The sequence below is a fragment of the Oncorhynchus keta genome, chromosome 30, assembly GCF_023373465.1.
Source record: "Oncorhynchus keta strain PuntledgeMale-10-30-2019 chromosome 30, Oket_V2, whole genome shotgun sequence".
Classification (NCBI taxonomy): Eukaryota; Metazoa; Chordata; class Actinopteri; order Salmoniformes; family Salmonidae; genus Oncorhynchus; species Oncorhynchus keta.
This window is the reverse complement of record NC_068450.1, coordinates 35112512-35184600: the sequence shown is the minus strand read 5'-3', so window position 1 is coordinate 35184600 and position 72089 is coordinate 35112512. Positions and strand designations below refer to the sequence as shown.

Below are 72089 nucleotides of genomic sequence, written 5' to 3'. Positions count from 1 at the left end.
ACGGGTTATTGATGAGAGAGGTCGAAGGAGAATGTCAAGAATCGTGCAAGCTAACAGGCGTACCACAAACAGGCAAATAACGGCGAAGAACGGCATCTCGGAATGCACAACTCGTTGGTCCTTGTCACGGATGGGCTATTGCAGCAGACGACCACACCGGTTTCCACTCCTATCAGCTAAAAAAAAACAGAAGAAGCGGCTAGAGTGGGCACGATGAATCCTGGTTCCTGTTGCACCATGCTGGTGGCAGTCAGGATTTGGCGTAAGCAGTGGCTCCATCCTTCCTGGCTCCTTCCATCCATCCTGGCTCCTTCCATCCATCCTGGCTCCATCCTTCCTGGTGTCAACCGTGGTGGTGTGGGAAATGTTTTCCTGGCACACGTTAGGTCCCTTGATACCAATTGAGCATCGTTTGAATGCCATACCTTGTAGAATCCATGCTCCAAAGAATTCAGGCTGTTCTGGAGGTAAAGGGGGGCCCGACCCGGTACGGGCAAATGCCAAAGACCGTTAAAATGTAATTTTATTCAACATTATGGCTTGTAGAGGTTGCGAGCGAGAACTTTCCTGATTCAAATGCTCATTTCTACCTGACATTGAATTTAATGCAAATCAATATCTGGTTTCCAGACAAAATCTAGGCTTACAAAGGAGTCGTTGAATATGGCAGTTTTCCTTTAAATTCAAGAAGCAGCCATTCAACTTGCCATTAACCAGCTTTTCAAGCTTAATAATATCAAAATACGTTCAGTACTTACCAAAGAATGGAGTTTTGCTGAGAAACTGTCGTCAATTGTGCCCTTCCGGTCTGTATGTACTCCCAAAAAGGTCTAAATAAAAAGTTACATGCAACTGACAACATGCCATGTCTGGAACAAATCTATTTTTTTTTGAGTAAGTGCAATTGCGTCAAATCCACCTATTCTGCACCTGTTGCAATATTATTGGAATTAAAATACACTAAATAAAGCCTATCTAGAAATATACAAGAACGTACCCTATATTGTTACTTAATTTACTTATATTAAATATTATTGCATCCATGTAGCGCGGGTGAAACAACAGATTGATATAACGTTCATACTGTTGTAGGTGATAAAATCAATGATCTTTCCTACTGCTGGATCAGCCGAGAGGTGCCCACTTGCTCAAAAACAATATTTAGATTATTTCCAGACAAGGCATTTTTCTTGGTTGCATGTAACTTTTTCTATTTAGATGTTTTTTGGGAGTACATACCGACCGGAATGGCAGTAATGACGATAGTTGTTTGTATTTTGACATTTATTAAGCTTGAAAAGCTTGTTAATGGCAAGTTGAATGGCTGCTTCTTGGGCCAAAGGAGAATCTCCATATTCAACGTCTCCTGTATGTAAACCCAGATTTTGGTTCAGTTACAGAGTAGCTAAGTACAGTGCATTCGGAAAGTATTCAGACTCCTTGATCCCCCCCCCCACACATTTTGTTACTTTAAAGCCTTATTCTAAAATTGATTAAATATATACACTGCTCAAAAAAATAAAGGGAACACTAAAATAAAACATCCTAGATCTGAATTAATTAATTATTATTAAATACTTTTTTCTTTACATAGTTGAATGTGCTGACAACAAAATCACACAAATGATCAATGGAAATCTAATTTATCAACCCATGGAGGTCTGGATTTGGAGTCACACTCAAAATTAAAGTGGAAAACCACACTACAGGCTGATTCAACTTTGATGTAATGTCCTTAAAACAAGTCAAAATGAGGCTCAGTAGTGTGTGTGGCCTTTATGACCTCCCTACAACACCTGTGCATGCTCCTGATGAGGTGGCGGATGGTCTCCTGAGGGATCTCCTCCCAGACCTGGACTAAAGCATCCGCCAACTCCTGGACAGTCTGTGGTGCAATGTTGGTGGATGGAGCGAGACATGATGTCCCAGATGTTCTCAATTGGATTCAGGTCTGGGGAACGGGCGGGCCAGTCCATAGCATCAATGCCTTCCTCTTGCAGGAACTGCTGACACACTCCAGCCACATGAGGTCTAGCATTGTCTTGCATTAGGAGGAACCCAGGGCCAACCGCATCAGCATATGGGTCTCACAAGGGGTCTGAGGATCTCATCTCGGTACCTAATGGCAGTCAGGCTACCTCTGCCGAGCACATGGAAGACTGTGCGGCCCCCCAAAGAAATGCCACCCCACACCATGACTGACCTACCGCCAAACTGGTCATGCTGGAGGATGTTGCAGGCAGCAGAACGTTCTCCACTGCGTCTCCAGACTCTGTCACGTCTGTCACATGTGCTCAGTGTGAACCTGCTTTCATCTGTGAAGAGCACAGGGCGCCAGTGGCGAATTTGCCAATCTTGGTGTTCTCTGGCAAAGCCAAACATCCTGCACGGTGTTGGGCTGTAAGCACAACCCCCACCTGTGGACGTCGGGCCCTCATACCACACTCATGGAGACTTTTTCTGACCGTTTGAGCAGACACATGCACATTTGTGGCCTGCTGGAGGTCATTTTTCAGGGCTCTGGCAGTGCTCCTCCTGCTCCTCCTTGCACAAAGGCGGAGGTAGCGGTCCTGCTGCTGGGTTGTTGCCCTCCTACGGCCTCCTCCATGTCTCCTGATGTACTGGCCTGTCTCCTGGTAGCGCCTCCATGCTCTGGACACTACGCTGATAGACACAGCAAACCTTCTTGCCACAGCTCGCATTGATGTGCCATCCTGGATGAGCTGCACTACCTGAGCCACTTGTGTGGGTTGTAGACTCCGTCTCATGCTACCACTAGAGTGAAAGCACCGCCAGCATTCAAAAGTGACCAAAACATCAGCCAGGAAGCATAGGAACTGAGAAGTGGTCTGTGGTCACCACCTGCAGAACCACTCCTTTATTGGGGGTGTCTTGCTAATTGCCTATAATTTCCACCTGTTGTCTATTCCATTTGCACAACAGCATGTGACATTTGTCAGTCAGTGTTGCTTCTTAAGTGGACAGTTTGATTTCACAGAAGTGTGATTGACTTGGAGTTACATTGTGTTGTTTAAGTGTTCCCTTTTTTTGAGCAGTGTATATATTTTTCAGAAATCTACACACTAACCCATGAAGATAAAGCGAAAACAGGTTTTTAGGATTTTTTTGCGAAATTATTGAAAATGAAAAACAAGTATTCAGACCTTTTGCTATGAGACTCGAAATTGAGCTCAGGTGCATCCTGTTTCAATTGATCATTCTTGAGATATTGCTACAACTTGATTGTAGTCCACCTGTTGTAAATTCAAATGAATCAAATCAAATTATATTTGTCACATGCGCTGAATACAACAGATTCACCTTACAGTGAAATGCTAACTTATAAGCCCTATACCAACAATGCAGTTTTAAGAAAATATCGTAAAAAAATAGATAAGAATAACAAATAATTAAAGAGCAACAGTAAATAACAATAGCAGGGCTATATACAGGAGGTACTGGTACAGAGTCAATGTGCGGGGTAACGGTGTTGAGGTAATTGAGGTAAAGTTATTTAAGTGACTATGCATACATAATAACAGAGTAGTAGCAGCAGCGTGGGGGGGTGGGGGGGCATAGTCTGGGTAGCCATTTGATTAGATGTTCAGGAGTCTTATGGCTTGGGGATAGAAGCGGTTTAGAAGACTTTTGGACCTAGGCTTGGTGCTCCGGTACTGCTTGCCGTGCGGTAGCAGAGATAACAGTTTATGACTAGGGTGGCTGGAGTCTTTTACAAGTTTTAGGGCCTTCCTCTGACACCACCTGGTATAGAGGTCCTGGATGGCAGGAAGTTTGGCCCTGGTGTAGTACTGGGCCGTACGCACTACCCTCTGTAGTGCCTTGCGGTTGGAAGCGGTTGGAGCAGTTGCCATACCAGGCAGTGATGCAACCCGTCAGGATGTTCTCGATGGTGCAGCTGTTAAACCTTTTGAAGACCTGAAGACCCATGCCAAATCTTTTCAGTCTCCTTAGGGGGAATAGGTTTTGTCGTGCCCTCTTTACGACTGTCTTGGTGTGCTTGGACCATGTTTGTTGGTGATGTTGACGCCAAGGAACTTGAAGCTCTCAACCTGCTCCACTACAGACCCGTTGATGAGAATGGGGGCATGCTCAGTCCTCTTTTTCCTGTAGTCCATAATCATCTCCTTTGTCTTGATCGCGTTGAGGGAGAGGTTGTTGTCCTTGCACCACACTGTCAGGTCTCTGACCTCCCTATCGGCTGTCTCATTGTTGTCAGTGATCATCACTGTTGAAATCACTGTTGTCATCGGCAAACTTAATGATGTTGTTGGAGTCGTGCCAGTCCATGCAGTCATGAGTGAACAGGGAGTACAGGAGGGGACTGAGCAAGCACCCCTGAGGGGCCCCTATGTTGAGGATCAGTGTGACGGATGTGTTGTTACCTACCCTTACCACCTGGGGGCAGCCCATCAGGAAGTCCAGGATCCAGTTGCAGAGGGAGGTGTTTAGTCCCAGGGTCCTTAGCTTAGTGATGAGCTTTGAGGGCACTATGGTGTTGAACGCTGAGTTGTAGTCAATAAAGAGCATTCTCACATAGGTGTTCCTGTTGTCCAGGTGTGAAAGGGGCATTGTGGTTGCAATAGAGATTGCATCATCTGTGGATCGGTTAGGGCGGTTGGGGCAGTATGCAAATTGGGGTGGGTCTAGGTTTTCTGGGATAATGGTATTGATGTGAGCCATGACCAGCCTTTCAAAGCATTTCATGGCTACAGATGTGAGTGCTATGGGTCGGTAGTCATTTGGGCAGGTTACCTTAGTATTCTTGGGCACAGGGACTATGGTGGGCTGCTTGAAACATGTTGGTATTACAGACAGGGAGAGGTTGAAGATGTCAGTGAAGACACTTGCCAGTTGGTCAGTGTATGCTCGGAGTACACGTCCTGGCAATCCGTCTGACCCTGTGGCCTTGTGAACGTTGACCTGTTTAAAGGTATTACTCACATCGGCTGTGGAGAGCGTAATCACACAGTTGTCCGGAACAACTGATACTCTCATGCATGTTTCAGTGTTATTTGCCTCCAAGCGAGCATAGAAGTGATTTAGCTCATCTGGTAGGGTTGTGTCACTGGGCAGCTCCTGGCTGTGATTCCCTTTGTAGTCTGTAATAGTTTGCAAGCCCTGCCACATCCGACGAGCGTCGGAGCCGGTGTAGTACAATTTGATCTTAGTCCTGTATTGATGGTTTTCCTGTTTGATGGTTTGTTGGTGGGCATAGCGAGATATCTTATAAGCTTACAGGTTAGTCCCACTCCTTGAAAGCGGCAGCTCTACCCTTTAGCTCAGTGCGAATGTTGCCTGTAATCTATGGCTTCTGGTTGGGGTATGTATGTACAGTCACTGTTGGGACGATGTCATCGATGCACTTATTGATGAAGCCAGTGACTAATGTGGTGTACTCCTCAATGCCACCGGAAGAATCCCGGAACATGTTCCAGTCTGTGCTAGCAAAACAGTTCTGTAGTTTAGCATCTGCGTCATCTGGCCACTTTACAGACCCAGTCACTGGTGCTTCCTGCTTTATTTTTTGCTTGTAAACAGGTATCAGGAGGATATAATTATGGTTAGATTTGCCAAATGGAGGGTGAGCTTTGTACGTGTCTCTGTGTGTGGAGTAAAGGCCCCCCTGGTTACATATTTAACATGCTGAGAGAAATTTGGTAAAACTGATTTAAGTTTCCCTGCATCAAAGTCCTCAGCCACTAGGAGTGCCGCCTCTGGATGAGCGTTTTCCTGTTTGCTTATGGCGGTATACAGCTCATTGAGTGCGGTTTTAGTGCCGGCAACGGTCTGGGGTGGTTTGTAGACAGCTACAAAAATACAGATGACAACTCTAGGTTGATAGTGTGGTCTACAGCTTATCATGAGATACTCTACCTCATGCGAGCAAAACTTCAAGACTTCCTTAGAAATCGTGCACCAGCTGTTGTTTACAAATATGCATAGGCCCCCGCCTTGTGTCTTACCAGAGGCTGCTGTTCTATCCTGATGAGGATGAGGGCCTGTTCGGGTGTTTGGAGTATATCCTTCCCATCCGACTCATGAAATAAAAATGATTTGTCCAATTCGAAGGTGAGTAATCGCTGTTCTTATGTCCAGAAGCTCTTTTCGGTCATAAGAGATGGTAGCAGCAACATTATGTACAAAATACATTTTTTTTCTTCCCTTTTGTCATTATGGGATATTGTGTTTAGATTGGAAAAGGCTGTAATGTAACAAAATGTGGAAAAAGTTTAAGAGTCTATATACTTTCCTGAATGCACTCTTAAGTCGTGAATAATATACCACAGGTATTGTGACAAGTGAAATGAAAACATTGACGCTTATTAAAACCATATTTGTCTTGTTTCCACTTAGATGTCAGTGGAACTCGATGTGTTTGTGGGTAACACCACCATTATGGATGAGGAAGTCTATCAGTTCTGGCTGGATGGTTACACAGGTATTGGCCACAACATTCACCAACTCACACACATATACTAGACACAGTCATCCATAAAAAAATACTTAATCAATATCTCTAACATAAACCTTGAATTCTGTTTCCTTTCTGCCCCATCCTCAGTGAATGATGCAGTGAAGGTACGTATGGAGGGAGGGGTATTGGAGGAGTGTGAGGCCAGTGCTGAGGTTTTGCGCAGTGACACCATGGACCAGTACAGAACCTTCCAGATGTGTGAGCGCCTCCTGCACAGCCCCGCCAAACTGGCCAATCAGCTGCTGTTCCAGATCCCACCTCATCGCCAAACCATGCTCATAGAGAGGTGCTCCATCTCCTGAAACACTTTTTATCTTATCTTATCTTACTGGGGCGGCAGCGTAGCCTAGTGGTTAGAGCGTTGGACTAGTAACCGGAAGGTTGCGAGTAAAAAACCCCCGAGCTGACATGGTACAAATCTGTCGTTCTGCCCCTGAACAGGCAGTTAACCCACTGTTCCCAGGCCGTCATTGAAAATAAGAATATGTTCTTAACTGACTTGCCTGGTTAAATAAAGGTAAAATTAAAAAAATGTAAATTAAATCTTCCTCTGCCTTAAACGTCACCTCTCTTCTCCTCCCTCTCGCTTCTCTTTCTGTAAAGGTACTATACGTTCGATGGCGTGTTTGTACGAGAGGTCCTTGGGAAGAAACTCTCAAAGGGGACCAAGAAGGACCTGGATGATGTCAGTGCAAAGACTGGTGTCACACTGAAGAGCTGCAGGCGGCAGGTAGCAGAAACCTCAGCGAGACAATCTCCATTAACAATGACTACATCACGGACCTGTAACATGTCCCAAGGGGGAAATTGTCTTAGACACACAGTACTGCTGTATACAAAATACACTGTACATCAATTACTTCTTGTTTAGCCACATACAGTCCCAGTCAAAAGTTTGGACACACCTACTCATTCAAGGGTTTTTCTTTATATTTACTATTTTCTACATTGTGGAATAATAGTGAAGACATCAGAACTGTATGTGCTACTGAAATAGCACATATGGAATAATGTAGTAACCAAAAATAGTGTTAAACAAATCAAAATATAGTAGCCACCCTTTGCCTTGATGACAGCTTTGCACACTCTTGGCATTCTCTCAACCAACTTCAACTGAAATGCTTTTCCACCAGTCTTGAAGGAGTTCCCACATATGCTGAGCATTTGTTGGCTGCTTTTCCTTCACTCTGCGGTCCAACTCATCCTAAACCATCTCAATTCTGGTGATTGTAGAGGCCAGGTCATCTGATGCAGCACTCCATCACTCCTTCTTGGTCAATATCCCTTACACAGCCTGGAGGTGTGTTCGGTCATTGTCTTGTTGAAAAACAAATGATAGTCCTACTAAGCACAAACCAGATGGGATGGTATATTGCTGCAGAATGCTGTGGTAGCCATGCTGGTTAAGTGTGCCTTGAATTCTAAATAAATCACAGAAGTTTCACCAGCAAAGCACACCCACACCATCAGACCTCCTCCTCCATGCTTCACAGTGGGAACTACACATGCAGAGATCACCCGTTAACCTACTCTGCGTCTCACAAGGCGGTTGAAACCAAAAATCTCAAATTTGGACTCATCAGACCAAAGGACAGATTTACACAGGTCTAATGTCCATTGCTCGTGTTTCTTGGCCCAAACAAGTCTCTTCTTCTTTTTTTCTTTTTTTTTCTCTCTCCAATTTCGTGATGTCCAATTGGTCATTACAGTCTTGTTTCATTGCTGCAACTTCCCTATGGACTCGGGAGAAACGAAGGTCGAGAGCCGTGCGTCCTCCGAAACAACCCAACCAAGCCGCACTGCTTGACACAATGCCCACTTAACCCGGAAGCCAGCCGCACTAATGTGTCAGAGGAAATACCATACACCTGGCGACCGGGTCAGCGTGTACTGTGCCCGCCCCGTCACAGGAGTCACTAGTGCGCGATGGGACAAGGACATCCCTGCCAAATCCTCCCCTAACCCGTACGACACTGGGCCAATTATGCGCCGCCCCGTGGGTCTTCTGGTTGCGGCCGGCTGTGACAGACCCTGGACTCTAACTCAGAATCTCTAGTGGCATAGCTAGCCTTAGACCACTGGGGATGCCCAAGTCTCTACTTCTTATTGGTTTCCTTTAGTAGGGGTTTCTTTGCACTCTGAAGCATTTATTTGGGCTGCAATTTCTGAGGCTGGTAACTCTAATGAACTTATCCTCTGCAGCAGAGTCTCTGGGTCTTCCTTTCCTATTCCGAATTGACTGACCTTAATGTAATGATGGACTGTCGTTTGTCTTTGCTTATTTGAGCTATTCTTGCCATAATATTGACTTTAACCAAATAGGGCTGTCTTCTGTATACCACCCCTACCTTGTCACAACATGACTGATTGGCTCAAATGCATTTAGAAGGAAAACAATTCCACGAATGAACTTTTAACAAGGCACACCTGTTAATTGAAATGCATTTCTGGTGACTCCCTCATGAATCTGGTTGAGAGAATGCCAAAAGTGTGCAAAGCTGTCTTCAAGGCAAAGGGTGGCTACTTTGAAGAAACTCAAAAATAAAATCTATTTAGATTTGTTTAACACTTTTTTTTTTGTCTTTTTTTGGGGGGGGTGGGGGGTGTTATTTCATAGTTTTGATGTTGTCACTATTATTCTACAATGTAGAAAATTATAATGATAAAGAAAAACCCTTGAATGAGTAGGTGTCAACTTTTGACTGGTACTGTACGCCACTCACAGAATAAGGGAATATGCTAACACAGCTCAGCTCAACATTAGTGAGACCGTCCTGCCTGTACAGATTATATGAGCTACAGAGCTCGAGACACTGTAGTTCTAAGACCAAATGTCACTGTTTTTCACATGCACACTAAACCTTTTCTGAATGATCCCCTTTTCTCCCAGTTTGATAACTTCAAGCGTGTATTCAAAGTTGTGGAGGAACTGAAGGGACCCCTGGTGGAAAACATTCGTCAGCACTTCCTTCTCTCTGACAAGCTGGCCAGGTAAAAGTAGAATTTACTATTCAATTTGATATAATCTCGTCATTTATATTGTATACTTTGACCTCTTTAAAAAAAATAAAACTCCCCTGCATCTCCTCTTCTCAGGGATTACGCTGCCATTGTTTTCTTTGCCAACAATCGCTTTGAGACGGGGAAGAAGAAGCTGCATTATCTTACATTCCAGGACTTTGCCTTCTGTGCAGGGCAGCTCATCAGCAACTGGACCGTGGGAGCATTGGGTGAGTCCCTAATCAATTGACCTGCAGTTGTGCACTGCAATCATTCCTGAGGCCTTATGAGGCCTGCATTAATTGGAGTTATGTTTTTTTTTTTTTTTTTTACTGTCACAGCACTGTTACCTAATACGGCAATATCAGATGTCTGAAGTAGTTTGTCTTCTCAGATAACATGGTGGAAGACATGGATGTGGATCTTGAGAAAGAGTTCTTACAAGATCTAAAGGAACTGAAGATTTTAATTACTGACAAGGATCTGCTGGACCAGCACAAGAGGCATGAGTGTGGTCCATTAGTTATTGATTGCCTGATGTAGTTTCCTGTCAATAATTCACTTTTTTTTTTCTCTCCGTATTTTTTTGTGTATATTTCATGCGTTCTAATATTATGAATGACAATATTCAGTAGTATCACTCATGCCCTTGCTCCTGTTTCTCTCATTCCCTCCGCCCCACTCAGTTTGGTGTGCACGGCTCTCCGGGGGAAGACCAAAGCATTTAATGAGATGGAAGCCAACTTCAAGGTGAGGGACAACACATGCTTGTGTTAACCAACAGGACTGCTAACGCTTCAACAGACCACACAGTTTCATAGAAGGTGATGTCCAGTCCCGCCTACTACAAAAATCTGTAAATCAGCCCATAGAAAGTGTGGTAACCATGGTTATATGGAGTCAAATGTGCACATCAATTGTCTAATTCAAACAGTTCACTTGAGTTGAATTATTTCTAAACTGCCGTATCAAAAACCTTTTCAAATTATTTGATAATTATTTGAAACAAACTCTACTCTCTCTTCATCCATAGAATCTCTCCAGAGGCCTTGTCAACATTGCTGCCAAATTAACCAACACGAAAGATGTCAGAGACTTCTTTATTGATCTGGTGGAAAAGGTATGTAAGTAAATCATTAGTAATATACATTAGTGAATGTTTTTAGTCGGAATATTCAACTCTGGCTCTGGCTTTTCAGGCCAATAAGGTCTATAGACTTTTGTGCTACCCATGAGACTGGTGTAATCCCTCTCTTTCTCTCTCTCTCTCTCTCACTCTCACTCTCACACAGTTTATTGAGCCGTGTCGGTCAGACAAATGGACAGCAGGAGACATGAGGCTCTTCCTCACTCACTACACTAACTCTGCACACATTCTTGACACATTCAAGTGAGTAACATATTACCTTTGTATATGCAATGTATGTATAACAGTATGTGGACGTCCCTTCAAATTAGTGGATTCGGCTTTTTCAGCCACACCTGTTGCTGACAGGTGTATAAAATCGAGCACACAGCCATGCAGTCTCTGAAGAGCTCAGTGACTTTCAACGTGGCACCGTCATAGAATGCCACCAAGTCAGTTTGTCAGTTGTATGCCCTGCTAGAGAGCTTCCCCGGTCAACTGTAAGTGCTGTTATTGTGAAGTGGAAACGTCTAGGAGCAACAACGGCTCAGCCGCGAAGTGGTAGGCCACACAAGCTCACAGAACGGGGCCACCGAGTGCTGAAGCGAGTAGTTCCAAACTGCCTCTGGAAGCAACATCGGCACAAGAACTGTTAATCTGGAGCTTAATTAAATGGATTTCCATGGCCGAGCAGCCGCACACAACCCTAAGATCACCATGTGCAATGCCAAGCGTCGGCTGGAGTGGCGTAAAGCTCGCTGCCATTGGACTCTGGAGCAGTGAAAATGTGTTCTCTGGAGTGATGAATCACGCTTCACCATCTGGCAGTCCGACAGACGAATCTGGGTTTTGCGGATGCCAGGAGAACGCAACCTGCCCGAATGCATAGTGCTGTACATTTTAGAGGAGGAGGAGGAATAATGGTCTGGTGCTGTTTTTCATGGTTCAGGTGCAGCCCGTTAGACACTACAGCATACAATGACATTCTAGACGACTTTGTGCTTCCAACTTTGTGGCAACAGTTTTGGGCAGGCCCTTTCCTGTTTCAGCATGACAATGCCCCCGTGCACAAAGTGTGGTCCATCCAGAAATAGGTTGTTCGAGATCGGTGTGGAAGAACTTGACTGGCCTGCAGAGAACCCATGACCTTAACTCCATCGATCACCTTTGGGATAAATTGGAACGCTGACGTCAGTGCCCGACCTCACGAATGCTCTTGTGGCTGAATGGAGGCAAGTCCCTGCAGCAATGTTCCAACATCTAGTGGAAAGCCTTCCCAGAAAAGTAGCGGCTGTTGTGGCAGAAAAGGGAGGACCAACTCCATATTAATGCCCGTGATTTTGGAATGAGATGTTCGACGAGCAGGTGTCCACAGACTTGGTCATGTAGTGTATTATGCTGCCTGGCATGCATTAAGGGCCTGACCGTTTTTAGTGTGTGCTTGCATAATATATGTATTTCATATCCCAGTTGTCACCAGTGGGTGTCACTGCATCTCTCTCCATGTGTCTTAAACTATAGTTACCTTGTTTCTCGCACAGCCACTCTGGAATGTGGTTAACAGTTTACACAACTCTGCACCACGACACACTCAACAAATACATATTTATCAGACAACTATATTATAATAGGCCTCTCATTAAACTGAATAAGCAAAGATCGCTCCATATTATGGAACTTGGCTAGCTCTCATAATGAGAATTTGTCTTGAGTTTTACACGTTCCACATATCTCTCTTTCTCTCTTTCTCTCTCAGACACCAGGTAGTGTGGGACAGGTACATGGGAGTGATCAAAAGCTGCATCCTCAAAATGTACCATGACTGAGATGTTGCCTCGCTCAACTTCCTGTCCTCTTTATATCCGAGTCATGTTGTCTTTTTTTCCCCTCCTCTCTGCAGTCGTCATATAAATCCTCTGTCAGATGTTTTCCTCCAATCCTAGTGCCCACATTTCTCCTTTCTTTGTCTTTCTGCTTCTTTGTTTACTTTCCTTCCTCCCTCTTTTCCCTCTCACTCCTCGGTCTGTTCTGACACCCTACTCTGCAATGTCATCTTGCATATCATATCATCTGTGTTGTGTACTGAACAACAATATAAACGCAACATGTAAAGTGTTTGTCTCAAATTTTGTGCACAAATTTGTTTACATCCCTGTTAGTGAGCTTTTCTCCTTTGCCAGATAATTAATCAAGAAGCTGATTAAACAGTATGATCATTACACAGGTGCACCTTTCGCTGGGGACAATAAAAGGTGCCATTTGTCACACAACACAATGCCACAGATGTTAAGTTTTGAGGGAGTGTGCAATTGGCATGCTGACTGTAGGAATGTCCAACAGAGCTATTCCCAGAGAATTAGATGTTAATTTCTCTACCATAAGCCGCCTCTAACCGGCCTCACAACTGCAGACCACGTGTAACCACGCCAGCCCAGGACCTCAACATCCGGCTTCTTCACCTGCGGCATCGTCTGAGGAGGGGTAGGGGGGGTGCTGAGGATTATTTCTGTCTTTAATAAAGCCCTTTTGTGGGGGGAAAACTCATTCTGATTGGCTTGGCCTGGCTCCCGAGTGGGTGGACCTAGCTCCCAAGTGGGTGGGCCTATGCCCACTCATGGCTGTGCCCCTGCAAAGTCATGTGAAATCCGTAGATTGGGGCCTAATGAATTGAATTCAATTGACTGATTTCCTTCTATAAACTAATACTTAGTAAAATCTTTGAAATTGTTGCATTTATATTTTTGTTAGGTATAAATAAAGTCGACTCATTTTATACCGACGGTCTCTTGGCCCTGATTGTATTGCAGATATTGAGGGTGTGTGTTTGTGCGTATGCTGTGAGTGCTTGTTTATGTTAGAATGTCAGATGCAAATTACTCTGATTTTAAAAACTGACTGCAGCTGTAGGGGTTGAGACCTGTTTGATCCAATATAACACATAGATATTTCACAGCTTGAACATGCCAAGAAAGTGGCTAGAATCTCATCCCAGCATGGATGAATATGGGTGAAGACAGACTATTTTGGAATACATCTGCATAGTAAATTAAACCTGAGTGGATTATAATATGAGAAGCCAGTAGTAAGCTGTGTGTCTATGTGTGGCCACTGGGGGTTGGGTAAGAGCAGCTGTCACACCCCCCCACACACATCAATATCTCTTATTGTTATCTGTATTTCTTGAAACTGCACTGTTGGGTAGGGGTTCATAAGTAAGCATTTCACTGTAAGGTCGACACCTGTTGTATTCGGTGCATGTGACGAATAAAATTTGATTTTGATTTGATTTGAAACCTTGATTAGGTAGGTATAATGGTACTGCTCATATCCATGTCAATTATGGATTTGCACTTCAGCAAACATGTAATATCTATAAATTATAACTAACATGGACACTAAGATATGAATATTGTAAAAAGGAAGAACATATTTCACTGTTTGTATACAGTAGTAGAGCTGTCCCGGAGTACACAGCTTTCATGTAATTGTCAAAGGAAATGTGTTGCAAACGTATTAGTAGTACTATAGTTATAACAAAACCTCTTGAAGAAATGGATGATGATTACTTCAGGGTCAGCCTTTTCATGCTTCTACATATAAACATGTCTGTCTGGAAGACCTCCAGTTTAAATATTTACTGGTAGTTAGCTTTTCTAACTACTTTTCCAAGAAGGCTTGTGTCTCTCTCCTTCGCTCTAGTTTTTGTCCACATTCCACCAACTTCTCTCCCAAGCTATAAATATCTGCCTGTGTCAGATTGGACTGGAGCGAGGGAAAACTTAGTGGCTGTACAGAAAGAGAAAAAGATGGGGGAAGTAAGGATAGATAGATTGGGGGAGCGAGCTGTGGGGGGTGATTTTAAATGAAACCAGGAGCGTTGTGTGACCTGTGAGTGGGGGCACAGGGGGGAGGGGGAGTGTGTGTGTGAATCTATGCAAGTTGTTGTTCCGCCTGCGATTTGGACGGATTTGGAATTTGGGCCGCAGACCAGGAATTTGCATCCTGGGGGGTCAGGGAGGGGGGGTCAGTGGGAGGGTGGAGGATGGCAGTGCAGGGGGCCAGAGGGGGGGTAGGAATGGGCTGTCCCTCTTTCCTCTCTGCCTCTTTCCTTCTCTCTCTTTCTCGCCCTCCCCTGCATGCATTCAGCTGCTCCAGCTGTCGATCTGCCCACTCACTCTCTCAGGGCCATAGAGGCAGGAGCAGGACAGATAGAGGGACCACTTCTGCTCTCCACACTCACACCACATCAGGGACCACCACCGCCAGGGGACTAGAACAGCACTACACGGACTCAAACCAGGGACCTGAAGATCACAGGAAGAAGACGAATTCACACAAAGGAAGAAGACTTGCCTGTGAGTTCACCATGTTTCACAATGACTTTGTGTGTGTGCGGGTTTGAAAGAGAGAGAGGGAGCGGGTGTGTCTATGAGAGCCTTTGTGATTGTGAGAGAGAGATTAACCAAGTGCGTGTGAGTGTATTACATCACAAAGAAAAACGTGCCTCTTACCCTCTGCTCCTGGAGGGGGAGGACACGTCACAGCTACACCATTGCTCTCCACTCAACCTCCACGGCTACAGTTGGATCCTTACAAGAGCTGAGGTGGCAAGGCCCTGTGTGTACGTGAGTGTGTGGGAGAGGGAGAGAGAGAGAGAGAGAGGGAGGGAGAGGAAGGGACAGAGAGCATGTGTAAGAGAGTAGTTGTATTTGTAAATGGAAATGTATTGCAAAACTCTTGTACAGATCCAACTACTATTTCACAACTATGTAATGTCACAATCGCAATGTCTACTAATATCTCCTGCGAACTTGATTCATGAAATGCCTGCCAGACATGGTCAGCTTGGATGAAACCCTAAGTACAGGATTTGTTTGCTGGAAAGACTTGTTTTAGTGTGAGGAGGAGCAGACGGGCCTACGTTACCATATGGACACACCAAGGGACAACCACAAACTAGAGAGACAGGTGCCACCCAATGGCATTAAACACTCTGTACACACCCTCCCTCCCATGCACACACACATTACATCACAGGGCAGGACACAGCCTTCTTATTCCTTTACAGACCACTTCTGTGCAGAGCAGGACGCCATTTTATCACTGTGTTTATGTACTCTTAATTACTAACATTTGACAGAAAGAATTCTGCGTTCATAGGCCAAAATTAGTAGTAAGGCTGGTCTGACTAGAGTGATTCAGGAGAGAGCACAGAGGCACGGCGAGGAGGGTCAACTATTAAAACACCAAACTCCCCCTTGGCACACGTCATCTCGTCTAGTTACTACAGCATATCATCAGTATTCACATCCCTTGGATTTTTCCACATTTTGTTGTGTGACAAAGTGGGATTGAAATGGATTTAGTTGGGATTTTCTATCTACACAAAATACTCCACAATGTCAAAGTGAAAAGAAAACTACAAATGTAAAAGAAAAAAGGAATAACTCAAATGTAGTTGTTGAAAAAGTATTCAGTAAAATTTGGAGTAACAAATCACATAAGTTACATGGACTCACTCTGTGTGCAATAATAGGGGTTGACATGATTTTTAAATGATTAAGCATGCCTCTGCCCCCCATACATACAACATCTTTAAGGTCCCTCAGTCAAGTATTGAATTTCGAGCACAGATTCAAGTACAAAGACCAGGGAGCTTTTTGTAAACATCATTAAGAAGGGCAGTAATTGGTAGATGGGTAACAATAACAAATCAGACATTTAATATCTCTTAAAGATGACCTGGTTAATAATTATGCTGTGGATGATGTATTAAACCACCCAGACACCTCAAAGATACAGTCGTCCTTCTGAACTGAGCTGCAGTACAGGAATGAAACTGCTCAGGGATGTTACCATGAGGCCATTGGGGATTTTGAAACAGCTACAGAGTTCAATGGCTGTGATGGGAGGAAACTGAGGATGGATCAACAGCATTGTAGGGACTCCACAATAATGACCTAAATGACAGAGGTGAAAAGAAGAGTACAAATATACTAAATATTCCAAAACATGCATCTTGTATGGAACAAGGCACTAAAGTAATACTGCAACAACAACAAAAACACGGCAAAGAAATACACTTTTTGGCCTAAATGCAAAGCCTTATGTTTGGGGTACATCCAGCACAACACATCACTGAGTAACTGCCTCCTTATTTTCAAGCTTGGTGGTGGCTGCATCATGGTATGGGTATGCTTTACATTGGCAAAGACTGGGGAGTTTTTCACGATGAAAAGAAACAGGATGGAGCTAAGCACAGGCAAAATCCTAGTGGAAAACCTGCTTCAGTCTGCTTTCCACCAGACGCTGGAAGATGAATTCACCATTCAGCAGGACAATAACCTAAAACACAAGGCAAAATTGCTTACCAAGAAGACAATGAATGTTCCTGAGTGGCCAACTTACAGTTTTGACTTAAATCTGCATGAACATCTATGGCAAGACTTGAAAATTGCTGTCTAGCCACGATCCCTAACATCTTGACACATTTTGAAAACATTAATGGGCAAATGGGCAGCACCCACTCGTAGCACGCGCTCCAGCAGGTATATCTCACTGGTCACCCCCAACGCCAATTCATCCTTTGGCCGCCTTTGCTTCCAGTTCTCTGCTGCCATTGGCCGGAACGAACTGCAAAAATCACTGAAGCTGGAGACTCATATCTCCCTCACTAGCTTTAAGCGCCAGCTGTCAGATCAGCTCACAGATCACTGCACCTGTACATAGGCAATCTGTAAACAGCCCATCCAACTACCTCATCCCCATACTGTATTTATTTATCTTGCTCCTTTGCACCCCAGTATCTCTACTTGCACATTCATCTTCTGCACATCTACCATTCCAGTGTTTAATTGCTTTATTGTAATTACTTCGCCACCATGGCCTATTTACTCCCTTATCTTACCTCATTTGCACTCACTGTATATAGACTTTTTCCCCCTTTTTTTTCCTACTGTATTATTGACTGTATGGTTTGTTTATTTCATGTGTAACTCTGTTGTTGTATATATCAAACTGCTATGCTTCATCTTGGCCAGGTCGCAGTTGCAAATGAGAACTTGTTCTCAACTAGCCTACCTGGTTAAATAAAGGTGAAATAAAAACTATTGCACAATCCAGGTGTGCAAAGCTCTTAGAGACTTACCTAAGGAGACGTACAGCTGTAATCACAACCAAAGGTGTTTCTAAGCTGTATAGACTTTTTCTTTCACTTTGACATTACAGAGTATTTTTGTGTAGACCAATGTGAAAAAATCCAAGAGGGGTAAACACATGATACCCACTGTATCACTTTGGCCCAGCCAGCTCTCCATGCCTGGCTCCCACTAGCTTCCCTCTCCATCAGACTACAGCCCTGTGCCCATTGGGAACTGTTATGTTTGATGTTTTTTTCTGTAGTTCTATTGTCCGGCAATATGAGAGAAATCTCACACCACAGGAGTTTACTGGTATAACATATAAGAGGTTCTGGCCCGCAAGGTGGCAGGTTCAGTGCAGCGAGGGGAACGGAGCACAGCATGAGCCCACCGGGCCACCGTGCTAGAGAGAGAGCAGCTCCATGCACAACGGAGCAGAACGGATCAAAGCCGGCTATATATACACATCACAAGACCCGACCGTCTCTGGTTGGGTCTCCCACCGGTGTGTGCGTGTGTAGATGTGTGTGTATAGTCTATGTGTGTTTGTGTATGTTGCTCTGTGTGTGTATACCTATGTGTGTGGTCTCGCTGTGTGTTCTGTCTAGTCCCCATGAAGTCATTTCTTTATGACCCTGCTGTTATTTTGCCTGGTCATTCTGCTGACAGTGTGGATTCAAGTTACTACTACTGATGCCAGCACAGGAGGTTGGTGGCACCTTAATTGGGGAGGACGGGCTCGTTGTAATGGTTGGAACGGAATATGGTTTCCATGTGTTCGATGCCATTCCATTCGCTCCGTTCCAGCCATTATTATGAGCAGTCCTCCCCTCAGCAGCCTCCACTGGATGCCAGTAATATAAGGAATGCACCTGGACCAAGTAAAGACAGCATCTGTATCAACATCCTCTGTCCTCCTAGAGTTGCAAAATTTCCTCTTCAATCTAAGTAAATACAGAGCCATATAATTACTGTATTTATGTGAACAATGTGTACTGCTGTACATGGTAGACAATGCTACACTGGTAAATGTCAAGTGTAGTGTTGTTCACCAACACCTGTTGTAACCAGAATCACAAACAATGGTAAGACCAGTGGTTGGCGTGTGGAGAACTGTCAGAGTGATGGACCATCCTCCCACTCAGAGACCAGAGGCTGTAGGATTGGCAGCAGCTGTCCTACATGAACCATGTGGGGGCTTTCCCAAAACCTGATACCCTGAGAAACACAGTGATGGCAGGGTATCCCTACTGGGAACTGCAGCCCACATCCTTGCCACGTGCATTCCAGAGGTCCAACCACCACTTGGTGCTCACTGGTCAGCGGCGGAAGCGCAGCACCTACCCACGTCTGCCTGCTGCTCACAAGTCTGGGTGACTGAGTTACCAGACTCTCAACTGGTGGACAGTTTACTTTTTGGTGGTTTTAGGTCAGATTTATCCCGCGCTATAAGAGAACCACAGTGCCAAAGCGGATTTTGACGTGTCCTCATATTGTGGCTGTATAAGTGTTCGGGGGTACAGTGTGTGTCCAGGGGTACAGTGTGTGTCCAGGGGTACAGTGTGTGTCCAGGGGTACAGTGTGTGTCCAGGGGTACAGTGTGTGTCCAGGGGTACAGTGTGTGTCCAGGGGTACAGTGTGTGTCCAGGGGTACAGTGTGTGTCCAGGGGTACAGTGTGTGTCCAGGGGTACAGTGTGTGACCAGGGGTACAGTGTGTGTCCAGGGGTACAGTGTGTGTCCAGGGGTACAATGTGTGTCCAGCGGTACAGTGTGTGACCAGGGGTACAGTGTGTGACCAGGGGTACAGTGTGTGACCAGGGGTACAGTGTGTGACCAGGTACAGTGTGTGTTCAGCAGTACAGTGTGTGTTCAGCAGTACAGTGTGTGTTCAGCAGTACAGTGTGTGTCCAGGGGTACAGTGTGTGTTCAGCAGTACAGTGTGTGTCCAGGGGTACAGTGTGTGTTCGGGGTACAGTGTGTGTCCAACAGTACAGTGTGTGTCCAGGTGTACAGTGTGTGTCCAGGTGTACAGTGTGTGTCCAGGTGTACAGTGTGTGTCCAGGTGTACAGTGTGTGTTCAGGTGTACAGTGTGTCCGGCAGTACAGTGTGTGTCCAGCGGTACAGTGTGTGTTCGGGGTACAGTGTGTGTCCAGGTGTACAGTGTGTGTCCAGGTGTACAGTGTGTGTCCAGGTGTACAGTGTGTGTTCAGGTGTACAGTGTGTGTCCGGCAGTACAGTGTGTGTCCAGCGGTACAGTGTGTGTTCGGGGGTACAGTGTGTGTCCAGGTGTACAGTGTGTGTGTCCAGCGGTACAGTGTGTGTTCGGGGGTACAGTGTGTGTCCGCCAGTACAGTGTGTGTCCAGCGGTACAGTGTGTGTTCGGGGGTACAGTGTGTGTATACTCATGCATACGATGCAGACCTATTGAAGACGATATGATGCAAGGTCCACTAAAATACCTCACTTTTGGGAGTGTTTGAAAGATTGTGACATTGTGACAGGTGCACTGAATGTGTATATAGTTGTCCTGGGAACTCAGTTGAACATTTGTTTTGGTGCTTGAGAAGGAAGGGTAGTCTACATTTGAAGTGTGATGTAAGACAGTTAGCATGTTTGTCTGGGTACACACGTTGCTCTGTGGCTTCTTGCTTGGCCTCCCTGAGGTTAGTGTGTGTGTGTGTGTGTGTGTGTGTGTGTGTGTGTGTGTGTGTGTGTGTGCATGGGGGCGCGACAAGTGGTTGAGTATTACAGCATACAAAAGTCTCACCATTGTGTGTGCGTGCGTGCGTGCGTGTGCGTGCAAGGAAAGCAATGATTATAACTTTCCTCTTCATATATTATTTTGCCTGGAGCAAATTGTAACTGACGGTTTTTGCACGAACAACGGTTACTCAAGAGATGGTTTATTGCTTTCTCTTGGTTTGTTTTTTTTGTTGTCTGAGGGAGCTGGAATAGAGGATTTATTTGTCTAGGTACAGGGTCTACTTTAACAGTTGTGCTTCCGCTCTCCAAGAACATTAAATGGAGGATGGTTGGTCAAGAAAAGCAGCGTGGTCCTGTCTGCATGCTTCTCCGACACCATATGCAGTACTTCGAAGAATAACACACTAGCCATGATGATGAACGATGTCAGACTCAGAGGCAGACAATAATGGATTCTGCGGTACTAGACAGTGACGGTGATTTAGATGGATGACCAGAGCAGAAATCTGTGCCGGAGCTTGCGGCGTCTGGGGAAACGGAAAGTAATGTCTTGAAATTGATAGACAATACCCTGAGATGTAGGCGCTGTGTTTAATGACTCACTTTGGTATACTGTAGGTTTGTTGTGTGAGCGTTTGTGTGTGCAGTTACAGTGGGCCTGTCTGGGGAAACAGAGGGCTGTCTATGGAGAGCTAACATGAAAGGATTTCCACACGGTTGACTTGATTATTTTCAGCTGATGGATGGAATGCGTCGTTATATTGATCTTTCGCCAGCAGGGGGAGACGGGCTTCCTCTCCGTCATACTGGCGGGGATTTGGGGGGAATGTGTTCGATTAACAAATAATGACCGACGTCTGAGTCATAAGGGAGTTGTGTGTGTTGACTTCTGTTCTGAGCCTGGCTTCAGAAAAGTGTTAGATGTCAACACACAGCCACAGTGTTATGTTTTTCTAATTAAGTGGATGAATTGAAAGCTGTTCCAACCTAGGTTGTTAATTAACTCTCTCTCTTCTCAACCCAGGTTAATGAGTCTCCTAAGTAACTCTCTTTCTCTCTCTCCTCCCCCCTCCCTCTCCCCCCAGATACCGCTGCGCTGCTCTGAGCACCACAACAAGCCGGCAGCTTCTCTCGTCCTGACCGGAGGCACCGCTACCTGTGTGACCCGCCGGCTGTGCCAGGGTGTGTGTTTACGTGTGTGATCCGGTCCTATCTGCCAGTCAGTCTGTGAGCATGCAGGGCGTGTGTGCGGCGATCCTGTGTGTGTCTGTGTTCCTCCGCAGTGCTATTTCACAGCCACCTACAGAAAGTGACACCTACACGGTAAGGAGACGGTATACCAGGACTCTTTTTCTCTCTCTCCCTCCCTCCTCTCCTTCTATCTTGTCTTCCCCGCCCACCATACACCAGACTGATAATTTGACCCCTTTTGTACTGCAGCTGCTCCTCTCTTTCCTGTTGACCTCCGCTGTACTCTGGAGTCCCGCTGTGTCTTTCCCCCTCTGTGCCTATGACTAGGTACCCTCCTGTTAATGTGACACAGCCATTGTTTAAAATGTACCTAATAGCTTCAAATGAAAGGTAATTTGGATTGTTCAGTGCATGTGACTCTCTCGCTCTCTGTCTCATGCCATCTGTAGGAATGCACAGATGGGTATCAATGGGATCCTCAGACTCAGCACTGCAAAGGTAATGGCTCTCGATTATCCTCATGTCCCCATCTCCTCTCTTCCCTCCATCAGTTGTAAGCAACGAGTGAGAGCATTACAACTTGCAACCAGTCCTGTCTTCCAGTCCTTTTCCTTCTCCCCCGACAGACATAAACGAGTGTGAGACCATTCCGGAGGCCTGTAAGGGGGAGATGAAGTGCTTCAACCACTACGGGGGCTACCTGTGCCTCCCCCGTTCTGCCTCAGTCATCCCAGCTCCAGACCCCCCCAGCCAGCCTGGGACCAACCTGGAGAGCACCGCCAGAGAGCCCTTCAACCCCTGTCCTCTGGGCTATGAGCCCCAGGGAGACAGCTGTGTGGGTGAGAGAGTAGGGAGGGAGGGGGGGTAGACAGGTGGCTGCAAGGGACTGGATAAGGTGTGTGTGCCTTGTTTGTGATTGGGCAGTAAGCATGTTGTCTGAATGAGTGCAGACTAGTGTGGGACAGGTGGTTGTATCAAGCATGTGTTTGGGGAGTTTGTGGAGTTTGTGTGGGTGTGTGTGAGTATTTGTCAGTGGGGGGTGGATAGCTGGTACTGGAATGTGGAGATTTCACATGAGGACAGCTGCTCTTAGTTTTATAGGACGGAGAGTGTTGAGAGGAGTGGTGTAAAGTACTTTAGTCAAAATACTTTGAAGTACTACTTAAGTACTTTTTGGGGGTATCTGTACTTTCCTTTATTATTTATATTTTTGGGAACTTTTACCTCACTACATTCCTAAAGACAATTATGTACTTTTTACTCCATACATTTTCCCGGACACCCGAAAGTACTCGTTACATTTTGACAGGAAAATGGTCCAATTCACACACTTATCAAGAGAACATCCCTGGGCATCCCTACTGCCTCTGCCCTGGCGGACTCACTAAACACAAATGCTTCGTTTGTAAATGATGTCTTGTAGTGTGCCCCTGGCTATCCATCAATAAAAAAAAACATTAAAGAAAATTGTACTGTTTGGTTTGCTTAATATAAGGAATTTTAAATTATTTAAACTTTTACTTTTGATACTTAAGTACATTTTAGCAATTCCATTTACTTTTGATACTTAAGTATATTTAAAACCAAATACTTTTAGACTTTTACTCTAGTATTTTACTGGGTGACTTTCACTTTTACTTGAGTCCTTTTCTATTAAGGTATCTTTACTTTTACTCAAGTATGACAATTGAGTACTTTTTCCACCACTGGTTGAGAGAGCTGCTTGTCCTGTTGTTCTTGGAGTCGGGGTGATAGGGGTTGTTGATGGGGAATGCATGAGGCAGGAATAATGATTGAACAAAATGGGGCAGCTGTTGGTGCCTCAACCGTATTAACATCCATATGACTAAATACATTGTGTTGTTTTACCATATCTCACACACAGATGTGAATGAGTGTGAGAGAGATGAACACGACTGCCAGCCCAGCCAGCAGTGCATCAACACGCCGGGAGCCTTTACCTGCCAGTGTCCTGAGGGTTACCGTAAGGTTGGCACCGAGTGCATTGGTAAGACAGCCAATAGGACTCCCACTAACCAGCCTAACCACTGGCCTGAGAGACAACCAATAGGACGCCCACTAACCAGCCTAACCACTGGCCTGAGAGACAACCAATAGGACGCCCATTAACCAGCCTAACCACTGGCCTGAGAGACAACCAATAGGACGCCCATTAACCAGCCTAACCACTGGCCTGAGAGACAACCAATAGGACGCCCATTAACCAGCCTAACCACTGGCCTGAGAGACAACCAATAGGACGCCCATTAACCAGCCTAACCACTGGCCTGAGAGACAACCAATAGGACGCACGTTAACCAGCCTAATCACTGGCCTGAGACACAACCAATAGGACGCCCATTAACCAGCCTAACCACTGGCCTGAGAGACAACCAATAGGACGCCCATTAACCAGCCTAACCACTGGCCTGAGAGACAACCAATAGGACGCCCGTTAACCAGCCTAACCACTGGCCTGAGACACAACCAATAGGACTCCCATTAAGCAGCCAAACCACTGGGCTGAGTCACACCAACTCGCTGTTTGCGGTCTCACCTCATGGTTTTGGTTAAGCTTAGCCATTGTAGCATGTTATTTGACCTCTATTTAACCAGGAAGGTAATTTAGTTTATTCACAATTAATATGTTAATATGTTTTGTCACATACACCGTATAGGTCAACTTCTCCTTAGTCATTGTAGCATGTTATTTGACCTCTATTTAACCAGGAAAGCCACTTGAGTCAAAGTCTCCTTCACCATAACGACCTGGTTGGTCAACTCAATCTCCACCTTCTCTCTGGAACTGTTTCTGAATGCTCTCCTTCCATCTGGGTTGTCAGACATTGACGAGTGCAGATACAGGTACTGTCAGCATCGCTGTGTCAACGTCCCCGGCTCCTTCTCCTGTCAGTGTGAACCAGGCTTCCAGCTGGCTGGCAACAACCGCTCCTGTATTGGTAAGGCGTGGTCAGATATACACACACCTACATACAGAGAGTCCCAGGCTATCCAGACTGATGTTAGAAAATATATTGACTGATATATGGATAGACTTCTCTCCTCCTCCTTCCAGATGTGAATGAGTGTGACATGGGCGCCCCCTGTCAGCAGCGGTGTTATAACACCTACGGTACCTTCCTCTGTCGCTGTGACCAGGGCTACGAACTTGGGCCTGATGGCTTTGCCTGCAATGGTGAGAGGATCTATCTATCTATCTATCTATCTATCTATCTGTCTATCTGTCTGTGTCTGTCTGTCTGTCTGTCTGTCTGTCTGTCTGTCTGTCTGTCTGTCTGTCTGTCTGTCTGTCTGTCTGTCTGTCTGTCTGTCTGTCTGTCTCTGTCTGTCTGTCTGTCTGTCTGTCTGTCTGTCTCTGTCTGTCTGTCTGTCTGTCTGTCTGTCTCTGTCTCTGTCTGTCTGTCTGTCTGTCTCTGTCTGTCTGTCTGTCTGTCTGTCTCTCTGTCTGTCTCTGTCTGTCTGTCTGTCTGTCTGTCTCTCTCTGTCTGTCTGTCTGTCTGTCTGTCTGTCTGTCTGTCTGTCTGTCTGTCTGTCTGTCTGTCTGTCTGTCTGTCTGTCTGTCTGTCTGTCTGTCTGTCTGTCTGTCTGTCTGTCTGTCTGTCTGTCTGTCTGTCTATCTGTCTGTGTCTGTCTGTCTGTCTGTCTGTCTGTCTGTCTGTCTGTCTGTCTGTCTGTCTGTCTGTCTGTCTGTCTGTCTGTCTGGTAGCAGTGCTTTGATCTGAAAAGAAAAGCTACTCTTTCTTTCTTGCATTTATTAAAAGCTGCCCTTCTGTTTCTTGGTTAAAACAGCTGTGCTATGATCGTAAACGTTGTTCCCCTCCCTCTCCCTCCATCGCTCTGCAGACATAGACGAGTGCAGCTACTCCAGTTACCTGTGTCAGTTCCAGTGTGTCAATGAGCCCGGGAAGTTCTCCTGTCAGTGCCCAGAAGGCTACCAGCTGCTGGGCACTCGACTATGCCAGGGTAAGCACCCTCTCCATCTGTTCTCCTTCTCAATGTTTTTCTGAACACCTTTCCCCATCCTTCACTTCACTGTCAGCTAACTGTGCCTGTGTGTTCTTTCGTTGTCCTCGTTGTTAGTGGACGATAAAGTATTCTAATTGATTCGATTAATTTCAATTCTCTCTTTCTCCGGCCCTCATTCGATCCCTCTCCTCCCCAGATATAAACGAGTGTGAGACCGGAGAGCACCAATGTACTGAAGGACAGACATGTGTGAATATCCACGGTGCCAGTCAGTGTGTGGACACCAACCGTTGCCAGAGCCCTTACGTCCAAGTATCTGACAAGTGAGTGAACATTTATTAAAACTTGGGTACACACACACACACACACACACACACAGACACACAGACACACAGACACACACACACCTTTTTCCCATTATCAAACTATGCCCTGGTCACAAATCTCAACATATCATCAACTTCTGTATGGAGCATAGCTCACATTATTTTGAAGATTGCGCCAATTGCTTTTTCCATATTTCTGTCCAATTCTGTGATCTTTTCAGTTGAACATGTTCCAGTAAAATTAGAATGCTGTTAGAAGATTGAAACCAGTCTTACATTGATAACAGGTGTGGACAGTAGTTCATTTCCCCCAGCATTTTTTGGCTGTATGAAAACTGCTTCAGAAAATCTCTTGGGGAAATGGCCACTGTTCAAATACAGTTGAATGTAATCCATCTTGGTTTGAGGATAGTTCACCATGCTCCTTCATATTGCAATATAGCCCTCTAGTGGTTGAGTTATCAACTACACTTTTTAATATTTTATCTACACATGCAGGCTGGTCTCATAGACTAGACGTAACATAGTAAACAAAAATAGGGGACACTCAAATTAGTATGTTATGTTTGGTATGGTGTGGTTACATAACATAGAAGGTTACCTAAGGCAAAAACTAAAGGACGCGAATGTCTAGCAACCCAAAGGTTGTGTGTTCGAATCTCATCAAGGACTACTTCAGCATTTTATGCTAATTATCCATTTTGCAACTACTTAACTACTTTTTTAGCTACTTTGCAACTACTTAGCATGTTAGCTACACCCTGAACCTAACACCAAGTCTAACGTTAGCCACAACTAATTGTAATTCATAACATATCATACTAATTGTAATTCGTAACATATATGAAATGAATGATGGACATCCACAAATTAATACATAACATATACGTAACATATACTAATTTGAGCGTCCCGCATTTTAGTTTACTATGTTACATCTACCCATGGGTCCAGGTTGCAGACAAGCATGATCATATCACAGGACGTAATCTATATTTAATATTTAGTGATGAATATCAAATATTATGTTTTAATATCAAATGAAACAGAATCAAAAGTACCACATCAAGTCATCTAGTTTATGAGGTCAAATTTCAGGAAATGATGATTTATGCAACATGACTGCCACTATGGCACAACTCATATATCTCTCCAGAGGACTAAAACCTGCGATTTTCCCCCTAGTCGCTGTGTTTGTCCTGTGACCAAGCCGGCCTGTCGAGACCTACCCTTCTCTATCGTCCAGCGCTACATGAGCATCACGTCGGAGCGCTCCGTCCCGTCAGACATCTTCCAGATACAGGCCACCAGCGTCTACCCCGGAGCCTACAACACCTTCCGTATCCGCTCTGGGGACCACGACGGAGACTTCTACATCAGAGTGAGCACAGCCATAGTGTAACAGCCCCTGTACAGCACCAGCCTGGGTCACCCTCCCATCCACCTTGTCAATACATGACGATAGACTTGTGAATTTATGATGACAGAGGAGGCCAAGAAACATATTATATTGCATTGAGTTTTGAGACATTGCATCATAACAGGACTTAGTAAGACACGTTTGCTTGACTTTTAGACTAGGATTGTACGAACGGACCCTGACTAACCTCACCATCATCTCTGTGTCTCTCTCAGCAAATCAACAACATCAGCGCCATGCTGGTTTTAGCCCGGGCCGTGACGGGGCCCCAGGAGTACACACTGGACCTGGAGATGGTGTCAGTCAACCCCCTCCTGAGCTACCAGACCAGCTCGGCTCTGCGACTTTCAATCTACGTAGGGCCTTATGCATTCTAGAGGGAGGACAGAGAGTCAGAGACAGAGAGGGGGAGACATACAGTAGAGATACAAGAGAGGAGAAATAGGACACACAGAACAATCTAGAATTGAAAGGGGTCATAAACAGAACAGTCAGATATTGTGACATGATGTCAGACGTTTGTTAGCTTCTCCTACTTCATGACCTGCAAAGGAAACACACAACTCAAATCACAACCCTCTGGGAAAGCTGAGATAGAGTGAGGTAAAGAGACATTTCTAAAAATGAATACTTTATGGATAATGTGTGACTGATAAACATCAATACGACGAAGTGAATTTTCCCCCAGCCCACACACCGTCCATTTTTGTTCCCTGCCTCTTAGCTGAAGTCTCCTGAAGTATATTTTTCGACTGCTCCACGCTGCTCATTTGTCATGGTCCTTTGAGCCGAATAGGGACAATTGCCCTAGTAACCTTTAGTACGAACCCCTGTCGTGTTTCAGAAACACCCTGCAATTGAAGATAAAGAACAACACGTTATTTCATCATTCTCATCCCGTCTCTGTCATTCTCTTGCTTTGAGCAGGCCCATTCTCACGCCTGTGTTTTCATGCTACTCTCATTCCTCAGCCTTTCAATCCTTATCGTCCGTGGACACGACTCAATAACCACTCAGATCCAACCTCCTCATCCACCCTGTCTCTCCTGCATCCATCTCTCGCCGAAATCATAGCTAGTATTAGTGCTGAAGCTCTCACACACTCACTCACTCATCATTTGTAGATTTGTCACATTAATGATTTTGTTGTAATTTTGGTCCAGGAAGCTGATACAAAATAAAACGATATACATTCTAATCACATGTTAACCATTGCCTTTTGTTCATATTGTTTAGCCATGTCACCCTCTTTCTTAATATAGTCCCATTTCTCTCCTACTTCTTCAACTCCTGTTTCTCCTTTTCCTCCAAACAGTATTTCCTCATTTCCCAGTGTGGTATGGTCATAGCTAGTTGACCTTTCTGAATGGAAATACCCCCCCAGGTCCAGTATGCTCCAGTGCCAGTGGCGCTCTGTGTCTTTCCACAGCTGCAGAACAGATGCCTGGGCTTCTCGTGTGACAACCACTGAGAGAATGGAAAAATCACTTGAACAAAGAGAGAGGGCAGAAGGTATCGCTAGATATATCAGCACTCAAGACTCATTAGCCTTAATATGTGAGGCATAAGACAACCAGTGGCATACTGATCTAACACAGCCACTGTGTTCTCCCTCTCCCCTGGATGACTAAAGCCATATTCCTTGTGTAGTGATTCCTCTACAGTCCCACAAAAAAACAGGGGAAAGCCCTAATTTCATTGTGTATCTCATCCGCTGCTGCTAGCTCCGCCCAGGCAGCCTCCTTACAACGCATGCACACCACACACTGCGCACGCACGCACACACACACACACACACACACACACACACCTTCAATCTATCCTCACTCAAGGCTGATGACTCATACGCCGCGCAGTCTTACGCAATCAGCCCAGAGTGGAGTCTGTAGCCAGTACAGCCACAAGGTGGCGTTGTGACACACAGATCTTTCTCCCAGGCTGAGACAGGAATAGCATCAACCCGAGGTGATGGAATCTGCTGGGTTTTTTCTCTTCCTGACTACTGAACCTGCCTTCCCTCTCCCTATCAATGAACTCATAGACTTGAGCGATGCAGAGGCACTATGGATACACAAACTAACACGTACAACAAAATAATAACCACAGCTGGTGTGTAACATGCAGCGCCTGAAGTATTCACACCCCTTGACTTTTTCCACATTTTGTCGTGTGACCGCCTGAATATAAAATCGATTCAGTTGAGAGTTTGTGCCACTGATCTACGCATAATATCCCATAATGTTAAAGTGGAATTGTGTTTTTAGAAATTTTTACAAATTAATGAAAAATTATAAGAGGAAACGTTGAGTTAAAAAATATTCAACCTCTTTGTTATCGAATGGAGTAGAAACGTGGTTAACAAATCACATAATAAGTTGCATGGACTCACTCTGTGTGCAATAATAGTGGTTAACATGATTTCTGAATGACTTCACCCCATCTCTGTACCCCACACATACAATTATCCGTAAGGTCCCTCAGTCGACGAAGTGAATTTCAAGCACAGACTCAACCACAAAGTCCAGCGAGGTTTTCTAATATCTCACAAAGAAGGGCACAGATTGGCCAAAAAAAAGAACACATCTGACACTGAATATCCCTTTGAGCATGGGGAAGTTATTAATCAGGGTTTGAATGGTGTATCAATACACCTCGTCACTACAAAGACAGGTGTCCTTCCTAACTCATTTGCCTAAGAGGAAAGAAAACCCCTCAGGGATTTCACCATAAGGCCAATGGTGCACAGTTACAGAGTTTAATGGTTGTAATAAGAGAGAACTGAGGATGGAGCAAAGGAAAGAAGACCTTAGCGAATACATCATTTCCCTAAACATGCATCATGTTTGCAACAAGGAATTAAAGTAATACTGCAAAACAAAAATGTGGCAAAGGAATTGACTTTTTGTCCTGAATACAAAGTGTTATGTTTGGGGAAAATCCAACACATCACTGGGTACCATCATGTCATGTGTATGTTTGTCATCAGCAAGGACTGGGGAGTTTTTCAGGATAAAAAATAAATGGAATATAGCTAAGCACAGGAAAAATCCTAGAGGAAAACCTTGTTCAGTCTGCTTTCCAACAGACGCTGGGAGACAAATTCACCCTTCAGCAGGACAATAACCCTAAAAGGCCAAATATACACTGGAGTTTCATACCAAGATGGCATTGAATGTTCCTGAATGACCTAGTTACAGTTTTGACTTAAATCTGTTTGAAAATCTATGGCAAGACAGGAAAACTGCTGTCTAGCAACGATCAACAACCAACTTGACAAAGCTTGAAGAATTTTCAAAAGAATAATGAGCAAATATTGTACAATCCAGATGTTGCAAAGCTCTTAAGAGACTTGCCCAAAAAGACTCAATGCTGTAATCACTGCCAAAGGTGCTTCTAACGTGTATTGACCCAGGGGATGAATACATATCTAATCAAGATATATTTGTGTATTATTTTTCATTAGTTAATTATTATTATTTTTTCTAATCTTTTTTTTTTGCTGTTGCATTTTCCAATTAAGAACATTCAAAACAAAAGTGAAAAGATATTAGACAATGATAGGACAAAGTGACAGTAACAGACGAGTGTGACAATAAATAAATAAATAATTATAATTATATACACAAACATACAATAAGAAAAATAATGATAATGAGACATTGGATCACTTGGCGTAGGCTACATATTATACATTATGTGAGGATTATATAGAGATTCAATCAATGAGATGCAGTTCATTCTTTAAAAACAAAAAAATCTTCCACTTTGACATTACAGAATATTTTGTGTGGAATAAAACATTTTTAAAAGACCATTAAATACTTTCTGAAGGCACTGTACATTAACACACACACCAACCAGATGGCATCAGTACGCTTGTCTTAGCTCAGGGCTTTGTGGTACAGATCATAGTTAACAACATGATGGTGTTGTGGGGTATGGAGGAAGGGGGGGAGAGGTGTATGTGTGAGGAATATGTGGGTTACGGGGGAGGAACAGAGTGGTACAACTCCCATGGCATTTCCTGTTGGCGCTGAGACAAGGAAATAACCTGAGTGAAATGGGATCAGACTGTACTGTACCCGCGCTGTGGGCATGGGGGAGGATGGTAATATGTTGTGTGTGGGTTTGTGTGTGTATGCACAATGGCATGTGTATGTGCGAGGGTGTTTTGTTTGTGCATGCGCAATAAGAGTATGAGTGTAAGTGTGACGTTGTGTGTGCGTTCCAGTGTGTGAGTGTGTATGCAGACATGGGGAGGAGTGTTTGGGGTGACAGTAGGGAGCGGAACAGTGGGCCTCTCTTTGGCACCTCCGCCCAGGTATGAGCTCATTTTCCTGGGCAAACCTTCCTCCGTGGGCTGAGCTGGGTGTGGGGGTGGGAGTCAGTGGGGCAGTAATGCAATCACCGGGCCAGGAAATACAGCCAATGGAGAATATAGGACACTCAGAGAAACTAAGGACATCTTCTCCTAGAACTCACATAACCTGCTCTGTAACCAGGGTAAAGACATAAATGGCAACTATGCATAATTGATAAGATACCATCTTCTGTGAACAAACCCTCAAAAGCTCAAATTGAACAAAGCATTTCAGCTGTATTGGATTTTTAAAAAAGCTCTTTCGCTCTCTTATTCTCTTTAACCATTATGCTTGTGGATATTTTTATCAATAGGGGAGGAAGGGAACTCAGTCTAGGTAGGGTAGTTTCATTGCCCTCCGCTTCCGCCCTACCTTTGAAATGAGTCCCTTAATAAAATCAGGAGAGTGCTGTGGAATCTGAGTGTCATCAGAAATAGTCGTTACATATAACAACACAAATAAACAGATCTGAATGAGTGGATAGTAAATGAGTAGGCGGGTGGGACAGGAAATGGTGATTCTATTTTGGGGTCTCTATGGCCCTGTATATAAAGAGAGTGCTCCTATATAGAGCAACCCAAATGATAACGATACACAAATAGATAACAACAATCACGAATACTTATCGGAAAATAGCAACCAGGTAAGTCATTGTTACCAACTCAAAAGATGCTTCGTGAATTTTTTTCCGAATGAATGGTCATCAACTTCTTAAAGTAGACCATCACCTGTAGCCGAACCTCATTAAGCTAGGAAGCCATGAACGGATCTGTGAGGTTAGAGGAACATGCTCGAAGATAGACCAGTTGGTGAGAGGTAATTGCACTATTTGTTTGTAGAGAATTGAATTGACCTCGAGATACCACCATGAGATTAAAAGGCTTTACGAGAGACACTAACAACAAGTCATCTCCCCCATTTTTAACTGACCTCCTCATCACCTTAATCAAATTAGTGGTCTAATTGCTGGTTATGTTAATTACAGGAGGTCAGTGTTATATCCTGAACTCCATGTTGAATATCTCAGCGAAGGTAATGCATTAAGAAACCGGCACAGCTATCCACTGTAGGGGATTGGAACCAGCGAGATAGAGAAAAATACCATAGAATTACATATTGAATCTCTATTTTTTTTTAAGTATATTCTATACACCAGGGAATTTGAGATCCCTACAGTTATGTAAGTAGGGACTTGTGAGTGAATGTGTAGTTTTATTCCCACACATTTGAGATTTTCTTAAAAGACTTCTCTCCCTTTCCCTCATACGATCAGGCATTGCATGTTACAAATACATCAAACCTTCACAGTGGTACTTTGAATAATAACCCATTCCATATCTACCCCACCTTCCATTTCTTTACTCAGTGAGTGAATGTGGTTACTAAGATACGACAACGTGTTGCTATGGACGCGTGGGCGTACTGAGGCAAAAGGGCTTGAGCTGAAATAAAATTCTGCTATGCAGGAAGACAGAACAGAAAAGGAAAAACTGTTATGAAAGGTGTGCAACTGAAAGGAAGCTGAAGTGTATTTTGACAAAGTACAAATGGACAGTTGATACCTGAACAAATCTGCAGCTTGGATGTACAAATAGTCCTCTGGATATTTCACCATGGAGTAGGTGGATTTGGAGACCCAAATCTATGCCACTAAAAGGAGGATACAACCTTTTGGTTATTTGCCCTTTGCCTACACATATCAGTAGTTATTGATAAGGATGACAAGCAGACCTCTTCAGAATAAACAAATTAAAGTTTCCCGCTCACCAACTGGAAGCCCTTAATTCTGCCCAACAATTCCGATACCCTTTGACAGTGTTGTAAATCCCATATTGGCTTTTGTAAAAAAAAAAAAACACAACACCAACATCCTTATCATGATCAATGGCCAATTTAGTATCCACCTCTAAAGTGATTATTTCTCAGGTTTCATCACTTCCAACACACATTATCAGTTATGAAACATAATGGCAATGATAAGCAGGTTAGAGAGAGAAGGGTGCTGATGGATAGAGTGAGTTAAAGGGTCAGTCATCATTAGCTATGAGTGAAGAGGAGGTAATTGGTAGAGAGAGAGAGAGAGAGCAAGAGAGGGAGAAGAGAGAGAGAGGGGAGAGCAAAGAAAGAGAGGGAGAGTGGGAGAGAGAGAGACATAGAGAGAGGGGGGAAGCAAAGAACGAAAGAGAGAGAGAGAGAGAGGGGGGAGCAAAGAAAGAGAGAGAGAGGGAGAGAGTGGGAGGGAGAGGGGGATGGAGAGAGGGGGGGCAAAGAAAGAGAGAGAGAGAGAGAGAGAGAGAGAGAGAGAGAGAAGAGAGCAGAGAGCAGAGAGCAGAGAGAGAGCAGATAGAGAGAGATCAGTGAGAGAGAGAGAGAGAGAGAGAGAGAGAGAGAGAGAGAGAGAGAGAGAGAGAGAGAGAGAGGGAGAGAGAAAGAGGGCAGAGAGAGCAGAGAGAGAGCTTAGAGAGAGAGAGAGAGGTAGAGGGAGAGAGAGCGAGAGAGAGAGAGAGAGAGAGCAGAGAGCAGAGAGCAGAGAGAGAGCAGATAGAGAGAGATCAGTGAGAGAGAGAGAGAGAGAGAGAGAGAGAGAGAGGGCAGAGAGAGCAGAGAGAGAGCTTAGAGAGAGAGAGAGAGAGGTAGAGGGAGAGAGAGGGAAAGGTAGAGAGAGAGAGAGAGCAGAGAGAGAGCAGAGAGAGAGAGAACATAGAGAGAGAGAGCATAGAGATCAGAGAGCAGATAGGGAGAGGGAAAGGGAGAGCAGAGAGAGAGCATAGAGAGAGAGAGAGAGAGAGAGAGAAAGAGAGAGCATAGAGGGAGAGAGAGCATAGAGAGAGAGAGGGAAAGGTAGAGGGAGAGCAGAGAGAGAGCATAGAGAGAGAGAGCATAGAGAGAGAGAGCATAGAGAGAGAGAGTACTGTGTGAATGAACTGGACAAATGGTCATGTGGTTATCACTGCATTCACTGCACCTCAAGAAAATTCACCATTGTTATCCAAAATGATGACAAATTGCAAAGGCCAACGAACCGAAGAGTAGATGAGCTTCGAGAGAGGCTCAACAAAACCCAAAGAAATGAAAGTATAGATGGTACTGTAGCTTCATTATAAAGCCAAAATGAAGGTTACCTTATTACCTCTCTTTCTCCCTTCGCTCTTGCTCGAACAATTATTCAACATATCATCAAACCCAACACCAACACCATTTTCTCTGATTCTCATGGTTTATTATGTCTTTGTCTCGCCTTTGTCCTTCCACTATTTTTGGTCCCCTCTTGTCAATAAGCAGATACACAATCATCTCTGTTCATTGCATGTCTATCCATTCTTATCTATCCAATCTATGGTCCAAAAGAGAGAGAGAGAAAGAGAGCAGGAAAGACTGACTGACAGAGGGTGAATTTAAAAAACTGCTACTAGGAGGTCTCTGATGATGTCAGACATCTACACCACATCACCATAGCAACCCATCATCAGTACCAACTTACTGAGAAAGGAGTAAGAGAAAAAGAGAGGGTGGAAATGTCTGTGGTGGTATGTAACAGTGGGATGCTTTTACATATTTTGTACGCATACATTCAATATTACATAGAAAATAACGTGGATTGCAAATGTTCAATTCAATCACTCCTTTATGTCAATGCTAACCATTATATTGAGGGCCTTCATAGAAGACACTAATCATTCTGAACACATTTTTACCATACATCTAGAAAGTCTTAGTTAAAAGGAACTTTATGATGGTGGAAGGTTCAAAAACATCTCTCTATCTTTTCATTCAAACTATGTGCCATCAGACCTACTGTCCTCATGATGCCCTGTGGGTTCTGATAGTCCAAAACCCACCAGGGCATGGGTTAGAGAGGGGGAGCTTGACACCCCCAGCACTAGGCGACTGCTCCCCCTCTTCTGAGACCCAAGTTCTAAAAATAAACTGACTGGAAAAAAGAGAAAAGTACAAGACTACAGGCTCTGGAAGCATCATCAGAGGAAGGGAGGGAGGGAGAGAGGGGGGCAGAGGGAGGACGGGGGATTGGAAGCAGTGAGTGGGCGTTTGTTCGCTTCACTTCCACTAGTTACGGCTGTCGTGGAGTCTGGCTGCATTCACACCAGACAAACATCCAGACGCTGTGTGAAACCCCCTAACCTGCACGCTATGCATGTGAAAGCAAGCACAAACAAAGCAAACTGGAAGCTATAGCACTTTCCTGTAAGCGCTTATGGTTCACACCGATTGTCAATAGCTGCACCACGCACAGTCTACGCTGCCATGCATGTCTCAGACGGTCCAGTCATCTCGTTGTCTTCTGTCCGATGGACCCAGCTTGTCCTGTGTCACTATTCAAACTCATCATACCTCGTCATACCATCATACCTGATCATAGCCCTCATAGCCCTCTACCTCTCTGTACGTCCCTCAGTCTTTTTCATCAACCCTCCTTCCTTCCCTCTTTCCCCATCTTCTCTCGTTTGCGCTTCGACGCAGGAGTGGGAGGTGTTGCTAGGCGACAGATTAGCTCCTTTCTTTCAAGAAGCAGAGCAAAGACCTTGGTTTTTTGGGTGTAAAAATAAACACTGGTGTAAAGAAAGACCTTTGTTCTCTGGGTGTAAAAATAAACACCAGTGTAAAGAAAGATCTTGGTTCTCTGGGTGTAAAAATAAACACCAGTGTAAAGAAAGACCTTGGTTCTCTGGGTGTAAAAATAAACACCAGTGTAAAGAAAGACCTTGGTTCTCTGGGTGTAAAAATAAACACCAGTGTAAAGAAAGATCTTGGTTCTCTGGGTGTAAAAATAAACACCAGTGTAAAGAAAGAGAGTCTTAAGGAAAGGACAAGTATCCTTCACTTCTGCTAAGAAAGGCAAAACATTTATTTCCCCAGATTTCTTTTTCTACAACCCTCTTGTATTTTTCCTCAGAATTACTCTCCTTTCCCAGAGAGGGTGAGACCTAAGGCATATATCATTTCAATTTGGAAAAATGATAAATGTCTATCTCTACCTCTATCTCTATAGATATATCTATTCCAGTAACAATCATCTGTGCCAGTAACAATCACAGACGTCCTAAAAACTATTGTTATACAACAGAAACTCTTACCAAGAAAGAACATTTCTCCCAGGTATCATGTTTATATAAGAAATACTTAGTAAGGTGAGCTACAAACTGTTCCCTTAAGTCAGATGGCCAGAGAGATTACAGTAGAATAGCCTACATACGGTTTGCTTTCCATCTGATGAGCAACCCATTCTCTCTGCTATACTTACACTGTAGAAACTGCTGAGAGACACCTGTTGCCATGGGTGATGCCGAACCATTTGGCCCTTCATGGACATGATACATTTCAGTGTATGACTGCAGTTAATGTAACCAGCACGTAGGCTACAACTTGCTCTTTATCTACACGTTATGTGTTTGTTATGTAGGTGTGCATTATGCATGTCTTAGGGTGTTAATTAAGTGATAATGACCGAGAAGCTGGTGTTTGGATAGCACGGCAAACCATGCCAATATATCCTCCAAACACTGGCTTCGATGGTGTTATCACTTTTATACAATGGGTTTTTTATTACATTTTTTAAAACCTTTATTTAACTAGGCAAGTCAGGCAAGAACAAATTCTTATTTGCAAATATGGCTTACACAGGCCAAACCCGGACGACGCTGGGCCAATTGTGTGCAGCCCTATGGGACTCCCAATCACGGCTGGTTGTGATACAGCCTGGAATCGAACCAGGGTGTCTGTAGTGACACCTTAAGCACTGAGATGCAGTGCCTTAGACCACTGCGCCACTCAGGTTACCAACATATTCAAATAATGATTGACATATTTTCATTAAAGACATTATTTTGATTAATTTATTCATACTATTTCATCCTTCCACAAGATATAGTCTCGACACAAATCTAGGGTTGCTACCCAAGCCGGCTGGTCGTTCGTTCTATCCGTTCGGTTGCCAGAGATGCGACCAAGTCGTTCAGTCTTTTTTTTCTGTATCTATGTACACAACCCAGTCGTTCATTCTAAATACTCCATTGCCATATTGGCTTGGCAACGTTCTTGTCCCTTGCTTGCTAGCTAGCCAACTACGGCTAACTTACAGTCACGTCAAAAAAGAGCAGCCAGATAACAGCAAAGTAGCCGCATTTGCATTTGTTTAAACTGTTTTCTAGAGACATTTATTTGGATACATCCATAACAATGAGCTAATGAGGTGCGATTTCACCTGGTATAGAAAATGTGCTCACTCGTCAGGATACTGTTGTTCAGAGGAGCTAGACAACAACACAGCTAACAAACGGAAGGTGGAAAGACTGCAAACAAGCTGCACTTGGTTTCGTTTGACCTTTTTTCAATTTACATTTATTTGTATATATCCGTAAAGATGATGCCAGCTGATTCATGATTTCGACAGGCTGAGAAACGCTGCCTGCCTGTCTGTCTCGTCCAGACTCCCGACACTTTCATTACTATTGGACAGCTGGAGATCCGAATTTGATTATTGAAATGTCGGAGAGACAGACAGCAACACAACAAATATTGCTTTGTGCTTGTCTCCACCCCCCTCCAGGTGTCACCCATCTTCCCCTGTGCATTTATACCTGTGTTCTCTGTTTGTCTGTTGCCAGTTTGTCTTGTCTCATCAAGCCTACCTGTGTGTTTTTTGTACTCTTGTTTTCTTCAGCCCCTGTTCTCTAGTTATCCCGATTTTGATAATTCTGCCTGCCCTGACCCTGAACCTGCCGTTCTGTACCTGTTGACACTGCCCTGGATTACTGACCTCTGCCTGCCCTGACCCTGAACCTGCCGTTCTGTACCTGTTGACACTGCCCTGGATTACTGACCTCTGCCTGCCTTGACCCTGAGCCTGCCTGCCACTCTGTACCTTACGGACTCTGCCTTGGATTACCGACCTCTGCCTGCCCTTGACCAGTCGTTTGCCTGCCCCTGTTTTATAAATAAACGTCTGTTATTTGAACTGTCTGCGTTTGGGTCTTACCCTAAGTCGTGATAGTTAGTCTAAAAGTCTAAAATAAATGTGAGATTATGTCTAGATGCTTTTCAGTGGAGATTTTAGAATGTAAATCATGGTGGGGCACAACACTAAACAATACATGAATTGCACTGTAATGGTGACAAACGGTGCCCACAAATGGTTAAGGCCTATGTAAAGTCCCAACAGCAGTCCCAACACCTTACCACTGCAACACCTGGCTTTCAGTGGAGCCTTGTCTGGCAGCAAAAAAGTTAATTCAGCCATTTACTACCATTTTTAAAAAACAAAGCTGATATGGCTGACTTGCTTAAACACATGTGGTTTCTACTAACAATTGAGATGTACAAACTATGGCATAAGGGGAAGGCAAGCAGATAAGAGGCAATCCGTAATTTCGGTTAAGAATTAATGAGCGAGCGACGACAGACGTTGTCAATATAACTATTTGTTCAGCACTTCTGAAATGTACAGTGACAGAATTCAGAACATGGGCCGTTCATACAGTGTACTCCCTGTACAACAAGTCAGAACCGTAGGATAAATAAAGGGGGCATTAAAACAGACAATGAAAGCTCTTACAATATTTTATGATTGCATGTCTCTAAAACAGGATATAACCTACATGTGCACCACCAAGTTAGAACAGTAGGCGCATAATAGAGGTGAAAATAGACCACATTATTAGGGTGAGGCACATTGAACGCCGATTGGCTCTTTACGTCATATAATACTATTTGACTCGTTAAATTAGCTTCTAATTTGACACATCAAATAACACAATTATATTATCGAATGTTGTGTGTGCTGAATTTGCACGTGCTAGCCAAACGTGCTACTATCAGTAGCACAGTCAAAGCTGTACAAGCAAAGTTTGCAAACAAGCACACACCGACCACAAACAGTGTGTTTACAAAACCATGTTGGTGAACATAGAACAAATTATTTGGGTGAGGTGTAACCGATGTGAAATGGCTAGCTAGTTAGCGGTGGTGCGCCCTAATAGCGTTTCAATCGGTGACGTCACTCGCTTTGAGACCTTGAAATAGTGGTTCCCCTTGCTCTGCAAGGGCAGTGGCTTTTGTGGAGCGATAGTATTTCGTGTGTGTCAGTTGTTGATGTGTGCAGAGGGTCCCTGGTTCGAGCCCGGGTATGGGCGAGGGGATGGACTAAAGTTATACTGTTACAGAGGCACATGGGTTACTAATAGCTTACTACTCAACATACACTTAGTATTACTTTCTTAGCTACTGTATACACATCTCCCTGACATATTACATCATTTATGCAGCATCATACAAGACATTTTTGGACTCACCTTGTAAAGGTGGCGTGGCGGTCCTTTGTGGGCAAATTTTGTCATCAAAGTCTGGCATTCTCTGGATTTATGGTGGGAACTCACACACAGCCACTCCATGAATAGCAGGCTAACATTAGTGGTTGCTTTGCAATGCTTGCAGTTAGCCACTGATTCCTTACAAACCACTCATTTTTGAATTTGCGATTTCCAACTTTTTGTAATCTTTATGTTCAATGAGCAGACACTTCACAAGTCCTCAACTAGCAGCTTCATGAAATAGTACCCGCAAAACAACATTCTCAATGTCAACAGTTAAGAGGCGAGTCCGGGATGCTGGCCTTCTGGGCAGAGTTGCAAAGATTTTAAAAAATATATATATGATTAATATATATATATATATATATATATATATATATATATATATATATATATATATATATATATATATATATAGAGAGAGAGAGAGAGAGAGAGAGAGAGAGAGAGAGAGAGAGAGAGAGAGTGAGCGGGCGAACAGGCCAAACCCCCACTCTTACACTCGCCCAAGCCAATGGCATGTACAAGATGCTCAGCAGGCTCTGCTCACACTTACTGGCCTGAGGCCATACCACGACCAACAACATTGGACACTTTATGGAACAAAAAGCCTTCACTATATCATCCTGGAATATCCAGGGCCTGAGGTCATCTGCCTTTGGCCTAAAGAGCAGGAACCCGGACTTCACCAAAGAAATCGGTAATACAGACATTGTCATCATGCAAGAAACCTGGTATAGAGGAGACGGACCCACTGGTTGCCCTCTAGGTTACGGAGAGCTGGTAGTCCCATCCACCAAACTACCAGGTGTGAAACAGGGAAGGGACTCAGGGGGTATGCTAATTTGGTATAGAGCAGACCTAACTTACTCCATTAAATTAATCAAAACAGGAACATTTTACATTTGGCTAGAAATTCAAAAGGAAATGATCTTAACAGAGAAAAATGTTCTCCTGTGTGCTACCTATATCCCCCACTAGAATCCCCATACTTTAATGAAGACAGCTTATCCATCCTGGAGGGGGAAATCAATAATTTCCAGGCCCAGGGACATGTACTAGTCTGTGGCGACCTAAATGCCAGAACCGGACAAGAACCTGACACCCTCATCACACAGGGGGACAAACACCTGCCTGCAGGAGACAGCATTCCCTCCCGCATATGCCCCCCTAGGCACAACTATGACAACATAACAAACAAAAACGGGTCACAACTCCTGCATGTCTGTCGCTGGGTATGTACATAGTCAATGGTAGGCTTCGAGGGGACTCCTATGGTAGGTACACCTGTAGCTCATCTCTTGGCAGTAGTACTGTAGACAACTTTATCACTGACCTCAACCCAGAGTCTCTCACAGCGTTCACAGTCAGCCCACTGACACCCCTATCAGACCACAGCAAAATCACAGTCTACTTGAACAGAGCAATACCCAATCACAAGGCATCAAAGCCAAAGGAACTGAGTAACATTAAGAAATGCTATAGATGGAAGGAATGCAGTTTGGAAACCTACCAAAATACAATTAGGCAACAACAAATTCAATCCCTTCTAGACAATTTCCTGGGTAAAATGTTTCACTGCAATAGTGAAGGTGTAAACTTGGCAGTAGAAAATCTTAACAGTATATTTGACCTCTCAGCTTCCCTATCAAATTTAAAAATCTCAAATAGAAAACCAAAGAAAATGAACAACAATGACAAATGGTTTGATGAAGAATGCAAAAATCTAAGAAAGAAATTGAGAAACCTGTCCAACCAAAAACATAGAGACCCGGAAAACCTGAGTCTACGCCTTCACTATGGTGAATCACTAAAACAATACAGAAATACACTACGGAAAAAGAAGGAACAGCACGTCAGAAATCAGCTCAATTTAATTGAAGAATCCATACACTCTAACCAATTCTGGGAAAATTGGAAAACACTAAACAAACAACAACACGAAGAATGATCTATCCAAAATGGAGATGTATGGGTAAACCACTTCTCCAATCTTTTTGGCTCTATAACAAAGAATAAAGAGCAAAAACATATACATGATCAAATACAAATCTTAGAATCAACTATTAAAGATTACCATAACCCACTGGATTCTCCAATTACCTTGAACGAGTTACAGGACAAAATAAAAACCCTCCAACCCAAAAAGGCCTGTGGTGTTAATGGTATCCTTAATGAAATGATCAAATATACAGACAACAAATTCCAATTGGCTATACTAAAACTCTTTAACATCATCCTTAGCTCTGGCATCTTCCCCAATATTTGGAACCAAGGACTGATCACCCCAATCCACAAAGGTGGAGACAAATTTGACCCCAATAACTACCGTGGAATATGCGTCAACAGTAACCTTGGGAAAATCCTCTGCATTATCATTAACAGCAGACTCGTACATTTCCTCCATGAAAACAATGTACTGAGCAAATGTCAAATAGGATTTTTACCAAATTACCGTACAACAGACCATGTATTCACCCTGCACACCCTAATTGACAACCAAACAAACCAAAACAAAGGCAAAGTCTTCTCATGCTTTGTTGATTTCAAAAAAGCCTTCAACTCAATTTGGCATGAGGGTCTGCTATACAAACTGATGAAAAGTGGTGTTGGGGGTAAAACATACAACATTATAAAATCCATGTACACAAACAACAAGTGTGCGGTTAAAATTGGCAAAAAACACACACATTTCTTTACACAGAGTCGTGGGGTGAGACAGGGATGCAGCTTAAGCCCCACCCTCTTCAACATATATATCAACGAATTGGCGCGGGCACTAGAAAAGTCTGCAGCACCCGGCCTCCCCCTGCTAGAATCCGAAGTCAAATGTCTACTGTTTGCTGATGATCTGGTGCTTCTGTTACCAACTAAGGAGGGCCTACAGCAGCACCTAGATCTGTTCCCAACCAAGGAGGGCCTACAGCAGCACCTAGATCTGTTCCCAACCAAGGAGGGCCTACAGCAGCACCTAGATCTGTTCCCAACCAAGGACGGCCTACAGCAGCACCGAGATCTGTTCCCAACCAAGGAGGGCCTACAGCAGCACCGAGATCTGTTCCCAACCAAGGAGGGCCTACAGCAGCACCTAGATCTGTTCCCAACCAAGGAGGGCCTACAGCAGCACCTAGATCTGTTCCCAACCAAGGAGGGCCTACAGCAGCACCTAGATCTGTTCCCAACCAAGGAGGGCCTACAGAAGCACCTAGATCTGTTCCCAACCAAGGAGGGCCTACAGCAGCACCGAGATCTGTTCCCAACCAAGGAGGGCCTACAGCAGCACCTAGATCTTCTGCACAGATTCTGTCAGACCTGGGCCCTGACAGTAAATCTCAGTAAGACCAAAATAATGGTGTTCCAAAAAAGGTCCAGTCGCCAGGACCACAAATACAAATTCCATCTAGACACTGTTGCCCTAGAGCACACAAAAAACTATACATACCTTGGCCTAAACATCAGCGCCACAGGTAACTTCCACAAAGCTGTGAACGATCTGAGAGACAAGGCAAGAAGGGCATTCTATGCCATCAAAAGGAACATAAATTTCAACATACCAATTAGGATCTGGCTAAAAATACTTGATTCAGTCATAGAGCCCATTGCCCTTTAAGGTTGTGAGGTCTGGGGTCCGCTCACCAACCAAGACTTCACAAAATGGGACAAACACCAAATTGAGACTCTGCACACAGAATTCTGCAAAAATATCCTCTGTGTACAACGAAGAACACCAAATAATGCATGCAGAGCAGAATTAGGCCAATACCCACTAATTATTTATCAAAATCCAGAAAAGAGCTGTTAAATTCTACAACCACCTAAAAGGAAGCTATTCCCAAACTTCCATAACAAAGCCATCACCTACAGAGAGATGAACCTGGAGAAGAGTCCCCTATGCAAGCTGGTCCTGGGGTTCTGTTCACAAACACAAACACGCCCCACAGAGCCCCAGGACAGCAGCACAATTAGACCCGAACAAATCATTAGAAAACAAAAAGAGAATTACATGACACATTGGAAAGAATTAACAAAAAAACAGAGCAAACTAGAATGCTATTTGGCCGTAAACAGAGAGTACACAGTGGCAGAATACCTGTCCACTGTGACTGATCCAAACTTAAGGAAAGCTTTGACTATATACAGACTTAGTAAGCATAACCTTGCTATTGAGAAAGGCCGCCGTAGACAGACCTGGCTCTCAAGAGAAGACAGGCTATGTGCACACTGCCCACAAAATGAGGTGGAAACTGAGCTGCACTTCCTAACCTCCTGTCCAACGTATGACCATATTAGAGATACATATTTCCCTCAGATTACACAGATCCACAAAGAATTCGAAAACAAATCCAATTTTGATAAACTCTCATATCTTCTGGGGGAAATTCCACAGTGTGCCATCACAGCAGCAAGATTCGTGACCTGTTGCCACAAGAAAAGGGCGACCAGTGAAGAACAAACACCATTGTAAATACAACCCATATTTATGCTTATTTATTTTCCCTTGTGTTCTTTAACCATTTGTACATTGTTACAACACTGTATATATCTATATGTATAATATGACATTTGTAATGTCTTTATTGTTTTGAAATTTCTGTATGTGTAATGTTTACTGTTAATTTGTATTGTTTATTTAACTTTTGTATATTATCTACCTCACTTGCTTTGGCAATGTTAACACTTTTCCCATGCCAATAAAGCCCCTTGAATTGAATTGAATTGAGAGAGAGATTTTTTTTTGCTCAAAATGTGGAGCTCAAAACAGGTGGGTACTGATTCTTTTTATAGTGGATATTACATTTATATTGTGCTTGGCTGGGCTGATCAGACAGTGGATTGCGCAGTCTGATGGAACAGAGTAAATAGGCATTTTAACATCATAGATTTAGCCGGTGGTAACTTGTGGAATAGACACCAGCTGGAATGCGGTTTTAACCAATCAGTATTCACGATTAGACCCACCCGTTGTATAATGTCATTGAGCCATGAGACAGCCTTATTGGATTCATTGAAGGCCTCTCAATTAGACAGGCTACTCATCCCTGCAACCCTCTTACCATTTCACATGCCTGCCCATAATGACTGTCATTATCATGACAAGCACAACAAAGGAAGTGATGGCAATTTGTCCAGGCCACTGCTGCGTCGACATAGTGTGTAGGACACGATGTGCTTCTGAAATTGCCAGGCGAAAAAATAAAGATGCATACTATTTTTGGTGAAATATGGGATAGAAATAGCTATGAAGTGTTTTGAATAATCGTGATCCGAAAATGATCTGATATTGGAGTAAAAACACACAGTAGCCTACCAACAAGCATCAGACCAGAGCATAGATTCCTTAAACATCTCTGGATGCCAGGCATCTGGCAATAGGCCTACACTGTAACAAATTGCTGTAGTTTTTACAGTAAAAACGCACAGTAATGCCATGGTTTATCCGTTAACAATATAATGATGTAGACTGCAATGCATCTTGGGTTGCCATACAGGCATGAAGATGAACAGCAATAACGGTTAGTTCTAGGCCCATCGGATTATGGCATTGCGCGGTGTTTTCTGGTGAATTATTGTACAGACCTGTAGACTGAAGCAGCCATCAAGTGGGTTAAATCATATTTACATTAATCAGCCATACAATGACAAAACCATTTCTCACTAGGTTACGGCTCCCAACGTAAAATAGCTAACATAATCACATAGTCTATGGTAAATAATTGGCCATTTGGGCAAGTAGGCTACATTAAATTAGTTGAATTTTCAAATAACATTTAGCATCGGGAGCCCATGAATCGGTTTGAAAACGCCAAGTGCGAGCCTTCAGTCTAAAACTATTATTATTAATAGCATATTCCAAGTTCTGTTTCACCCAAATATTTTTGTACGTGAGATAACAGGTAGGTGTACCCTCCCTTAGCTAAATATTGGAACATTGCTTGAATCAAGATGCAATAGATTCCAGATGTATTTTCGTTATGTCCGTTATGGCTTGATGGTTCGAATGTGTAATCAATCGGTCTATTTGTTGGCGAGATAGCTGCATTACAGCTGTCATTTCAGGTGAATTTAGGTAAACAACTCTCAGCCACAAACGTTAGTTTGCTATCCAGAATTGAACTATTTATATAACTTCTAATTTTGGGATTTGGATTATAGAAATAAATACAGGCTACTGCAGCTTGAACTGAGACAGTTTATTTGTTTCATTTTTTAAATTTTTTATCCAGAATCAACCTTACACAGTTCAAATGTTTCAGTGCAAATCGTGTATGTATGAATCTAATACAGTAGTATCATAAGTACAGCACATGAAACTTCATAGAAATGGACTAAATTGCTCTTTTAATTGTGGCATGCCCAAATGTTCAGGCAATTTACTGCCTTTAAATCTCACTTACACAGAGACCACAAAGGATATCAAAGGTCTGTGAAAAGTGCTCAATTTCAACCAGCAGACAAAATGGTGATTTGCCCAATAGACATTTGTCCGTTCATATGTTAACATTTGACAGATTTTTTTTTTCATTTGAAGGATCATTTGCAAGAGGGCAGAGAAATGAGTTGCTCTTTTATGGGATGTGAAAAAACATGCTGTTAAATCTACATTATCGTCTCATACAGTACCAAGTCAAAAGTTTGGACACACATGTACTCATTCAAGGGTTTTTCTTTATTTTTTTAACCATTTTCTACATTGTAGAATAATAGTGATGACATCAGCACTGTGAAATAACACATGGAATCATGTAGTAACCAAAACAGTGTAAAACAAATCAAAATATATTTAATATTTTATATTCTTCTTTTTATATTCTTCTTTGCCTTGATGACAGCTTTGCACACTCTTGGCATTCTCTCAACCAGCTTCACCTGGAATGCTTTTCCAACAGTCTTGAAGAAGTTCCCACATATGCTGAGCACTTGTTGGCTGCTTTTCCTTCACTCTGTGGTCCAACTCACCCCAAACCATCTCATTACACAGCCTGGAGGTGTGAAAAACAAATGATAGTCCCACTAAGCGCAAACCAGATGGGATGGCGTATCGCTGCAGAATGCTGTGGCAGCCATGCTGGTTAAGTGTGCCTTGAATTCTAAATAAATCACTGACAGTGTCACCAGCAAAGCACCCCCACAACATCACAGCTCCTCCTCCATGTTTCACGGTGGGAACCACACATGCAGAGATCATCCGTTCCCCTACTGTGCGTCTCACAAAGACATGGCGGTTGGAACCAAAAATCTCAAATTTGGACTCATCAGACCAAAGGACAGATTACCACTGGTCTAATGTCCATTGCTCGTATTTGTTGACCCAAGCAAGTCTCTTCTTCTTATTGGTGTCCTTTAGTAGTGGTTTCTTTGCAGCAATTTGACCATGAAGGCCTGATTCATACAGTCTCCTCTGAACTTGATGTTGAAATGTGTCTGTTATTTGAACTATGTGAAGCATTTATTTAGGCTGCAATCTGAGGTGCAAATTGGTGAAGTGAAATGAAAAAAAAACTTATTTCAAAAATTTAAATTTAAATAAAAAAACAGAAAAGTGGTGTGTGCATATGTATTCACTTCCTTTGCTATGAAGCCCCTAAATAAGATCAGGTGCAACCAATCACCTTCAGAAGTCACATAATTAGTTAGATTGCACACAGGTGGACTTTATTTAAGTGTCACATGATCTCAGTATATATACACCTGTTCTGAAAGGCCCCAGAATCTGCAACACCACTAAGCAAGGGGCGCCGCTGTCACGGTCTTCCTCCTCTTCATCTGAAGAGGAGAGGCGAGAAAGATCAGAGGACCAAAATGCAGTGTTCATAGTGAATTTTAATAAAGAGAACACTGAACACTGCAACACTATACAAAAGAGTAACAAAAACAATAAACCAATGACAACTGTGAAGCTACAAATGAAACCTGTGCTGACACAAGCCACAAACATAGACAATCACCCACAAACAAACAGTGCAACCCAGGCTACCTAAGTATGATTCTCAATTAGAGACAACTAATGACACCTGCCACTGATTGAGAACCATACTAGGCCGAAACATAGAAATCCCAAATCATAGAAAATCAAACATAGACCGCCAACTCACACCCTGACCATACTAAATAAATACAAAACAAAGAAAATAAAGGTCAGAACGTGACAGCCACCAAGCAAGCAGCACCATGAAGACCATGGAGCTCTCCAAACAGGTCAGGGACAAAGTTGTGGAGTACAGATCAGGGTTGGGTTATAATAAAAATATCAGAAACTTTGAACATCCTACGGAGCACCATTAAAGCCATTATTAAAAAAATAGAAGTAATATGGCACCATAACAAACCTGCCAAGAGAGGGCCGCCCACCAAAACTCATGGACCTGCAAGGAGGGCATTAATCAGAGAGGCAACAAAGAGACCAAAGATAACCATGAAGGAGTGGCAAAGCTCCACAGTGGAGATTGGATTATCTGTCTATAGGACCACTTTAAGTCATTCTCTCCATACAGCTGGGCTTACGGAAGAGTGGCTAGAAAAAAAAACATTGCTTAAAGAAAAAAATAAGCAAACACATTTGGTGTTTGCCAAAAGGCATGTGGGAGACTCCCCAAATATATGGAAGAAGGTACTTTGGTCAGATGAGACTAAAATGTAGCTTTTTGGCCATCAAGGAAAACGCTATGTCTGGTGCAAACTCAACACCTCTCATCAACCCAAGAACACCATCCCCACAGTGAAGCATGGTGGTGGCAGCATCATGCTGTGGGGGTGTTTTTCATCGGCAGGGACTGGGAAACCTGTTTCAGTCAGAATTGAAGGAATGATGGATGGCGCTAAATACAGGGAAATTCTTGAGGGAAACCTGTGTCAGTCTTCCAGAGATTTGAGACTGGGATGGAGGTTCACCTTCCAGCAGGACAATGACCCTAAGCATACTGCTAAAGCAACACTCGGGAGGTTTAAGGGGAAACATTTAACATTTGGAATGGCCTAGTCAAAGCCCAGACCTCAATCCAATTGAGAATCTGCGGTATGACTTAAAGATTGCCGTGCACCAGTGGAACCCATCCAAATTGAAGGAGCTGGAGCAGTTTTGCCTTGAAGACTGGGCAAAAATCCCAGTGGCTAGATGTGCCAAGCTTATAGAGACATACCCCCAGAGACTTGCAGCTGTAATTGCTGCAAAAGGTGGCTCTAAAAAGTATTGACTTTGGGTGGCTGAATAGTTATGCACGCTCAAGTTTTCAATTTTTTTTATTTATTTATTTTTGTTTCACAAAAACCTATATTTAGCATTTTCAAGGTGGTAGGCATGTTGTGTTGGGGGGGTGACTACTTCCGCAAGCCACTGTATGAGTCAGTGTTGGAAAATGTTACTGAGACCCCTGGTGTGTCTACAGAGAATGACTTTAAAGAGGACCTAGAGGCAGGCGGCCCCTTGGACAGTGTTGATGAAGCTCTCTTTAAAAAAAAATCTTACACTGTTTTATTAAAAGCTTCTGACAAAGTTATTGTTTTCTATCTCTGTCATTCAGTCTGCTGTTGAAGAATTTCAAGATATTCATTTCCTTGGTCAATCACATTTTCTTTCAAAGCTCAAGGAGAAGGTGGGTGTACTTGGCATTCCTGAGAATGATTTAAAACAATGTAATTGAAGAGCTGAAAAAGGAGGATCTTCTTAAGGCCTGTAATGATTCTTTACGAACAAATCAGCATCAAAGACTATCTTTAAAAACACTTTCAATTATGTTGAACCTGTGCCCTTTTATTTATGCACTAATGAATCTGGGAAAGAGTGCTTTGCCCAGTATGTCCCTATGAATAAAACACTTGGTGCCTTTTTTGAGTCAGACATTCAAGACACAGTATGAGAAAGCACTGATAAGGAAATCTTTGGGATGGACAGAATATTGCAGACAATGCTTTATTTAAAACATAACCATCATTTTTAGCCTTAATACTTTATCGAGATGCATCTGAGGTTGCAAATCCTTTGGGATCAGGGAAAAAGAAACACAAGGTGCTTGCTTTCTATCTTACTCTAGGTGACATGTTGCCTTAGAACAGGTCAAATATTGATCAATTGCAACTAGTCCTTCTGTGCAGAGAGCAAGATTTTAAGCATTTTGGACGGGAATTAGTTCTTCACCCATTGCAAAGAGATCTTAAGGAGCTAGAGGATGGTGGTATTGTTTTAGTAGATGGATGTGTTTTGAGAGGTGCTTTAGGTGCCATACCTGGAGATAATCTGGGATCTTACAGTATTGGGGGCTCTGTGGAAAATGTCAGCCAGGGGAACATATTTTTGGCGATATTGTGACATTGACAGAGCAACATTTGAGTCTAATCCACTGTCAACTGGAACTGCCCAGTCCTGTACTGTACTGTACATAGAAGATACTGTACATACATGTACTGTACATAGAAGCTAATGACAGTGGATGGGGTGTCACATTTGATTCTCTATTTATGAGCTTAGGTACTTCCATGTTTGCCAGCCTGGACTGCTTCCTTGCCTTGGTCATGTCTGCTAAATGGCATATATTATTATTATTATTATTATGACCTCTTCAAGGGCATTGTCTCTTTTGACCTTGCACTGTTCATTAATCATTATGGTCAATCAAGAGAAACTTTTTACATATTTAGAATTGAGCAGATGCATCAGCCAATTTAAATACCTTGGGAGTGATGGTAATGACAGACCTCCTGAGATAAGCCCTGACAGTGAGCAGCTAAGTGGTGTCTGTTGAGAGTGCTCCCCCTCTCAGTTGAAGATTGGATCAAAAATCAACCAGATAGTGGTGTATGGCAGTTGATTTTGCTCCTAAGACACATATATGTGCATCAGCCATGACTGCTGACCAGGTGGCATATCTTGAAGTCCTTATTGATAAATATATCAATTTCAGAACTGAGAATTTTCCTGACAAACCCCTCAAGCCAAAGCACCATTACCCCGAGCTTGTCATTAGGTTCAAGCCACTTATTCGTCTCTGGACGTTGAGGTTCTAAAGTAAGCATACTTACTTCAACCAGTGTGCACGGAAATGGCACAACTTTAAGAATCTATGTGGGACTCTAGCAGAGAAACACCAACTGTTCCAAGCCTATTGAAGTGCTGGCAGTTTATTTCTGCCTCTCATTCAGGTAGAAAAGGGAACTGACTTTTATCCCAGTGATTACAACAAGAAGATTTGAGCATTCAGTCGCTGCATTTCACTTCAAATCTGACAACACAGTTATTTTAAATTATATCACTGTCAAAGGCACAAAGTACAGAAAGGAAATGTATGTTGTGATGGGGAAAGATGAGGATGGATTGCAAATGGGTGAGATGAAGTTGATCCTGGTCCATTGCTACTCTTCTGTTTATTTTCTTTTAGAGAGGCAGCAGGCTATGCAGCTCGTTGATTTAGATATTCACTGCCTAACAGGAGTAGCCCAGGACTCAAAATTGATCTGCATTAAGCATGAAAACCGTCTTGATTATTACCCCATAGTAGAGTACAAGGTATTGGGCAAATCAATGATGATTCTTCATCATTCTTTCCCTTTGTTGTAGAGCCGTGACAGCGCTGGGAGAGGAGATAAGAGAGGCAGTATTGTCAGTGCTACCAGATTTGCCTGAGCAGACACTTTCATCCCTCCTGGACAAGCCAGCAAGTAGAGGCAAAGTCAGACCTTCAATTTCTTAAAGAAGAAGACCTACAGGAGCACATCAGACTAGGATTGCACATTTTGGGGAATACCCAGAGGTCGAAAATGTCAGTGGGAATTAACAGGAGTATATGGGAATTAACGGGAATATATGGGAATTAACGGAAATATATGCACATTGATATTAATTCCATTTAAATGTAGATGTTTTTTGCATTGGATATATTTACCATATGGAGACAGAAAGAGACAGACTCCTTCCTCTCCAGGAGACTGTTGCTGGGCAGCTTCCATGTGGTGCTCTTATTCTTCTCACTTTGTTTAGTGAGGTAAATTGCTGTTATAACTTGATGACCCTTCACATACCTAACCATTTCCTTGGCTCTCTTGTAGAGTGTATCCATTGTTTTCAGTGCCATGATGTCCTTGAGAAGCATATTCAATGCATGAGCAGCACAGCCAATGGGTGTGAAGTGAGGGTAGGACTCCTCCACTTTAGACCAAGCAGCCTTCATGTTCGCAGCATTGTCTATCACCAGTGCAAATACTTTCCGTGGTCCAAGGTCATTGATGACTGCCTTCAGCTCATCTGCAATGTAGAGACCGGTGTGTCTGTTGTCCCTTGTGTCTGTGCTCTTGTAGAATACTGGTTGAAGGGGAGAATGTAGTTAATTATTCCTTGCCCACAAACATTCGACCACCCATCAGAGATGATTGCAATACAGTCTGCTTTCTCTGTGATTTGCTTGACCTTGACTTGAACTCTGTTAAACACTCCATCCAGCAAATGAGTAGATAAAGCATGTCCGGTTTGAGGGGTGTATGTTGGGTGAAGAACATTCAGAAATCTCTTCTAATACACATTGCCTGTGAGCCTCAGCGGTGAACCAGTTGTGTACAAAGCTCGAGCAAGACATTCATTAGAATTTCTCTGACTACATTCCTCCATTGAGTCAAACAAACTTCTGATTCCAGGAGGACCATGAGCTGGTGCTATCGATAAGGTGTCTGATTCATCATTTTTACCTCGAATAGAAGTAGAGGGACTTTTGTCAGAGGTTGCTTGTTGTGAGCGCTGTGGGAACTTTATGCACTTGGCCAGATGATTCTGCATCTTTGTTGCATTCTTCACATATGATTTGGCACAGTATTTGTTAATGTACACAGCTTTTCCTTTTACATTAGCTGCAGTGAAATGTCTCCACACATCAGATAGTGCCTGTGGCATTTACCTGTAAAGATTAGAAAATAATGAGTAAAAAAACATCCCTGTACAGATAAATAGTTAAGGATTTAGATTAAACAACTCCTTTGTAAGATAATTTTTAAAAAAATGAAACATGTATAGAAACAGGTGAATTAACACTCCTAAGGTAGCAGGCTCAAGCGAGCTAAAACCCACATGGTTGCATAAACTAACTAGCAGAAATTGTTAACAAGTTAGAAATGATTTGAACACAGTTTGCTGTAGGCTACTATTTACTAGTTAACAAAAAATATTGTATGTCATATAAAATATACTCACCCCACCCAGTATTGTAATCAAAACTTACCAGAAAGCATGTAGTCCTTGGCTCAAACAGTGTAGTAGTGTGGGCTCAATAGCATTTTATTAATGTGCAAGATCTTGAGAATCATCTGTACATGTGATGGAAGAATCCACTGTGCATGCAGAGGGTTGCAATTCCATTGAATAGTTTTGGGGATAGTTTAACCAAAATATACCACAAGAGCTAGAATTGCTTTATTTTTATCCCACAAAAAAAGGTTCACTGTTAAAAGCTAACTTTTTGATGAATTTATGCAATATTACCCAAATTCCAGGGCCTAACTTACCATGGAAAATTTCCGGAAGAATTCCAGATATTTACCAGAAAGTTTCCAACCCTTGGCAACCAATACAATGGTGGAAGCTGCTAAATGCATGGAGATTTGAAGGTATTACATTTTGCTAAAAGATTTACAAGTAATTTACAGTTGAGAGGAAATGATTGGAGTTTTATTAGTTGAGCAACTAAACTCATAAAAAAATAAACATCTTTTCACTGTCAACTGCGTTTATTTTCAGCAAACTTAAGATGTGTAAATGTTTGTATGAACATAACAAGACTCAACAACTGAGACATAAACTGAGCAAGTTCCACAGACATGTGACTAACAGAAATGGAATAATGTGTCCCTGAACAAAGGGGGGGTCAAAATCAAAAGTAACAGTCAGTATCTGGTGTGGCCACCAGCTGCATTAACATGATATTTATTCGGGACGTTGTTCTATTTTGAAGATTGATACATTTGAAAACATTTTGTTGTCTTGTTACAAACTATCATTATTTGTTATGTCACATACAAGCTAGAATATCATTAAACATACATTTGTAAAGGAAGATGCTTCTCAGTTGTGTAGATGGGGTGGTTGCATCCATCCTAACTAATGCTATTATGGAAACCCTTGATTTGGTGAAGTTAAGTCAAACCAGGACTGTTACGATTAACAATTGTATTCTGTTCTGATTAATCATTTTCAGATGTACACTTTTTGATAGGTGCTAGGGGGAAAGGTTTGTAATTTAAGTGTTTGTGATGAAGCCCATTTGGCTACAGTTTATTGGCATTTCCTACCGAGCAACGGCGAAGTTGTACTATTGGAGCTTATAGAATGTGTTGTCACTTTTCTTTCTTTACATTAAACCATGCTTAATAACATTTGGTTTACTTGTTTTGGTAATGCAAATGTTTTAGAAGTTTACAGTACTGTTGGCATATTTTATCTGTGAATGTCATATGTTACTGTAAAAGCACATACAACAGATACATTACAGTAATTTAACAGCAATTCGAGTTGCCAAGTAAATCCTGTACATTTCGTCGATGCAAGTAATTATTGTAAAATAGAAGTACAATAATATATTATAATTAGAACGGTGTACAGGTACTGTAATAATACAGAAAATTGCTGTTATTTATAAACAGTAAGTTATTGTAGTACATCTACGGCAACATGTTGTAATTATAATTTACAGTAAATCACTGTTGTTTTACAGTACTTTTACTGGCAACTTTTTTTGCCATTCGTTTCATGTAATTTCTACAGTCAATTTTTACAGTGTACCTCCCTGACAATTTACATGGGAGAAAATGCCCTTTTCACTCTACCCAGTGCTGAACATAGTGGTTGTAGCTCTCTTCATTCAAAAACTGTCTGTAATTTTATCCACAAAACAAGAACACAGGTCAACAGTCAGTAAAGTATGAATATAGAAGACAGACCAATGATGCAGGCTAATGCAGATCCATTTGATCGTTCATGTACAGTATGCCATGTGGGAAGCTGTTCATATGCATTTGCGAAAAGGGCAAACTTCTTTAAGTCGATCCAATTGTGGGAAGCTGTTTATACTGCTCTGTCTTAACACGTTATCCATTGTTACTGTACCTTTCTGCATATGCGGAAATAAACATTTGATGAACGCCATCACTCTATGTGACAATTATTGTGTAGGTATACATAAAGAGGAACATGCAGGTGTTTTGTTTGATGTTGAGGCGTAATAAACGCTCCTAGAGAGCGATGCAGCGCTACCGAGAGCTGAAACGTCTATGTAGCTGTCCATGGTGCTGAAATATATTGCGGCCGCTCTAAAATAAAGCATTTGCGGTGAAAGGGAAGGTCCGTGAAATCGAAGTTTGTGAACATGCAACATATATTTTGAGCCTTAAAAAAAACATCTGTCTAAAAATAGGGACAATTGGAGATAGAAGCGGGGGTGCGCCACTGAGTGAATGTGTCAGTTACGGGTGAGAGCTATTTATAGAAACCAGGAGATTCATCTCTGTGCTCGTGCTCTGTTTGCAACAGGTGTGGTGTTTGTGTGTGTGTGTGTGTGTGTGTGTGTGTGTGTGTGTGTGTGTGTGTGTGTGTGTGTGTGTGTGTGTGTGTGTGTGTGTGTGTGTGTGTGTGTGTGTGTGTGTGTGTGTGTGTGTGTGTGTGTGTGTGTGTGTGTGTGTGTGTGTTTAGGCCAATATACTTTGAGTATCCTATAAAATATATACAATTCTACAAAACTGTTTGTATGCTTCAACTATCACTTGGACTATTTACTACACTTTAAGACGCAGTAAGAACACCATGACAACATTTTTGCAACATACTTTCATACAGTTCCTTTCAAATAATTTCACAAAACATCACATTTCATCTCAAATTGAGCTTCCACAATTCACTGGATCCGACTGTCTTCTCACAGGTTTTTACACATCAGTGGTAGATGTAGATACGAATGACTGCTGCAAAGCCTCCATCCCCAAGCCTTCAAATAATTTAGGCAACGTTTTATATGATAGTTTGATTGAAGAGAATGTATTTTGGGCAAGAACAAACTCTGGTCTTATCTGTTCAGCCCATAGAGAAAGGGTTGGGCTATGATCATGTTGTTTGGATCTATGTTTTTCGACAAAGCGAAAAAAACACCATTTGCAAATATGAACACGGGTGCTTATAAAAAAGATGCAACTGTAACCTGTGAAAATGGTTACAAGGCTTTCCCAAATAATTCCCCGTTTGGATGCAATCCACGCCTAAGGTTTTCAACCAGAAGAACCAGCCAGGTTTCAATGCATAGACTAGACATAGCTCAGCATCACCCTTAGCTACATTCCGTTCAAATGACCTTATAAGGAAGGATGTTGCAGTTTATGTAACATATAGGCTATACAGCGCGATTAGGCTGTCTCTCCTCTTCCTTTGCGCGTTAGCCCCGAAGGCACTGCGCTGCCTGACAACTGAATTTCAGTCAGAATGGTGGATTCCATTCACAAAAAGCGACTGAATTTGGTGATGTAACACTGCCCCACTGTCCCGCGTTTCTCCCTGAAGCAGACTTCCACCAATGCTAGAATAACTTTTTGCTGGAATATTGTTAATATATAACCTTGGCATGCATCTGCATGCGTTACCCTAGAGGTCGACGGTGGACGCTTTTAAAGAAGGCATCGCATCGTTCATAATCATAACATTAAACATGTTATGAGCTCGTCTGGCGAGGCATAGATGCATTTGCATAATCTAGGCTACTGATAACCTAGCATACACTATATTAGGAATGATACATTTTCAGAGAGGATTAATCGTTCCTCGGGTGTCAGACATAAAAACAAATCTTCTCAGTTTCACTGCCCCCCCCCCCTCTCTCTCTCTCCCTCTCCCCTCCCTTACACCGGAGTCCGGTGACTCCGTCTACGTTTTACGTTTGTCTCCGCCCATTCCTCGGTTTTGTCCAAATCGGGCTTTTTGCGTCGCCGGAGCTCCCGATATCAAGCCAACGTCATCATTGGGTAGAGGGAAGAGCTGACGTCAGAAAAGAGTCACCAAAAGGAGAGGGTAGGAGCAGTAGGGGGAGCGGGCAGAGGGAGAGAATTTCACCATTGCTAACATTGAATCCCCCTTGGCCCCCCTTCTCTCTAGCCCCCCTCTTCCTACAACGTCGGTGTTGGCGCGTTGGGAGCCCCCCTTCGTCACCGGAATCCCAGCCTATATAACTTACTCGAGAGCAGAGTCCCTCCACCAGATTTACGGGATCCGGATATCTGGGCGAGAGACGGCTACTACAGCCGCCGAATCACTCACACTCTGAACCGGTGGAAAGCCATCCAGCGGCTAGCCAGCAACCTTACTGGACGCTGTGGCGGAACCGAAGAGGAAAAAAGAACGGATAGGAGAAGGTCTGAAGCCTTACTCTGGAACAAGCTGAGATGACATTCCAATAGTAAAACGACAAGGTTATTACTACTAGCCTTTCTCTGACACCTCATCTTGGGAGAAAGAGACTCAGACCTCATCTGACGCAACGGTCAATATTCAGTTGAGTTTCCCCTTCAAGTCCAGGGAATTTAGTCAACCACTATAACAGGCTACAATGTATCGATCAACGAAGGGCGCGTCGAAGGCTCGAAGGGACCAAATCAACGCGGAGATTCGGAACCTGAAGGACTTGCTTCCCATCTCCGATGCGGAAAAGGCACGGCTCTCATACCTACATATCATGTCCCTTGCCAGCATGTACACCAGAAAATCGGTCTTCTTCTCTCAAGGTAAGCGCGACTTAGCTTATAACGGACAAGTTCAGATACACCCAGTGTATAACCCATAGCCTGTTGATTCATAACTAAGGAATGCTTGTGAATGAAACATATACTGACAAACTGTTGCTTCCATCCGTCTGAGCTAGTTGCATGCTACCTTTGGCTTTCCGCTTGAATCAACAGGTGCCATATTTCTTGTCGAAAGAAACAGTTGATGAATTCATGTCTACATGTGAATTATGTTGTTTATGAATATATATAAGGAAATATTATAGTGCTTTGTTTGAGCTTCTGGCGTGAAAAACTATTTTAGAGCCGAGTGTCGCTATCTAGTGCTGAAACGCTTCTATCGCTGTCCATGGCACTGAAATCTAATGCGGCCGTTCTATAGCTACTGCAGGGAGCATAAACGTTCCCTTTGTGGTATGATGACATCCATTAGCTAGACGAAAACATAATTTAAAAAACATTTCAAATCATCTTTTCTTTTTAGAATCGGGATCCGCTGGCAGTCTCGAGGAAAGCGCGAGGTTCCTGTCTTTCCACGAGCTGTCAGAGCTGGTGCAGGAGCTACCAGGGTTCCTGCTCCTGCTGACTGGGGAAGGCAAGCTGCTCTACCTGTCAGACAGCGTCTCCGAGCACCTCGGCCACTCCATGGTGAGTTCACGGGAGACCGTATCATGTCTAAATAGCAAACTAGTAAATTAGCTGTAATTTAGATTTTGCCTCAGGGATTTCATGAATATGCTAAATAAAAACGACTCTTTCTCGATGTTTCAGGTGGATCTGGTTGCCCAGGGTGACAGTGTGTATGATATCATTGACCCTACTGACCACTTCATCATGAGGACCAACCTAGCCCCTCCTACATCACCTGACACAGGTAAGATGCGCCTTCCTATTTCCAATGGTACTGAAACGTGTTACAAATGGCTCGCATTTATATCACTCAGATCATTTCTGATATTCACAATTTCTCCTTTCCTCTTCTTCCTCTCAGATCGTCTATTCCGTTGTCGTTTCAACACTTCCAAGTCGGTGCGCAGGCAGAGTGCTGGGAACAAGCTGGTTCTGGTCCGGGCACGCTGCCCTTTCCCACCCTCCTCTTCTACCACCCCTAGCTCCTACTGGACATCCAATCCCGTCTGGATGTGCTTCTGTTCGCCTCTGGAGGCCGTCCCCACCCGCTCTGGTCCTGGGGGGGACCAAGTTCCAGCTCTGATCCCTCCTGCTGCTGAGAACAACTTCTTCCTAGCCTCGTTCCAATCTCAACACAGCCGAGACATGAGGCTCCAGAATGCACAGGACAGGTGAGGTCACACCCATTGACCAGGCAACGCCACCTGTTGCTTTAGATCGTCTGAGTGATGGCATGACGTGTACGCTTTGTAGTTAGAAGTATGTTGAAGACATAGACTTACCATGTCTTCTCTCCATCTTCCCTGTAGTGTCAGTGTTTACCTTGGCCTTGATGTGTCAGCCCTGAGGTCTCGCTCCTGGTACAGCCTCCTCCACCCACAGGACCTGTCACACGCCTCCACTCAGCACTGCAGCCTGTGTAAGTACCAATTCAGTTCACCACACAACAATCACACACAGACGCACCAACACAAATGTGAACTCAATTAAACTGCATCCACCATTATATGGAGCAAACTTCACTACAAACCCACCATTAAAGTTCTGTGATGTGATCAGTTGTAGAACACTGTCTGATGTCGATGTTCTCTCTTTGTTCCCCCACAGTGAGAGAGGGAGGAGAGGGTAGATCTGAGATGGTGGTACGGGTGGAGTCTGCAGACCACTCCTGGGTCTGGCTCTACATGGTACTGCAGCTGGAGGCAGGAGACAGCCCTATCAGCAGCAACAACTACATCATCAGGTACTACCTCTACCCTATGACAGATCATCATAACACATTTTCAATAGATATAAAGGAGATTGCAAAGAGCACAAGAGAATCTTACTAACCATTTCCATCTTTTTATCTTTCTGTTTCTTTCTCAGTGAGGCGGAGGCGTGGTCAGTGAGACAGCAGCTGAGCACAGAGCAGACCCAGCTGACTCTGGTACTGAGTACCAGTACCTCCCGCCAGGACAGCCTGAGCCTGTCCAGCCCAGACCAAGTCTTCACCCCAGGCAGCAGTGGCCTCTCAGCTCAGTCCTTCGACTTCAGCATGACTGTGTCCAGCAGTGTGGGCTCCTCAGACGAGACAGGGGGCGCCACCACTGAGCCTATGCAGGTGGAGGGCGACCCTCGCTCTAGTATTTCCTCTATTGAGGAGGAGAGCTTCTTTCAGCAGCAGCAGATGCCTGCCCCTGTCCAAACCCGCTCTGCTGCCTCCTCCCCCACCCCAGTTACCGTTGCCACGGTAGCAGACCTGGACTTCCTCACTCAGAACATTCTCCTGCCCCCCTCCTTCCAGCTCGAGCCCCCGCTGCCCGCCCTCCCCCTTCCACTCCCCCCAGTGCCCACCTCTCAGGAGCAGCAGACCAAAGAGTTTGTGTGTACGCCCCCCTACACACCCCAGCTGGGCGGAGGCAGCTTCCTGTTCGGCGAGCCCCTCTTTAGCTTTGACCCAACAGGCACCACCACACCCCCTCCCTCCACCACCACAGCTACAGCCACCACCTCCATCGCCCCCTCCCTCTCCCCCTCTGCCCCACCCACCACAGCCTCCAGCCCTGCTCCCCCCTCCTCCCTGTGCCTCACTGGCACCTCCACCGACCTGTTCTTCCCTGCCGATCCCTGCAGTGGCTCTATTTATGAGAAGCTACCCCCCACCCCTGACAGCCCTCGGGATGGGGACTGCACAGTGATGACCTTGCCTGAGGTTCGGGGACCCCTGTATGTAGATGTCCCTTTAGGGCCCTTTCACTACCCCCTCGAGGGCCTCCTCACCCCAGAGGCCTCCCCCGGTAAACAGCCTGGTCTCTCTTTCTTCTCCCTGGAGAGAGAGAGGGATAAGGAGAGAGCAGAGATCTCCCTCTTAGCTCAGCACATCAGCTCCTTAGCAGAGGGATTCTACCTGGATCCTCTCTTATCCAAACTATCCCCTCCTTCCATGTCCCCCTCCTCCTCCCCTCCCCCCCCGACCCTCTCACCATCCGTAGCCACTGCTGATGTTGACTCTATCCACATGCTGGGAGAGTTTTACCCCATCAAAGTGTGGAGAGGCCTGGACTTCCCCGTATTCCAAGATGATGATGACTCTCTGTTTGAAGAGAGCATCTTAGAAGCCCTGCTCCAGGACTTCTCCACCCCGCCACCCCTCTCCCCTTCCATCCCCCCGCCATCTCCCCCCAACCCAGTGTGCTGGCACTCACCCTCCCACTTTGAGGGGGTCAGCCACTTCTGTAGCGTCCAATCGGCGCACTGTTACCCCACGGCAAGGTGCGGGGCGACATTGGCCAGCGAGGCCGGGGCGATGGCAGAATGGGAGGGGCTGGGGGAGGAGCCTATGGAGATTGAGGTGGCGTCATCACCTCTGTCTTCCTGTTCCTCCATCCCAGCATCCCCTCCCCAGCGACTCACTGCCTCCCCCACCTCCGACCCCTCCACACCCGTCGCCCCCAACACGCCCGCCGTGCCTTGCGCCCAGTCCCTCCTGGTGGAGCTGGCCGTCCTGGAACCCATGTTTGGGGCAGGTGCCTCGATCGCCCCCGGCTTGGGGCAGCAACCTGAGTTGTATCAACTCCAGTGTCACCAGCCGCCACAGTGCTTCCACAAAGGTGAGAATCATTCAGTTAACTTGTTCTACTGTCTTTCTCTGTTTGATAAATGGATTAAGATGTTTTAAACCTGAACATACCAGACTAATGTGCCCTTCCTCTTTGTCTCTTGTGTTTTTCAGATGGGAGTGGAAGTGTTCCCCCGTTCTAAATAAGTCTGTGACTTACTTCATTAAGTATGGCATATTGTCATATTTCGTGGAGCTATTTTACTGAAAAGTAAAGATGATTTAAGTGTATAAATATATACATAATGTATACTACTAAAGGACTTTATTTCCTACATGTCTACTGAGAACAAATATTGCCTTCATATTTTTGTTCATTTATTTATTCATTCATGTATTTTTATTTTTATTTTTTAAATCAAACAATTTCACATTTACTTTCAACATTGACATAATGGTGCAACATTTACCAACTGAATGTACCCATGACTGACTGAGTTTTGGGTCCATTTGGTGCCACAGCTTTTCTGTAACATGAGCTTCAGATTGGATCAGTCAGAGACGTAACAAAACCTCTGACCTTGTAAAGCGCCGTTTAACTTCCAGACCGCATTTGTATTCACTCATAGTGAAAAACCTGTTGCGAACCAAAAAAAAACGAGAATACCTTCTTTGATATTTCAATAGAAAAATGACTCTGAGCATTATTGCTTGTAATGCAGCAACGCAAACCCAAATCACAAATGTGGTGAAAGTCTATGTTTACAAAAATCTCTACTGACCTGGTACAACCACTGACAGTAGCTGACAAAAGGGGACCAGATTCCCTCTCTCACATCCTCAATATTCAGTTTCCAGAGAGACACATAGTTCTACTCGGACCTTATTGTATTCCTCTCTTGTCATAGCTTGAAAGGCCAAGTCTAAACATGTCAATACTGTAGTCAAACTAACCTAATACTTTGAGCTTTGAGTTTGCGGCTGAACATTTTAAAACATTTGACTTCATGTTTTCATTTCTCCATTACGAACTTGTGTATCAATGTGATGGTGTGCAAAAGAAAAACAACAATACAAAATGTGTGAAGACATAGGTCTTGGAATGTCCACACGCATGAACGCATGACGGAGGTTTCTGGCCTTTACCAGAAGGTGTTGCCGAATGGAAATCGTCTGGAAGTTACTCAACAACTGTGTCTGGTTCTGTTGTGTACAGGACCAGCACATTGTACATTAGACTCTGAATGTGGGCTCTTTAGGTCACCGTTCTCTTGGGCTTGGCTTCAAGGGCAGCTCTGCTGGATTTTCTTGCAGCATCAATATTTGCAATGCTGGCAGTTTATAGCGGCTCCTGTGTGCCTGGCATGGCCATGTCCTGCTGAACTCTGAACTCTATCTGAACTCTTTCTCTATGTCCATGAACCAATGGGCTGACAGTCACATCGTAGCTCTACTTGAGTTATGGTGTTGTGGGGCACAATACAGCTATGTGAATGACTATATGATTCTTCTTTTTTGAGAGGGGTTAGACAAGAATGGAAGTTTTGTTTTAAAAAATGACCTGAAAATAGTGTGATGGGTTACTATTTCTATTCAGTTCCTCCTAAGCGACACGGGTTGAGAATGGTACTATTCCCATGGTGTCGACGTGCTAACGTAGAGTTGTCTACGGTCAAGTAAAGGATTGATTCCTACGTTCTAGCTATTAAATGCTACGTTTAACATATGTGTAAGTATTATATTGTATGTGTTGAATTGACAAAGAAGAAACTGTTGATGCTCAATGCATAATGCATTATGTCTGTGGATGTAGGCACATGCAATTTTTTTGAAGGGTTGTACACATTTGTACATTTGTATAAATACATCAGTCTGTACATATCAGAGACATTTCTATTGTTTAAGATGGACTGTATACATGATTATATATTGAAGAAAGGACATTGTGGATCAGTGTTCTCTTGTGTTGCTGAAAAGTGTATTTGGTTGTCAAACAAATGCATTTATATTAAAGTGCACTTAAAGCGGTTGGATCTCTTTGTGTCGTCACTTCCTGTCCACCTCCTCCTCCTTCTACCTACTCTCATCATCATCCCCTCATCCCTCCCTCTCTCCTCTCTCCTCCCTCCCTCGCTCTCTCCTCCGTTTCTTCCCCTGGAGCGAGCTCCGCTCAGCAACAGCACTGACGCAACGATCTGACTCAGACTGACGCACACGCTCCACACCGAGGCTCTCACACACACAGGCACACACCACACACACACAGTTGGCCTCCCACTCAAGCAGGCATGTTCACTTTGACACACACATTTACACAGGGGCGGACTGGGATCAAAGATCGGCTCTGGCATTTCTAACACGCCAGCTGTTTTTCCACCTGACCATCCCCCAAGCCACCAGATATTTTGCGAAAAAATAAATAAATTAATAGTTAGACAGGCCCACAAGGCAAAACATTGACCAGCCCATCTGACATTTGTCTGAAATACCAGATGGCCAGCCCGCCCCTGCACACACACCCAATAGGAGCCCCTCCATCTTTACAAATAGCAGCAGATCACACTCACTCAATGTACCTGCTACTCTGAGAGCGTGCTGTGATGGTGTCAGACTCCATATATAGGCATTCCTGTGTCGAAGCTCTGATTCAAGCAGCCCCCTCTTTCCTCAGCCTCCGATTCAGATGGGAGGGGGGACTGGGGGAGCCAGAGAGAGAGAGAAAGAGAGAGAGAAGGGAGAGAGGGGGGAGAAAAAGAGAGCAAGAGAAGAGAGGAAGCCAAAACCAGAGAGAAAGAGGGACAGTCATGATGAATGTACTATCAATCACTGACTAGTACCCAGTGAAAGCTCTGTGCTCTACACATCATGGAGGGCACATTTTTTGTAAAATCATTAACGTTACATGAGTGATGGGCATTGCCATGTTACTGTGTAAATGCATCCTGCCACCTCCCCAGGTCCCTCAAATCTAATTTCAAAAGCAGATCTGCAGGATAGGGTACAAATGTGAGGCCTTTAATATCTTATGTACTAAACCCTATATACTAAACCTGCCATACCAACACTTAGTTTCAGCACCAGTCACTGCAGTGAGCCGCCTGGAGATGAGAGAAGCAGAGATAGAATAGATTGTAGCTCTCTCCTGTCATCTTGTGGCGAAGCAAAAGTAGTGCATATTCAAACACTGGTACTCATTGGGAAAAAAAGAAACGTCCTCTCACTGTCAACTGAGTTTATTTTCAGCAAACTTAACATGTGTAAATATTTGTATGAACATAACAAGATTCAACAACTGAGACATAAACTGAACAAGTTCCACAGACATGTGACTAACAGAAATGGAATAATGTGTCCCTGAACAAAGGGTGGGTCAAAATCAAAAGTAACAATCAGTATCTGGTGTGGCCACCAGCTGCATTAAGTACTGCAGTGCATCTCCTCCTCATGGACTGCACCAGATTTGTCAGTTCTCGCTGTGAGATGTTACCCCACTCTTTCACCAAGGCACCTGGAAGTTCCTGGACATTTCTGGGGGGGGAATGACCCTGGCCCTCACCCTCTGATCCAACAGGTCCCAGACGTGCTCAATGGGATTGAGATCCGAGCTCTTCGCTGGCCATGGTAGAACACTGACACTCCTGACTTGCAGGAAATCATGCATAGAATGAGCAGTATGGCTGGTGGCATTGTCATGCTGGAGGGTCTTGTCAGGATGAGCCTGCAGGAAGGGTACCACATGAGGGAGGTCTGCCACAGCGAGGACGATCAGCTGTCCGTCCTGTCTCCCTGAGGCACTGGCTTAGGCGTCTCACAGTACGGACATAGCAATTTATTGCCCTGGCCACATCTGCAGTCCTCATGTCTCCTTGCAGCATGCCTTAGGCACGTTCACGCAGATGAGCAAGGACCCTGGGCATCTTTATTTTGGTGTTTTTCAAAGTCAGTAGAAAGACCTCTTTCGTGTCCTAAGTTTTCATAACTGTGACCTTAATTGCCTACCGTCTGTAAGCTGTTAGTGTCTTAACGACCGTTCCACAGGTGCTTGTTCATTAATTGTTTATGGTTCATTGAACAAGCCTGGGAAATAGTGTTTAAACCCTTCACAATGAATATCTGTGAAGTTATTGGGATTTTTACAAATTGTCTTTGAAAGACACGGTCCTGGAAAAGGGACGTTTCTTTTCTTGCTTTGTTTACTTCCATGGGGCAGAGAAAGAAAAAACATTTATAAAGCTAATTCCTGCAATTCTACACATTTTGCCATGACTTACACCATGCTCATATTTGGTATCTTAATAGGATTCCCTTTATCTGTTGTGAAAGCAGCAGCTACTTTTCCTGGGGTCCACACAAAACATGAAACATGACATAATACAGAACATTAACAGATAAGAACAACTCAAGGACTGAACTACATATATTTAAAATCGACGCATATAGCCTACATGTCAACACATAGACACAAAATATTTAGGTCAAATAAGAGAGAGCTATTGTTGCTTTAACTGTTTGTTTAACTCAGGTTTGCTGCTCATTTGAGAAACATGAAATGGAAGATAGTTTCATGCAATAATGGCTCTATATTATACTGTACACTTTCTTCAATTTGCTCTGGATTTGGGGACTGTGAAAAGACCCCTGGTGGCATGTCTAGTGTCAGAACATATTAATGGTTCTCATAAAAAGAGAAGTAATACAGTCAGACTCTCCTCAACTCTTAGCCAAGAGAGACTGGCATGAATAGTACTTATATTAGCCCTCTGATTACAATGACGAGCAAGACGTACTGCTCTGTTCTGGGCCAGTTGCAGCTTAACTAGATCTTTCTTTGCAGGACATGACCACATGACTGGACAATAATCAAGATTAGACAAAACTAGAGCCTGCAGGACTTGCTTTGTGGAGTGTGGTGTCAAAAAAGCCGAGCATCTCTTTATTATGGACAGACCTCTTGAATCTACAACCATTGAATCTACAGTGCTGCGAGAAAGTATTTGCCTCCTTCCTGATTTCGTATTTTTTTTGCACATTTGTCACAATTAAGTGTTTCAGATCATCAAACAAATGTAAATATTACACAAAGATTACCCAAGTAAACACAAAATGCAGTGAAGTGATGATTTTATTTATTAAGGGAAAAAAGCTATCCGAACCTTCATGGCCCTATGTGAAAAAGTAATTGCCCCCTAAACCTAATAACTGGGTGTGCCACCCTCAGCAGCAACAACTGCAATCAACTTGCAAATGAGTCTGACATAATGTGTCTTATCTCACCAGCACTAATGAGATTGGTGTGCCGGATGCATGTTGCATCAGAGCTTCTCAAAGCGCCGGGGGCGTTGTGGACAGTGTGCACCTCATCTCTGCTGTCACATCCAACCTCAAATCAAATCAAATCAAATGTTATTTGTCACATGCAGATGTTAGTGCGAGTGTAGCGAAATGCTTGTGCTTCTAGTTCCGACAATGCAGTAATAACCAACAAGTAATCTAGCTAACAATTCCAAAACTACTACCTTATACACACAAGTGTAAAGGGATAAAGAATATGTACATAAAGATATATGAATGAGTGATGGTACAGAGCGGCATAGGCAAGATACAGTAGATGGTATTGAGTGCAGTATATACATATGAGATGAGTATGTAAACAAAGTGGCATAGTTAAAGTGGCTAGTGATACATGTATTACATAAGGATGCAGTAGATGATATATAGTACAGTATATACGTATACATATGAGATGAATAATGTAGGGTATGTAAACATTATATTAGGTAGTATTGTTTAAAGTGGCTAGTGATATATTTTAGATCATTTCCCATCAATTCCCATTATTAAAGTGGCTGGAGTTGAGTCAGTGTGTTGGCAGCAGCCACTCAATGTTAGTGGTGGCTGTTTAACAGTCTGATGGCCTTGAGATAGAAGCTGTTTTTCAGTCTCTCGGTCCCAGCTTGGATCCATATTTGGTATTAATACAGACGAGAGCACTGGATCCAGCTTCACACTGTTTTGCCATGACGATGGGTACAATGAGTTTCATAGTGCTTTCAAGACAACGGGGAATTCTGAAAAATACAAGGTCAAATCATGACGTCAGTGATCTTCTGGTCGGAAAGTCTGAGCCCCAGAAAGAGGCTCAGGTTGGATGACCGTTCAAAATGATTTGGGAAGGACGATTGGGAAGTACTGTAGGTCCCAAAGTGCTCTTCCAAGTGTTGGAGGTGAGCAGTCATCACTCGTGTGTTACACTTACAGATGCTGTTGTCTGTGATAAACATGGGGGCATGATTCACTTACAGATGCTGTTGTCTGTGATAAACAAGGGGGCATGATTTGCTTACAGAACACTTTCTCTCCAATAACAATTATTTCCCCTGAATCCACCGATTCGGTCACTCATCTGTAGAATATTTCTGCATTTCCCCTGCATGCTTGCGTACAGTTTCCCAAATATAGTTTCCCAAATAGTGAACAGGCGTGCGCACAGTGGATGTGGGTTGATGTGGTTTACAATCAAAGTTACCTGCTGCAGCATATCTGAGTTCTGTGCTCAGCTCTTTTGCCGCCAGTTGCTCTCGGTGCATCATACAATGCGTCCATATGGCAGAAGGAGACACATTCATAACTAGAGTGCAGAGACCTGCCTGCCGTCCTGCCATAGATAAAGCCCCATCTGTGCAATAGCACACAATTCTATCCCATGGAATCATTTTTGGGTCAATATAGCCATGCAGCACACTGAAACTCCCCTGTGCCATTTCAAATAATATCAAATCAAATTGTATTGGTCACATAAACGTGTTTAGCAAATTTTATTGCGGGTGTAGCGAAATGCTCGTGCTTCTAGTTCCGACAGTGCAGCAATATCTAACAAGTAATATCTAACAATTTCACAACATATACCCAATACACATAAATCTAAGTAAAGGAATGGGGGTGGACCATTTCAGTTTGTCCGTGATGTGTACACCGAGGAACTTAAAAACATTCCACTTGCTCCATTGCTGTCCCGTCGATGTGGATAGTGGGGTGCTCCCTCTGCTGTTTCCTGAAGTCCACGATCATCTCCTTTGTTCTGTTGACGCTCCCAGTGCCCTCACCTCCTCCCTGTAGACTGTCTCGTCACTGTTGGTAATCAAGCATACTACTGTTGTGTCGTCTGCAAACTTGATGATTGAGTTGGAGGCGTGCAAGGCCATGCAGTCATGGGTGAACAGGGAGTACAGGAGGGGGCTGTGCACGCACCCTTGTGTGGCCCAAGTGTTGAGGATCAGCGAAGTGGAGGTGTTGTTTCCTACATTCACCACCTGGGGGCGTCCCGTCAGGAATTCCAGGACCCAATTGCACAGGGCGGGGTTCAGACCCAGGGCCTCAAGATTAATGATGAGCTTGGAGGGTACTATGGAGGGTTACTATAGAGGGTTCATGCTCAGGAATCGTGAGGCAGAACAATATGTCCTCGTGAATAGCTTCCTCTGACATGTATAGAGAACAAAGGTCAATGCATGAGCCTCTCGGCCCTCACAGCTAACGTCCGTTTGGAGCGAATAAGCTGGGGAGAGTCGTTCAATCTGAGTTTCCTCTTGATTGCTAGCAATAGCATAAATTCTTTGTTTAACAGTGTTACCTGACAAAGTTATTGATGTGAATTTCTGTGCCCCTGCCTCCCCACACATTGTTTTCACCATATCAATTGTGACTGGTAATATCAAAATCTCTGCAGTAGTGTGTGGTTTTCTAGCGTAGCGGGCCTAGCCATTCACTGTGGGCATCACTCGCTCTTAAGCTGAATTTGATGTTTCAGATTTGAATCATTTCAATTTAGATTAAGTCTAACCACATTACAATGGTTTTCAGATACAAAGATTCTATTGTAATATATAAAACATTTGTAGTATACTCATCGAACCTATTCACTCTATTGTTGTCAGTACTTGTCTACTCAAAAGCACAACTGTAGGTGCTCATACACAACAATACACGACTAGACTGTCTACAACTCAAACCCATCTCAATCGCCCATTATTGCCTCTGAGTGTAACAAAACACATACCAGTCTACTGTACCCTTTGTTGTTTACAGATGAACATGAGTTGTACGATTTACACATCCACATGATCAGTCTTCATGTTTTACACATCCTCATGATCAGTCTTCGTGTTTTACACATCCACATGCTCAGTCTTCATGTTTTACACATCATCATGCTCAGTCTTCATGTTTTACACATCCACATGCTCAGTCTTCATGTTTTACACATCCTCATGCTCAGTCTTCATGTTTTACACATCCACATGCTCAGTCTTCATGTTTTACACATCCACATGATCAGTCTTCATGTTTTACACATCCTCATGATCAGTCTTCATGTTTTACACATCCTCCTGCTCAGTCTTCATGTTTTACACATCCACATGCTCAGTCTTCATGTTTTACACATCCTCATGCTCAGTCTTCATGTTTTACACATCCTCATGATCAGTCTTCATGTTTTACACATCCACATGCTCAGTCTTCATGTTTTACACATCCACATGCTCAGTCTTCATGTTTTATACATCCTCATGCTCAGTCTTCATGTTTTACACATCCTCCTGCTCAGTCTTCATGTTTTACACATCCACATGCTCAGTCTTCATGTTTTACACATCCTCATGCTCAGTCTTCATGTTTTACACATCCTCATGCTCAGTCTTCATGTTTTACACATCCTCATGATCAGTCTTCATGTTTTACACATCCACATGCTCAGTCTTCATGTTTTACACATCCTCATGATCAGTCTTCATGTTTTACACATCCACATGCTCAGTCTTCATGTTTTATACATCCTCATGCTCAGTCTTCATGTTTTACACATCCTCATGATCAGTCTTCATGTTTTACACATCCACATGCTCAGTCTTCATGTTTTACACATCCTCATGATCAGTCTTCATGTTTTACACATCCACATGCTCAGTCATCATGTTTTATACATCCTCATGCTCAGTCTTCATGTTTTACACATCCTCCTGCTCAGTCTTCATGTTTTACACACCCACATGCTCAGTCTTCATGTTTTACACATCCTCATGCTCAGTCTTCATGTTTTACACATCCTCCTGATCAGTCTTCATGTTTTACACATCCTCATGCTCAGTCTTCATGTTTTACACATCCATATGCTCAGTCTTCATGTTTTACACATCCACATGCTCAGTCTTCATGTTTTATACATCCTCGTGATCAGTCTTCATGTTTTACACATCCACATGATCAGTCTTCATGTTTTACACATCCACATGCTCAGTCTTCATGTTTTACACATCCTCATGCTCAGTCTTCATGTTTTACACATCCTCATGATCAGTCTTCATGTTTTACACATCCACATGCTCAGTCTTCATGTTTTACACATCCACATGCTCAGTCTTCATGTTTTACACATCCACATGCTCAGTCTTCATGTTTTATACATCCTCGTGATCAGTCTTCATGTTTTACACATCCACATGCTCAGTCTTCATGTTTTACACATCCACATGATCAGTCTTCATGTTTTACACATCCTCATGTCTTCATGTTTTACAAATCCTCATGTCTTCATGTTTTACACATCCACATGATCAGTCTTTATGATTTACACATCCTTGTGTCTTCATGTTTTACACATCCTCATGATCGGTCTTCATGTTTTACACATCCTCATGATCGGTCTTCATGTTTTACACATCCTCATGTCTTCATGTTTTACACATCCACATGATCAGTCTTTATGTTTTACACAGCCTCATGTCTTCATGTTTTACACATCCTCATGATCAGTGTTCATATTTTACACATTCACATGCTCAGTCTTCATGTTTTACACATCCACATGCTCAGTCTTCATGTTTTACACATCCACATGATCAGTCTTCATGTTTTATACATCCTCATGATCAGTGTTCATATTTTACACATTCACATGCTCAGTCTTCATGTTTTACACATCCACATGCTCAGTCTTCATGTTTTACACATCCACATGATCAGTCTTCATGTTTTACACATCCACATGATCAGTCTTTATGATTTACACATCCACATGCTCAGTCTTCATGTTTTACACATCCACATGATCAGTCTTCATGTTTTATACATCCTCATGATCAGTGTTCATATTTTACACATCCACATGCTCAGTCTTCATGTTTTACACATCCACATGATCAGTCTTCATGTTTTACACATCCACATGATCAGTCTTTATGATTTACACATCCACACGCTCAGTCTTCATGTTTTACACATCCACATGATCAGTCTTCATGTTTTATACATCCTCATGATCAGTGTTCATATTTTACACATTCACATGCTCAGTCTTCATGTTTTACACATCCACATACTCAGTCTTCATGTTTTACACATCCACATGATCAGTCTTCATGTTTTATACATCCTCATGATCGGTGTTCATATTTTACACATTCACATGCTCAGTCTTCATGTTTTACACATCCACATGCTCAATCTTCATGTTTTACACATCCACATGATCAGTCTTCATGTTTTACACATCCACATGATCAATCTTTATGATTTACACATTCTCATGATCAGTCTTCATGTTTTACACATCCACAT

General features: G+C 43.5%; 3 protein-coding genes across 6 annotated transcripts in view; all 3 read left to right on the top strand.

Moving 5' to 3' along the window:
* LOC118363451 (acidic fibroblast growth factor intracellular-binding protein B-like) overlaps positions 1-13395 on the top strand; it is a 14488-nt gene extending 1093 nt beyond the window's left edge. Inside the window, exons 2-11 of the mRNA XM_052488342.1 lie at positions 6376-6460; positions 6584-6782; positions 7100-7226; positions 9387-9487; positions 9593-9726; positions 9891-9999; positions 10183-10246; positions 10530-10616; positions 10789-10886; positions 12379-13395. Coding sequence (XP_052344302.1) covers positions 6376-6460; positions 6584-6782; positions 7100-7226; positions 9387-9487; positions 9593-9726; positions 9891-9999; positions 10183-10246; positions 10530-10616; positions 10789-10886; positions 12379-12448 — 1074 coding nt within the window. The 3' untranslated portion in view covers positions 12449-13395. The remainder of the gene's footprint in view (positions 1-6375; positions 6461-6583; positions 6783-7099; positions 7227-9386; positions 9488-9592; positions 9727-9890; positions 10000-10182; positions 10247-10529; positions 10617-10788; positions 10887-12378) is intronic.
* A 1407-nt stretch (positions 13396-14802) lies between these two features.
* On the top strand, positions 14803-28588 carry LOC118363450 (EGF-containing fibulin-like extracellular matrix protein 2). 4 transcript variants are annotated; one of them, XM_035744322.2, is made up of 11 exons: positions 14803-14977; positions 21552-21789; positions 22107-22155; positions 22284-22496; positions 23543-23665; positions 24501-24617; positions 24734-24853; positions 25522-25641; positions 25841-25967; positions 27156-27351; positions 27606-28588. In XM_035744322.2, exons 2-11 carry the CDS (start codon positions 21700-21702, stop codon positions 27765-27767), a joined length of 1317 nt encoding a protein of 438 aa, XP_035600215.2. In that variant the 5' UTR covers positions 14803-14977; positions 21552-21699; the 3' UTR covers positions 27768-28588. The 4 variants fall into 4 exon arrangements, with proteins under 4 accessions (XP_035600215.2, XP_035600216.2, XP_035600218.2 ...); XM_035744323.2 differs by lacking the exon at positions 14803-14977 and adding an exon at positions 15140-15243; XM_035744325.2 differs by lacking the exon at positions 14803-14977 and adding an exon at positions 20856-21008.
* A 28705-nt stretch (positions 28589-57293) lies between these two features.
* On the top strand, positions 57294-63496 carry LOC118383220 (neuronal PAS domain-containing protein 4A-like). Its single transcript, XM_052486982.1, has 8 exons — positions 57294-57805; positions 58290-58453; positions 58577-58679; positions 58797-59106; positions 59245-59354; positions 59543-59678; positions 59804-61527; positions 61650-63496. Exons 1-8 carry the CDS (start codon positions 57631-57633, stop codon positions 61676-61678), a joined length of 2751 nt encoding a protein of 916 aa, XP_052342942.1. The 5' UTR covers positions 57294-57630; the 3' UTR covers positions 61679-63496.
* Positions 63497-72089: the final 8593 nt, after the last annotated feature.

Excerpts from the sequence above, each read along its gene's own strand:
- LOC118383220 (XM_052486982.1), top strand. The coding sequence starts at position 57,631 with ATGTATCGATCAACGAAGGGCGCGTCGAAGGCTCGAAGGGACCAAATC. Across the intron at positions 57,806-58,289 it reads ATCGGTCTTCTTCTCTCAAG|AATCGGGATCCGCTGGCAGT; the intron begins GTAAGCGCGACT and ends TTTTCTTTTTAG. Across the intron at positions 59,679-59,803 it reads AGCAACAACTACATCATCAG|TGAGGCGGAGGCGTGGTCAG; the intron begins GTACTACCTCTA and ends TTTCTTTCTCAG.
- LOC118363450 (XM_035744322.2), top strand. The coding sequence starts at position 21,700 with ATGCAGGGCGTGTGTGCGGCGATCCTGTGTGTGTCTGTGTTCCTCCGC. Across the intron at positions 23,666-24,500 it reads GGTTGGCACCGAGTGCATTG|ACATTGACGAGTGCAGATAC; the intron begins GTAAGACAGCCA and ends CTGGGTTGTCAG. Across the intron at positions 24,618-24,733 it reads CAACAACCGCTCCTGTATTG|ATGTGAATGAGTGTGACATG; the intron begins GTAAGGCGTGGT and ends TCCTCCTTCCAG.